This window comes from Myotis daubentonii, chromosome 9 (genome assembly GCF_963259705.1).
Source record: "Myotis daubentonii chromosome 9, mMyoDau2.1, whole genome shotgun sequence".
NCBI lineage: Eukaryota > Metazoa > Chordata > Mammalia > Chiroptera > Vespertilionidae > Myotis > Myotis daubentonii.
Genome location: NC_081848.1, coordinates 83,429,592 through 83,499,013, shown reverse-complemented (window position 1 = coordinate 83,499,013; position 69,422 = coordinate 83,429,592). Strand labels below are relative to the sequence as shown.

Below are 69,422 nucleotides of genomic sequence, written 5' to 3'. Positions count from 1 at the left end.
CGACCCAGATACCAGGTGATTGTCTTGTCTGAGCGGCTTGGAACTCAATTGTGAAGTTCCATTGGGCACCTGTAGAGACGGAGAGGACGATGCTCCAGCCAACGGAGCCACAGGGGCCAGGCCCAGCGCAGCTGCTCCATGAGGAAATGTGGGACTGAAAAGCGTGGCTGCACCTGCTGCAGAGGAAGCAGGTCTGTTCTAAGACACGGTCAAGAGCAAACGCCAAAGGGTGTAGAGTCCACGGATCTTCAAGGATCCGCCGGTGCGAGATGGCTAATCAGGTGTCAGGGCTGCTCTCCCTACACTTCTAACTCATCACACGTGTGACTGTAAACCGCTCAGTGGACACCGCCACTGTTACCTCTGCCTTCGAAGTGGCTTTTCTCGCCTCCCGCTGTTTGGTTTCTCAACACCCTGCGCCTCGTCTTCCTGGGACCGGGAGGGGCCCGAAGGGGAAGGTGCCGAGTGGCGCCCCGTCTCTGTCGCTGCCCTTTGCCTAGAATCTTGACCCTCAAGTCCATGCGGCCTTGGGGCGCACCAACCCCGTCAGGCAGCTCACTTCCCATTTCCTGTAGATGCTCTGCCTGTTCTTGGGGGACGTGTGAGTCTCACACAAGCTGTACGGTCATGGGCAGAAGTGGGAGGTTGAGGGGCTTCTTTATGGGTGCGGGATGGCTCATAACTTTGGCATTTGCTCATGGATTATTAATTCAACTCTTTATGATCCCATTAGTCTCACTTATGTCCTTTGTGGGTTCTAATTTCCCAGATGTCGGACCTCTCACATGGATCGCGGGGTGAGGAGTCACGTCCCCAGGGGGACAGGCACCCAGCAGGGAGCAGCCTGAGATTTCCTTAAACTGAGCGCAACTGTGAGTCCTCCCCACCAGGGGGCACCGTTTCATGCAGAACCTGGGCTCTCCCTGAACACGTGCAGTCTACCGCCCGCCACTAGGCGGCGCCTGTAGGCTTTCTCTTTGGATGCAATGGCCAAAGCCACTCCAAGTCGCAGTTTCACTTGGGTTTCCACAGTTAAAAACGATGGGCCAGCTCTTCTCTCCTTTATTTTTAATTCTCACCCGAGGATATTATTCCATTGATTTTTAGAGAGAGTGTTGGAGAGAGGGAAAGACAGAGAGAAACATCCATGTGAGAGAAACACATCCATTGGTTGCCTCCTGCACGCGCCCCAACCAGGGCCGGGGCCAGGGAGAAGCCTGCAACCAAGGTGCATGCCCTTGACCATAATTGAACCAGAACCCTTCGGTCCGCTAGCCGACTCTCTACCCACTGAGCCAATCTGGCCAAGGCAGCTCTTCTCTTCTTGATAAAAGAGGCCTTTCCACAGCCCTGCCCAGCGGACTTAATGGCTGTCTCTTCCGGTGTCACACCCACAGAGCAGCAGACAAAAGCTGAGGCCACCAGGGGCCCTGTGAGCTTGAGATGCAAATGCCGCTGAGCCCGGGGAAGTGTGAGCGTGGAGGGCACAGGGCCTGGAGGGGCAGCAGGTGGCCAGCCTGGTGGTGTGGAAGGACAGGAGGAGGCCGTGGAGGAGGGGCCGGGAGGGAGGGAGGTGACTCAGAAGTGCCTTCTTGGAGAGGAAGGTCAGGGTCTGCATGGACGGCTCCTGTCAGGGGGTCATCTGACCGAGACCCGGGGCAGCATCATGTACAGATGCGATCGTTTAATTCCTGTTATTTTCTTGTAAAGACAGAATCGCCTCCAGGTGCTGACACTCAGACAAGTTAACGGCCTCTCTCCAGCTGACTCAGTCCACATGAGCCCCAGGTGGAAGGGGGATCCGCACCCCAAATCCTGATGTTGCTGAGCATTCCCCTGCCCATCCCTGCGGCCCCGGGAAGGCATCAGGGCCCCTCAGTGGTGGCTGCAGAGACAGGTTCCACACTGGACGCGGGGAACCGGGCTCGCGGTCCCTCTTAAGCGACACGCAAACATCTCCCTGCTACCAAGGCCCCTCCTCTCTGTCACTACCATCCAGTGTCGGAGACCAAGGCTGTCAGGACAGAAACAATGTCCAAAGGAGAGTTAGCGGGAGTGATGTTTCCTTAGAAACACCCCATAAACACAGCTCCATTGGCCGCCACAGGTCAAAGCCTCCGACCCCATGGGAATCCACATCACCTAGGCTGAGTCCACAGCACACACTGAACCTGGGGTTCATGCCTGCTCAACTTCCTTTGAAATCCCCCCACAAAACCCACCAAATATTAAACACTAAACCATAAAGTGGTCTTCCAATCCACAACGTGATATTGAAGAACAAAGCAGTACAGTCCCCCGTGCGGTGGGAAAAGAGTGGCAACATCTGGTTAGAAGTGTGTCCACGTGGCTGGAGAGCAGGTGGGGCACCTGCTGAGACATCACCCTGGGTAGTGAGGGCTGAGCATGGGCTGGGGGTACTCCTGTACAGCGAGCAGAATTCTGTGCAAAGGAGGAATGCGGTGGGGATGGGGGGGCAGAGGGGAGTAGAGGGGGCAGGGGTTGAGACCGCAACTCAGGAACCCTCTCCTCCCAATTCATAGGTCCATGCTCAACAGCTGAGCCAGGCCGTCCGGGGGCCTTTGTTTCATTGCTGGCCTGTGGGAAGGACAGAGGACACTGAGCCCCACAGAGCGATTGAGTTCTGGCAAGAGACGGACGACCAGAGGAAGGAAACACGCTCTGAAGCTCAGGCCCCCCTCCCCTGGCCCATAGCCTGGGCCCCCCTCTGGAGCTCAGAGCACAGAGCATGAAGCCAGAGCATCGCTGGGTGCAGGAGGCTGTGGCAGGCGCTCTGTGGGAGGGGGAGGCGTGTGCAGCAGCTCACACATGTCCCCAGAGTCTCGGGGCCTGGATCTCCGGGTTCAGGGCACAAGGGCAGGGGCAGAGGCAGCAGCGTGGCGTGTGGAGCTGGTCAGGTGAGGCACGTGGCTGATCTGGGCGCCATCAGGGACCTTTCTGTTTTTGATGCTTCTTCTGAAAGCGAAATGCTGTTGATCAATGCGTCTCCTAATGCGCTGAAGGGGGCTGGTTTCCATGTTCTCTATCCATGGGGGGTATCATTTATTGGTCACACAGAGGCCATTGTAGTCATGGCTTCCATCCTCAGAGGCCTAAATGCAAACATGCCTGTGACATGATTGTGCGGATGTGAAAAGCATGAGCCATGTCACTCAATTCCATGCATGCTTAAGAGTATGGATCTACCAAGAGCCAGTGTACCCAGTAGTCAGAGTGGGACCATCCAATTATAACTCCGCAGATCCATATGGGACACACTCAGAGGGCAGACTCAGTGAGCATCAAAGCCCCACTGAAGCAAGTCTTGCCCCAGAAGGGTGTCTTCAGCACAGAAGTTCTCCCACCGTCGACACAGCTGATTCTCACAGCCAATTGGCCTGAGGTCAAATCCTCCCAGTGTTACCTACAACAATCAAGGCTTAACTACAACAAGACTGTGCACAAAGCCCACAAGGGAGTGCACCAAGAGTGTCTACCTCAGGTAATTGGGGAGGCTGAGCCACTGGGCACAAGAGGACATCTAGCACAGAAAACCACTCTATCAACACAAGGAAGCATAAAAAAGGCCGAGACAAAGAAACAGGACACAAATGACAGAAATGGAGGAAAGTAAACTACTGGATATAGAGTTCAAAACCACACTTTTAAGGTTTTTCCAGAACTTTCTAGAAACCGCCAATAAATGTAGTGAGATCCTCAAGAAATCTAGCGAGACCCTTGATGTTGTGATAAAGGACCAACTAGAAATTAAGCATACACTGACTGAAATAAAGAATATTATACAGACTCCCAACAGCAGACCAGAGGATCCCAAGAATCAAGTCAAAGATTTGAAATGCAAAGAAGCAAAAAACACCCAACCGGAAAAGCAAAATGAAAAAAGAATCCAAAAATACGAAGATAGTGTAAGGAGCCTCTGGGACAGCTTTAAGCGTACCAACAGCCGAATTATAGGGGTGCCAGAAGAAGAGAGAGAGCAAGATATTGAAAACCTATTTGAAGAAATAATGACAGAAAACTTCCCCCACCTGGTGAAAGAAATAGACTTACAAGTTCAGGAAGCGCAGAGCACCCCAAACAAAAGGAATCCAAAGAGGACCACACCAAGACACATCATCATTAAAATGCCAAGAGCAAAAGATAGAGAATCTTAAAAGCAGCAAGAGAAAGAAACTCAGTTACCTACAAGGGAATACCCATACGACTGTCAGCTGATTTCTCAACAGAAACTATGCAGGCCAGAAGGGAGTGGCAAGAAATATTCAAAGTGATGAATAGCAAGAACCTACAACCAAGATTACTCTACCCAGCAAAGCTATCATTCAGAATTGAAGGTCAGATAAAGAGCTTCACAGATAAGAAAAAGCTAAAGGAGTTCATCACTACCAAACCAGTATTATATGAAATGCTGAAAGGTATCCTTTAAGAAGAGGAAGAAGAAGAAAAAGGTAAAGATACAAATTATGAACAACAAATACACATCTATCAAGAAGTGAATCTAAAAATCAAGTGAATAAATAATCTGGTGAACAGAACGAACTGGTGATTATAATACACTCAGGGACCTAGAAAGGGAATGGACTGACTATTCTTGCGGGGGAAAGGAGTGTGGGGGATGTGGGAAGAGACTGGACAAAAATCGTGCACCTATGGATGAGGACAGTGGGTGGGGAGTGAGGGCGGAGGGTGGGGTGGGAACTGGGAGGAGGGGAGTAATGGGGGGGAAAAAAGAGGAACCAATGTAATAATCTAAACAATAAAGATTTAATTAAAAAAAAAAGAGTATGGATCTAAAATGCGTTGGGATCTATCACTCAACATTATTTTAGTCTGGCCAGCAGTTGAGCATCGACTTATGAACCCCGAGGTCACGGTTTGATTCCCGGTCAGGGCACAGGCCCAGGTTGCAGGCTCAATACCCAGTGGGGGATGTGCAGGAGGCAGCCGATCAATGATTCTGTCTTATCATGGATGTTTCTATTTCTCGCTCCCTCTCCCTTCCCCTCTGAGATCAATAAAAGTATATTAAAATTACTTTGAATGAGTTGTCAGCCAGGGCTAAGAGTCCTTCTTTAATTCCATTCAAAGCAAAGCCAGGGAGGCCACCGTCATAGAGTTCTACAGACGTCACTGACGCTGCTCGTGGCGCGACAGCTGTACCTGTGGAGTGCATGCCTGCAGGTCTGACATGATGTGTGTGCCTCCGTCATGTAACACGGAACAGGATGAGTGTGACAGGGATGGGCTGATGGGAACCGGTGTCTCCAGAGGCTATGTAGACGGCACAAGCCCTCAGGGACATCACGACCCTGAAGTGATGTCTGAGGCACCTCCATGACCAGGCACCTGGGGACCAGTTAGAACCTGAGCGCTGGAGGGGCCCTGGGATCCAAGGGACCCATGTGACCAGTGCCTCCTGCTGAGGATGGGAGTGCAGAGACCTGAGCGCCTCGCGGACATTATCCCTGTCCCCACCCACCCCCTCCTGTTCCCTGATTCCAGTACCCAAGGTGAAGGGTTATAAAGTCACAATAAGCCTCGTTTAGATGTGACCATTAACCGGTCAATTAAGTGACTGAAAAGTAACCAGCTGGTGGTGCCGGAGAGAAATCCCAATAAAACCAGAGCCAAATTCAGACGCCCATCAGCCCAGAGGGTAAACCAACACTCCCCCTGGCAGAGTCGGTGAGATCGCCTGATATTTGCCTTTGGGGATGAGGCAGTCTGTTCTGTTCGACTGTCACTCACAATTTTCCATTTTGGTGCATAATTGTAATAGCTGACACTGGCTGCCAGGGACGGTGCCGCCCATTTGTCCTGGATGAACCCACTTGTCCTAACGCACATCTGTGCTGTCCCCTTATTTCCAGACGAGGACACTGAGGCAGAGGGGTCAGCGCTTGCTGGGGACTCCACCAGTGGGAAGCTCCAGAGCTGAGCTTGAACCCAGGATTCTGGCACTGAAGATGGGCTCTTGCTCTCAACCCACTGAGGGCAACGTCCCACATTTGAAAGAGAGACCCAAATGGCCTCCAGGTTCTCAACAATGTGTGAAGCTGCCGCTTAGGGCTCTGATCTGGGGGGATGAACCTGCAGAATGATACCCGAAGAGTGGACTTTAAATGCTCTAATGGTCCCTCAGGGCAAGGTGTGTGCGCGGTGTTCTTAGATCCCTCGTCCCGTCGCTGAGGAAATGTTGGTGATTTCATCCTTAGGGTTTGCCTGCTGCACGTGTGTGGACGTCAGTGTGTTTTTGTTGCTGCTACAGTTCATGTCGCCAAGGGGCCTCTGTTTCTGTTAGGTCCACGGTGACAGGTTTGCAGGGAGGATTGCTGTGCCTGGGCTGATCCTGATTTCAGCTACAGCATCAACTTTCATCCGTTCTCACTGCGTTTCTCATTAGAGTATCTCAGATTTCTCTGATGTTTGATTAATTGTCTACATACTAGTGTTCTGGTGCATGAAATTCGTGCACATTAAAAGGGAATTAATTAAAGGGAATATTTTAATATTGCTATTTGCTCATTCTCTATAATAGAAGTTTCAGAGGTGAAAAAAATTAGTAAAATGTATATGAAAATGTCCCTCCTGTCAGAGTCTGGGGCAGGCTGTGGGACCCAGAGTCTAGTCTGAGCCCACCTGTGCCTGCCTGGAAATTTCATGAGACCCAGACCCGGCCGGCCCCACCCTCATCAAGTCCTGCAGGGTGGGTGGCTCAGCCTCAGGTCCCCCAGCCTGGCGCTGGTTGCGGGGTGCAGCCTCAGGTCTTCTGTCAAGCCCTGCCGGAGGAGGGGGCACAGCCTCAGGGCCGCCATCAAGCCCTGCTGGGCGGGGCATAGGTTCAGGTACCTCATCAAGCACTGCCGGGTGCAGGGAGCCACCTCAGGTCCCCCGTGAAGTCCCGCTAGGAGGGGGGAGTGTGGCCTCAATACCCCGGCCTGGCCTCAAGTCCCTCGGCCCCAGCACAAAGGCGCGAGGGTGTGAGCGCATGACAACCATTTGCATATTACCTCTTTATTATAAAGAATTATGACCAACTTATTGATGGCTTTTTATATGCTTTCCCCCTGGTTAGAAGATAATGTTTTCAACAAGTTGAGAGCCTCTGTGTTTGCTAGACTTTACTTCACAGCAGCTTTTAGTTCAGAGAAAACTTGACAGAAGGTATCAAGAGCCTGGCCAGGGCCTCTCAGTGGTTGAGCGTCACTCTGTGCGCCAATGAGTTGCCGGATCGATTCCTGGTCAGGTCCCATTCCAGCTGCCGCCTGAATGCCCGTGCAGCACGTACAGAAGGCGCCCGCTGGGTGCTTCTCATGGCCCTGGCGGGATTAAAACACAAAGAGAAAGCAGAGAGAGGGCCCACCTCTTCTTTCCTTCCGGACACACAGAGCCTCCCGCGGTCAGCACCAGGCCCTGTGCTGCCAGGACCCCGGGGTCTCAGGTGCTGGGCCGGGTGCGGTGAGAGGGCGTGTCGGTCACAGGGAACTGCCCAGCTGTCCTGCCGAGTGGCCGTGCTCCTCTGCATCCCCTCCCTCGGTGAGGACGCGTTACTACCGCCCCGCACCCATGCCAGCACGTGGAGTCAGGCAGTGAGCTTCTCTAAACAGAGAGAGAGGAGAAAGGACTGAGCAGGTGGAGGAATGAGGATGGCATCACTGAGAGGACGGGATTGACTCAGAAACCCGGATGCAAGCAGCTGAGCCAGAATGTCAGTGCCATGCACCTCCCTTCCATCTGACAGGTCCCCCTGCCCAACACCTGTCAGAATCCTGTCTGTGCTGCGTGGTCTCAGGCCTGCTGCCCATCACCTGCTTCCCACAGCCTGTCTCCGAGTCGGGCGGCCTCCCCGTGCCCATGGAGCAGCGGCCCACGGGCGGCCCAGGTGGGGACCAGCCCTGTGGGTGCTTCTCCTGTGGAGCCCGGTGACCGCAGGGGCCACCTCGGACCGACAAGTGAAAGCGTCACCAGGACACGTGGGCGTTGATGGATCTGAAGTGGTGGGCATGGCTTTTCCACAGGCGCTCGAGCAGGAAGGTGGCAGTGGGAGGGTGGGCCTCCTCTTGGCACTGTTTTCTCCGAGGAGGCGGACACCACGGACTGACTCCCTCCACTGCACTAAGCAGCCCTGGCACAGCGGGCACCATTTTACCCTGAGGGTGCGGCCCAGCCACTCTGAGAGCTCATTCACTCGGGGCCACGCATCTCCTGCAGGGACATGTGCTGACCCTCTTCTAGTGCCCAGCCCTGGGCTGAGAAAATGGGCAAAGCGGACGCTGCCCGCACTGAATCCCAGGGGCTCCCCCCACCGACGGGGCGCACACTTGTGACCCTCCCACCTCGGGCGGTGCGGAGGGAGCCGTGCCGGGTGCCAACAACTCCCGCTCTGACCAAGACCCAGGGCTGTGACGCTGATGGATGGCATCAGCCGACCGTGAGGAAGGGTGGCGGGAAGCCAGGCCTTGTGACCTGCCCGTCCCCTGTGGCAGGACCAGTGCGGCTCCCCGGGTACAAATAGCCCTGGGCTCCCAGGCTGCTCAGTCCAGCTCCTCAGTGCTCACGGTTTGCTCAGCTGATCGCTCAGCCAGGAACCATGAAGCTGGCCCTGTCCCTGCTGCTGGTCACTCTGGCCCTTTGCTGCTCTGACGGTGAGTGTCACGTCCACTCAGACACCATCAGCGGGAAGGGCCCTTCTCCGGTCCAGGTGACTTACATGGGGAGGGGGGACGGTCAGAATCTAACCTTTCCCGCGCCCTGTGGACCAGCCCCCAAAGCCCAGCACTCAGGGTGTCCGTCCCAGGGCTCTGGAACTCCCACAGAAACCCCCGCAGGCCAGTGTGGGCGGTCCCGTGGGAGGCCCCACTGCCGCCTGGTCTGTGTCCCAGAAGCAGCAGGACGGAGTCACCTTCTCGTGAGCCAGGGTCCTGCCCCTGCAGCGCTGTGGCTTGGAACACAGGCTGCATCTCCCCAGGCCTCTCCTCCCTGCATCCCAGGGCCCAGGAGAGAAGCTGGGGCGATGGCAGAGAGGAGGTGGTCCGAGGCCGCCCTGGTCTCACCGCCGTCTCTTCCAGGGTCTCTTAGGTGCCAGGTGAGCCCAAGGCTGTTGGACTCAGACTCAGAGAATGTTCCAGCAGGAGAGGGCTCCATTCAAGAGGAGCAGTGCCGCCTGAGGCTCAGAGTGGCCAGTGTCCACGTGGCTCTGAGACCCAGAGGCGCTCAGGCACGCGACAGGCCCGCCCCTCCTCCAGGGGCCCAGCCAGGACGTGCAGAGCCAGTGGGAGTGCTGGGGCCGCCACTGCCCTTTTCCCGGTGAAGGTGGCCAGTGGCCAGCAATGCTGGGCGGGTCCTCACACCCTCGGGGCTGAGCCAAGTCCTTTGGAGTCTCATCCATCTGACTTTCTGAACCCTGTCCTCTCTCCTCACATGACCTCTGACCTGACCCTCCACCTCCCTGCAGAGCAGCTGTCTCCCAGGTGGGAGGGGCCTGGTGGGCACAGTCCCAGCTGCAGGAGCTGGCAGAAGACTGAGGGTGGGGATGGAGAATCCAGACCCGGAAGTGGTTCCTGCAGGTCTCAGCACAACCCACTGGGTGGAAAGTCAGCCCAGTGCCTGCGCCCCCTCCAGGGGGTTCTGTCCTCAGGGCGGAACCAAAGAGCCAGTGGTGGTCTGGCCTCAGCGTCAGGTGTGACACTCACAGACTTCCGTGGTGAAGCCTGAGCCCTCTCCCTCCCATGACATGATCCCAGTGTTAGACTGAGCCTCCAAGGGCATCCTCCATCCCTGAGGAGCGTTCCTCCCTCCTCTCCGCATTTACTGTCCCCCTCGGCCCTCTGCCAGGGCCTGACCCTACCCTTCCCTGGGAAGACTGAGGGCTAACGGCTCCCTCCCCCAGTAGCCAGGCAAAGGCAGGTGAGGCTCTATTGAGGGCAAAGCTGAGTCCTTGAAATCCAGGGACAGTGACTGGGGCACAGCAGGGGACCCTTGGGAAGGCCTGGGTGTACTTGGTAAAGGGGAGACTGACCAGGGTGGTCACTGTGCTCCATCCGGGCTCCGCTGCGTGCTCTGTGACCCGGCGCCAGTGAGGACTTGGGGGAGATGCATTGTCCTGGGCACAAGTATGGGAGGAGACCATAAGTCCCTGGGGTTCCTGTCTAGATCTGAGGTCAGGGAGCCGTGGGGAAAAGTGACTTTCCTACATCCAATGTGTTTCTTTTTCTTCTCCTCCAGCAAATGCCAAAACCTGTCCAGCCCTTCACAACGAAGCGAGATCCTTCCTGTTGGACATTAAACCGCTCTTTTATTCCGTCCTCAAGACGTTTCCGGCACCTGAACCCGCCTACCATTCCACGATGGCTGTGAAGTATTGCGTAGACCGGATGTCCTTTAGCGACAGACACAAAATTTACGACGTTGTGGTAACTCCATTCTCCTTCTGCATAGAGGCTGCTGCTCAGCTGCATGGCCAGGCGGGAGGAGGGTGCAGCTCTGGGGGGCACAGGTGGGGGCACCGGTCCCTCTGCTCACCTCTGAGAGAGGGGTCCGTGGCCAAGGGTAGATGGTGACCCGACACCCGCTGGGCCAGCCTCAGGCTGCACAGCCTCTGCAGGCCCCTCCCTGGCTCCGGGTTCCCCACATGTCCTGAGGGGGCACAGCCAGGGCCCAGGCGGTGATGGTGAAGGGCCAGACACTGCTGCCTCCCTGCCTGGGAGCCTTCTGGAGGGTGAGGTCCCTCACTGGGGGCAGGAGGCCCTGTCCCTGGGGAACGCCATGGGGTGGGGGTGCAGGGGGAGGCAGGGGAGGGAGGGAGCTGGCCACGCCCCTTGAGGAGGGAGGCAGCGGGTCTCTGGCAGCTTTTGCACAGCCAGGTCCAGTCCCTGTCCCCTCGCCCGCCCCTCTCCCTCCTCAGCCATCAGGCCAGAGGGCAGGGCCCCTCCCAGTCTGTCCTCTGCAGCCACAGGTGGAGCTGACCGCCTCCCTGTCTCTCTGAGGAAATCAGAAATTGGGGGGGGAGGGGTTGTGTCTCAGCTCCTCCACCCCTGGACCAGGTAGGGCTTTCAGCACGTGTCCCCACGCGCAGGGCCTCAGTGTGGACATGTCAGTGCACCAGCAGGTTGCATGTCCCCGCCGGGGCTGCAGATCTCCGCAGGCAGCTCCTCCCATGGCCCCTCCCGCTTGGCCCCCCTACCCCCCCCCCCCCCCCCCGCTTCCACTCTGGAGTGAATCATTCCGTCCTGGGACCTGAGACTTAGAGAAAGCAAATCCCGGGCTCTCATCCCCCGTCCCCCTCCTGCTCCATCAGAAACCCAAGGCCCCTCCTGGGTCCCTCGGAGTTTGCATCCAGCCGTGGCCATGGCTCTTCCCTGATGTGTCAGCTGCTGGGCCTGCACCGGGACCATTGAATCCCCACCTGCACCCTGTCCGCCCGCCGCCCCGCTGGCCTGTGCTGGTTGCAATGCTTCGCGTCTTGGTTGTGAGCACACGCTGTGCCCGTGGCATCTCCAGAGGCAGCGGGACTGACGGCCCTTTCTCTCTCTCTGTGTCTGTTTCAGGAGGCTATCGTGAAAAAGTGCAACCAATAGATTCAACATACCCCACCTACGAGGGCCCCTGCTTTCACTGATGCCCTGACCTTCCCTGGAAAATGTAGAGGTTTCAACGTCTTGCTTCAATAAATCACTTGCCCTGCACGTCTTGTTTGTCTTGTTTTATCCCAGTCTCTGGCCGTGGGGGGGGGGGGGGCATCATGAGGGGCCTTGGGTGGTGACAACAGAGCGTCACGCTGACCCTATGGGCAGTGACCTGGCGCCTGAGGGCTCGGATCACAGAAGAACGTTGGCTCAGGGCCCGGCCCGCGTCTCTGCACAGGCCTCCCAGGCCCAGGCCCTGCATGAGCCACGCAGGCTCCCGCACCTCCATCCCCGAGGGGCCCGCTCAGCCATCCCCACAGCTGAGAGCTCAGACTCCTTTCCAGCGGCTGCTGCCAGGCCCGCCGCGCACTGGGTCAGGGCAGTCTGTCCCAGGGGCCAGGACAGGAGGCTGCGGTCCGTCACCCTCTGCCCAGACCCCAGGGTGCGGAGTCCCTGCTGGCTGTGCCAGTCCAGGGGGAAGCTCTTCCTGGCGGCTCCCCACGGGGAGGGGGACGCAGTCCCTGTCTGGCTGCATGGGCAGCGGGGCCCTGAGCTGCCACTGCGCCTCCTTCCTGTGGAACCTCTGCTCCTCCTCCCCCACATGTGGGCTGCAGAGAGCAGGCCCAGGGCACCCAGGGTGTCGCCCACACTCAGAATCCGGACCTTTATGGCAGCTGCCAAGTCCCCACAGAGAAGAAAGGGAAATCCAGGGCTTAGGGCATGGAACGTTTGGGGCTCATGGCCCCACTGCTGCCCATCTGACTCCTGACACCTGGGGGCCACCCCGTTTCCCTGCACGGCCCCCTCCCTCACACAGCCTGTCCTTTCCATCTGCACAGCCATCGTCATCGTCCCCCCTCGTCCCTTCCGGCTTGTGCCCAAGGCTCCTACCCGGTCCCCTGGGGTCGGAGCTGCCCTCCCTGCAATGCGCCTGTGCATCCACCCCACAGTGACCCCCACAGGAGGGGGACCAGCCCGTCTTCTGCACCTGAGAGCCTAGGCCATGGTCCCCCATGTTTCCAGGAAGAGGACGTCTCATTAGTCCTCAGCGTCTCCCATGACGAAGGGCACATGATGCCCACATGACTGAGAGCATAGCCGATGGTGCCATGTTATCAGCGATGCCCCTCGCTGCCACAGTGAGTGTGTATGTGTCTCATCGGGAAACACGCACACTCAGTTGCCTCTTTTCTGAAGCACAGGTGTACTCAGTCTACAGCCTGTGCTCGGTGGACGCAGGATTCTAGAGCTCTTGCCACAGCCTGAGAGACACAGGCTGGGGTCCCGCCAGGAGGGCCAAGGCACCCGCTGGTGCTGCTCACAAGTCCTCGAACCAAAGCACCCATCTTATATAGAAACTGCTGTTTGAAATTTTAACCCTGCTATTTTGGTTTCTGTAAATGCTTGCTTGCTTAAATAATAAGGAAAGTAAGACGACTCCCATCCAGACAGGCCATTAACTATGGCCCAGACAGAGTTTTCAGAGCTGACACCAGGCCAGGCCTTGAGATATGGTGTCATGGCCCCTTCCCAGCACGCAGGCCTTCTTTCTCAGAAGGCCCGCAAGTCTCATTCCAAATTTGGGAGACAAAGGACTAGAAAAAATATAAGTAAAGAGAGTTTCTCCATGTTGGGAGGCCTAGAATTTGAAAGACATTTTTTGTTTTTTCGGGCCTGCACAGAATTGAATAATAAAACGTAACTCCCTTTCTCTAAGCGTGGCTGGTTTTTCTCAGGTCTTCTGGAACATTAAGGGTTCCCTGACCGAGAAGAAGGCCAAACATGCTGGCCTTTTGGCCTCCAGTGAGTGGACCGGGTTTGGGGTCCAGGGGAGCCAGACAGACCTCCGGGAGGCGCCACTCTGCTGATTGAGCAGAATTGAACTGGGTACTCTGGGCACTCCCGGACCTCAGCCCAGGACCCGGCCGGCATCTGGAGAGCGTGGACGGACACTTCTGGACCTGTCAACAGAAACTGTAAGGTAGGGCCCTATCAGTCAAGCCCACTCCCAGTGAGTTGAAGGGGGGCTTGATCACCTCCCTGGAGGTCATGCGACTTCCTCAGGCAAATTAATCAGAAATCAGGTGGACTGTTTAAACTCTGAGTAAATATCTGATAGAAGTACAAACTCAGAGTATCTGGTGTATGAATGTAAGTGTGAGAGTCTGTGTGAAGAGAATGCTACTTTGTGCCGTCTGGCTGTACACATGAGAGTATTTGTTTTCTCTTTCTGTTGTTCAATTTGTTTAAAGATAGGGCAAACCCCACTATAGGAGGAAGGCGGTAGAGAACTTTTAATTCATTTTCCCTGATGTGTAATTTGGCTGTGTTAGGTTAAGATTTCAGAAGTCTAAGGTTAATTAAAGGTATAAAATTTGTGAAGGTTGCAACCCAGAGAAGTTTAAACAAAGGCTTATTGGGTTAAGATTAGTACATTTTCTCATGGCCTGTGTAGGGTGAGGGAGAGGGACTGCCGGATTTTTATCATGTGGTCCCAAGACCTGTGACCTGCCTGCCCTTCCTGATAGGTGCACAGTGGATCTCTGTTGGGGACAGCATCTGCTCTGATTGGGGAGGAAGAGAGCTGAAAACTGCTGGGAAGCCGGTGTGAGATGGGGTGATGGTGGGATTCGCTAGATAGGGTGATAGGCTCTCAGCCTGCTGATATGGAGGAGCCCGAGGCTGGGGGATAGGGGGATGGTCAGAGAGATCACAAGTGGTAAAGGAGGACAAGGATTTGAGCCTCTGGGGCTTAGAGTAAAGAAGGCAAAATCTAGGAGGGAGAGCAGCTCAGAGTAAATAGTTAATGCAGAAAAGTGGGGGTTGTCGGCAGGGAGAGCAGGGAGAGATAGGTTTTTGTTGATTTTTACTTGTCTGAACTATGCTGGACTCAAGGCTGCAAGCTGCTACTAAGCACAAGATTTTCTCTGCTACATTTTGTTCTCTTTAACCCTTCCAATACTAAATCAGACCAATGCAATATACCTGAACTTACATAGGAAAAATATAGCAGTTTTTACTAGACAAATTTTAATTTACCTGCTCTTAATAATCTAAGAAATACTGGCTGTTTACTTTTTAGTAATCATTAAAGGATTGATGTTTCTAAGAATATGGAATTACTGAGTAGAAGGTCTGAGGCATGGTTATGCATTTTTAAAGGACATAGAAACAAGGTTTAAAGGCTAATTTAGACGTGTAAAATTTATAAAGGTTGGGTATGTAAAGAAGGAGAAAAGAAATGTTAAGAGGAAATTAATCAAAATTACAGGCCAGTAAGCCAGGAAGAGTAAATAATTGACATTCTGCCTCCCTAAACAGAGGGTAACTAGTTATGCCAAAGTACTTAGGGGGGACTGATAAAAGAAATCCAACAGTTGCTGTTTTGTTATAACTCTAGAGAGTCCATAAAAAGAACTGGCAAAGAAAGTCAGAAGATCTTAAAGCAGGTCAGTATATTTTTCTCCTTATACCATTCCTCCGAAATTTGGCAATGCTTAATAAATCATGGCAATACATTTCTTTGCATAAATTCAATAAGGCCGGTTTCCAATAGTGGTTTTATTGACCGAAAACTTTGCCTGGAGTACCATGTATTAAAGAGCCCTGTCTGAACTCTGAAGACTTGAAGCCAATAAGAGTGCCATGGAGAAAGCCTGGTATCCTGCTTGGTAGCCCTGAAAATAGCTGGTGCTGGAGTATCAGGCCCATGCCCTACCATCACCGGCGGTTGGTCAGAGTAGAAGGGGAGCAATAAAGGTGCCTCTGCGTCCCTGCAGAACCCCCACACACTCTGGGCCATGACGAGTAGTAGGGCTGCTGAGAAGGGCCTTAACGCAAGGACAATGGGCCCGGGTAGAGCCATTGCAGGTGAGGAATTCACCTAACTCAGCAGATACTGCAGGCAGGCCTGATGGCAGCTGGATGGCTTGGCTTCCTGGCCCTACGGGGCACATTAAGATTCAATCATGAAATTCCGGCAAAGGTAGTCAGTTACCATTCTTGTTGTGTTTATGCAAACAATCAGGCCAAATTAAATACAGTAAATAAATTAGTCTTTTAATAATCAGAGGGATACTTTTAAGGAGGAAAAACTCTATTTCAATAAAGGTTATTAAAACTGAAATGTTTTCTTTCCCTTCCACCAGACCATTTGTTGCAGTTTGTCTCTGCCAGGTCACAAGCCCACCTCCTTCTGGGCCCAGGCCTCATAGTCCCTCTGACAGACAGCAAGGATCTCTTGGCTCTGAGAGCAACCTCTGACCCACCTCAGCAGGAAGTAATTACAGAAGAAAACCAACATCCATTATCCCTGGAAGAATTCAGAGCCAGGATCCTTGAGGTAATATAGGAGGCAGTTAGACAGACATGAGCAGAGCAAGGACGATGGGCTAACTGGCACTGCCAGATGTAACTAAGTCTTTCCACCTCTATGTGTGTGAGACAAGGGGACTCCCCAGAAGCAAGAGGGAACTAGGCTGTAGATTAAGCCGCTCAGGAGGCTGCTCTAAAACCAATGGGGCCTCTAGAGATTCTAGTGACTCTTCCAGAACCTGACCTACTCACCTCACCAGCTTACATGGAAACCCAATCTAGAAAAGCTGAAATCCATAACCAATCTTTACTCAATTTCTTACAGGCTTTACAGTCCACCCAGAAAGCAGTCCGGAAGCATGTTCGAGATGCTCTGCCTATACCAACTTCTGATCCGGTTCATCCCTCCCAACCTGCTGACTCTATTTGGGAAAAGACGTTTGCCACCCAAGGACTGACTCCTACCAGGAAAGGACCACAGCCACGACCGTCAAGGTCGACAGGATCCTGATGCGGCTTCATCACGCCCGGCTTAAGGCAGCTCAGGCAAAATAGAGAGCCCAGGACTCTTCGGACCCTCTGATGATTACTCCTGCCCTCATTACAGGCCCTTATCTTAGAAACAGGCCCACTGACTTTATTCGGCAAAGAATTAATTCTGTTAAGCTTGTAGTCCTCAGGGGTCAATACAACTCCCTCCCAACAATGACCCAAAAGAGTCAATGATTTGACTCATGTACATAAAACCAGTAGGGAATGACGCATCCCTCTAATATAAAAACTGCCGTTTGAAATTTTAACCCTGCTATTTTGGCTTCTGTAAATGCTTGCTTGCTTAAATAATAAGGAAAATAAGACTACTCCCATTCCTGAGAGGCCATAAACTATACCCCAGACAGAGTTGTCAGTGGTGACACCTGGCCAGGCCTTGAGATGTGGTGTCATGGCCCCTTCCCAGCATGCAGGCCTTCTTTCTCAGAAGGCCCGGAAGTCTCATTCCAAATTTGGGAGACAAAGGACTGGAAAAAGTATAAATAAAGAGAGTTTCCTCCATGTTTGCAGGCCCAGAATTTGAAAGACACATTTTTCTCTGGGCCTGCACAGAACTGAATAATAAAATAGAACTCCCTTTCTCTAAGCGTGGCTTGTTTTTTCTCCGGTCTTCTGCAACAGCACGACCCATCCCTTCACCCTCTGATCATCTCCCTGCTCAGCCTGGATCTGTGCTCAGATCTATATGCCACTCATGCAGGCAGTATGTTGGGTCACATCCCTGCACGTGGACATGTCGGGGTCCCTCTGCCTCCACACTGCTCACTGCACAGGACAGGTGACCATCTCCTTGGTCAAGCCCTTTCCACATCTCCTCTCTGGCAGCCCTCTCTCACTCTCACCCCTAAAATAAACCTTTGTACACAGACACACAATTACATTCAGCGACACTCACAGAGATACACATATTTACACACACACACAGACCTCCCCCTAAGACATGCGTAACAAGACTCATGTGTGTGTGCGCGCCCTTGTGTGCGCGCGTGCACACACATACACACACACTCACACAAACAGACATGCACACAGGCAGACATGCACACAGGCAGACATGCACACAGGCACAGGCACACACCCAGGCATAGTGAGCCGTCTGTGCTCACTGTGTCTTTCTGTGATGTGGTAGTCGCATCACAGTGTGGTTGCGAGAACAGTGACTACATTCACAGTAAGAAGGACAAGTGGTATCACCCATTGCTGTGAGTTGTAAACTGCCTCAGAGTTTGCCAGCAGCCAGCAGCCCCTGGGCGAATGGGGTCCAGGAAGGTCACAGTCCTGCCTCCCATTTCCCGGTGACGGGTCTCCAGGAAGGTGAGGGCCGTCACCGCCACCGGACATGGGGACGAAGCAAGTGCTCCCACGGCCCCTGCAGCCTGGCTCAGGTCCTTTCAGCACCAGCAGGGAAGACTCAATAGCAGGGATGCCCCTGCCCTTCCCAGGGCTAAGGTGTGGGATCTCTGCAGGGAGAGCCCAGGTGGTCTCCGGGGCACCAGCTCCCCCGCCTGCAGAGCAGCCGCCATAGCCTACAAGGCAGGGCCCGCTGAGGTAGGGTTCGCAAGGCTGTGCCTGAGGGTGAGCAGCTTCCAGCACAGCAGGAGTCCCTGGACCCTGCCCTCCCCCCACCTCCCCCCAGCCCTGCCCTTGGGCCCTCAGGCCTGTCCTCAGGCTCCCCAGCCCTGCCAGCCTGGCAGCTGACGGCCCATCCTCATTCCCAGGCTCTGCCACTGAGACCTAGGTCTGCACAGGCCTTTGCTCCTGAGCTGCTGACCGAGGGGGAGGGGGCCACAGGCTGCAGGGGCGGGGCTGGGTGGGGGAGGAGAGGTGACTGTTTAATGGGGAGCCCCAGTTTGGGCTGAACCTGGAGGGGACAGTGGTGACATAAAGACGGTGCATGCAGCAATGCCAGTGAATGCTGCAACTCATTTCAGGCAACTTGGCTTCTACACTGAACCAAACTTAGGAGAAACGTGATGTCTTTTATTGAAAGGATTTATTGATTTCCTTAAGGAATCCATTGGAACAGCGGTTCTCAACCTGTGGGTCGTGACCCTTTGGGGGTCGAACTACCCTTTCACAGTGGTCTCTTGAGCCTGTTGGAAAACACATATGTAATTACATATTGTTTTTGTGATTAATCATTATGCTTTAATTATGTTCAATTTGTAACAATGAAAATACATCCTGCATATCAGATATTTACATTATGATTCATAACAGTAGCAACATGACAGTTATGAAGAAGCAACAAAAATAATTTTATGGTTGGGGGTCACCACAACATGAGGAACTGTATGAAAGGGTCGCGGCATTAGGAAGGTTGAGAACCACTGCCTTAGCATGTTAAATGACAAGTTCTAAGATAGGCCAGAGAAGGGAGATATGAGGTGTATCACTAGCATGACATTGTAGCATAGAAATTAAAGGCCTATAGACATTCAAGGGAGACCAGGCCTTATGAGCTTGCATTCTCCAGGAAGAGAAGCTCTGTGAGGAGGTGAGGACTGAGTTGGACCTTGAAGGACAAAGTCCATGAGGATGACAGACAGGAGAACGTGAGGTCCTCCAGGAGTGAGGACAAGCCAGGCGAAGTCACCACCTTGAAGCTGAGCTCCGAGCTGGAGAACACACGGGCCCCAACCTGTCGGCCTAGGTCTGCACTGAGGCTCCACTCACTGTCCACTGAATGTGAGGTCACCTCACACTCCAGCAGCGAGAAGGGTTCCAGAGATTTCTCCATCGCTGGGTGTCTCAGCCAGGACTCTGGTGCCCCTGGATGTAGAAGAGTTCTCTTCTGGGTGGATGCCCTGAGCACTGCGAACCATTTAGCAACAACCCGGTCTCACCTATTAGATGTCAGTGACACACCACCCACCTGTGGGGACACAAAGACATCTCTGGGCCCGGACAAATGTCCTCAGGGGTGGGCGCAAGGAGGAGGAAGATCATCCCCAGGAAAGAGGCATTGGAAAGAAGTATCCTTAGACCTCTCAGAATCCCCTTGCCATGCCCCTAAGGGCCAGGGGTTCCCACACTGGAGGCCCATGGTTTACAGGAAATTCCACATGAGCTGCAGCGAGAATTAGTAACAGAATGAGAAGATAATGGTGTAGCAATCAAATGGGCCCTGTGGGCTGTCACAAGTGTGTGGGGATTAGATATTTAACCACACGATTTGTGGAAACATCACCTTATGTAAAGCTCAGGGTATTCGTGAAGGAGAACTGGCTGGAGGCAACACCTGATCCTGAATCAGCTTCCAGATCCGGGTCCCTGTCGCCAGGCATTAGATGGATCCGGGTTCCATGGGATCAAGCTAATGTTTACTGATTGGGAACAGGAGGACAGAGGTGGCCCAGGGCCTGGATGTCAGAGCTCCAACTTCTTGCTCTCCTGACCTGGTCTTACCTATGGTGATGCCACAGTTCTCTCCGGAAACACAAAGAACTCGGTGTTAGCACCAGGATGTCAGGCTGATGCCTGGGTTTAGTGTAGGGTTGGAGCCTTGCCTTTATTAGAGTTTCTAGTTAAAAAATGCACGTCTCCTTCTAAATGGACCCAATAAGTAAACATGTTATGTAGTCAGAGAATTCTTTCTAGAATTGTAAATCCTGTTCCTTAAGGAAGTTACACACCTCATTAGACACCTACTGTATCACTGTTGTCACTCAAAAACCAGAAAAGCGCAGGGCATGACCTCCAGGGGCTCAACGTGGAGGAAAGGGCCATGGCGTCAGGTCCTGGTCACCTGGAGAAAGGTGCACCCAGAAGCCACGGGGTCTTGGGAAGGGGATCCCTAGAGATTCAAGGCCACTGTCCAAAACAAGAAATGGGCTGTCTGTGCTGTGGCATCGGGAATAAATAAAGAGTTTCCAGCTGAAGGGACTCAGGCAAGGACGGTGGAGGAGACTTCACCTGGAGCCAAGGCCACGAGGAGAAAACTGTGGGGCCTGCTCATACATCTACCTGGAGCCCACACAGGGCACTTGGGCAATTCCAGGGCACAGGACTCCATCTGAGTCATAACGTGAGGGGCCATAAGAGTCACACGAAGGAGGCCTGTCTCTGATATCAGGACACCTGCATCCTTACCTGGCTCTGCCACCCTTCCCCCACTACCTGCGTGCCCTTGGTCAAGGGACTTGACCTCTGTTGTCCCACTGTGTGCAGCTGGGGGAAATGGTAGCCCTACCTCATGGGAGGGAGACCACTCACCTCAGTTGCTCAGGAGGACCCTGGTCTGTGCTGCTGCCCTGGCATCCCCCCATTCAGTGACCTCTTCTCCCGTCAGAAGTGCCCCCGTTTGGACACTGTTTTCATCATCACTCTACTCACTGGGCTGCTGTTGTGAAGACAAAGAGAAGTGGTCACCAGTGCTCCGCAGGGAGTAAGTGATGTACCATTACTGGCCACTCATGTTTTACTGAACCTGGAAGTAAGTAACACAGGCAGCAGCTGGCTATTGAGAAGGTTAATAGACCAACGTTATGTAGACTATGTTCAAAGAGAAGATCTGCATAAACTAGATCTCAATGAAACTCTTTCAAGGAGTCAGAAAAATATCAGGTAAGAATGGATCAAAATATAGTGCTTAATTTTCAACTTTGACCTTTTCCCTCGTATCTGAACATGATTATCTCTGGATGTCTTAGAGGATGGAGTGCAGCAGAAAGTTCCACGGTCTGTAGTGGTCCTTGTAGGCCACCAGGATTTAATAAAACAGCCTTCTCAGGTTTATAAATTAACTAGAGGCCTGATGCACGAAATTTGTGCATGGGGGGTGGGGGGTAGTCCCTCAGCCTGGCCTGCAACGATGCCAGCTTCCCAAGCCTTGGACTCTGGCCCAAGGTCCCTGCCCTCCCCTCCCTCTGTGCATCTGGGGCGCGAATCTGGCCCGAGGCCTTTCTCCTCCCCTCCCTCCGCCAGGCAGGGGCACGGACACTGGGCATCTGTGGAGGCGGACTCTGCGAGCCCTGTGTTTCTTGCTGCAGACTCCGGCCCCAGGTCCCTCCCCACCCCTCCCTCCATGCAGTTGAGTCGGATGATTGGCTCGAATTGCCAGGGCAATGCCACCAGCGTCCAACACCAGCCACTATGGGCACCGCCATCTTTGTCCTGGACTGATGGTTAATTTGCATATTACTCTTTTCTTAAATAGGATTGCTGGCTGCTGATGTGTAGATAGCACCTACTCTGTGGAGTTACAGGCTGTACCTAATTCAGGCCTCACAACAAGTCTAGATCTCTTCCCACTGTACAAAGAGACCCCGCTGTGACACCCCACAGCCGGCTTGGCTATAGGCACGGGTGGCGCCTGCTTGGCCTGGACAACAAGATCAACAAACATCTCACTGCCATCAAGATGTCTCTAAGAGCCATGACTGGTTTGGCTCAGTGGATAGAGCGTCGGCCTGCGGACTCAAGGGTCCCAGGTTTGATTCTGGTGAAGGGCATGGACGTAGGTTGTGGGCACATCCCCAGTAGGTGGTGTGCAGGAGGCAGCTGATCGATGTTTCTCTCTCATCGATGTTTCTCTCTTCTCTATTCCTCTACCTTCCTCTCTGTAAAAATTCAATAAGATATATTTTTTAAAAAAATAAAGATGCCTCAAAGAACAGAGCCTGTCCTAAAATTCATTCTGGGAAAGTACCTCCCAACCAACTCTAGATGTTGGCATGACCTTAAGGAAGAAGAGGTTCACCTCCAAGAACATCCTGGAGGCTAGTGTCTCAACAGCCCTGGAAGTGAGGGCAGAGCCAGATTTACAGAATCAGTGAGAAGTAAAGTAGAAAGTTTCTTGTGTCCAAATACTGTAGAGCTAATTTCTTCAACTACCTTACAATGAATGAAAAATTCAAGGATCATATACCCTAAAGATCCTTGTATCGATTTTATTTTCAGTGAATCACTGAGAATAACAATAGCTCTCACTGAATGTTATTACTTTTACTGAGTACGACAAGACCTCAAATAGAGAATATTAGTGTGAGTGTATCTTAGGTCTTGGTTGAGCCTGAGTACCGGTCAGATATCATTCTAACCGCACATTTATGTCTCACTTCTGACTGAGGAGCTCACCTCTACAGCAGGGTCTGTTATAGCAGATGCCCCGGAGATGTCACTCCAACACTGAAACCAAAGTTTACTTCAATGGTCCAGTTTTTGAACTTAATTTGGGGACCTGAGTCAAAGGACCTTTGGGAGCGGAAACCATCAGGCCAGCAGTACAAGCATTCAGACCTTTGGCTTGATCTATTTCTGCTTGTGAACACTTCTTTTTAATGAGTCTCTTGGGAGCCGAGTTATAGCTCTATGATGCACCTGAGAATGGTCATTGTGGGCTCTGGGGAAAACATGGAAGTAAAGAAACACAGCCTTTATTGTACATGACATGGGGTTGCTTTCGCTCTGAGGGCCCAATGTCCAGCCGACAACAGGGCCGGTCCCTAACCACGGGGACACCAGCAGAGTCCTCACTGAGTCCTGTTCAAGGAGAAAGTCTCTCATTCCATCATGAATGTCATTCAGGTGCCTTTGGAATGATGGCCAACAATGGTCAACTGGGAGAAGGTGCGCACATAAGAACACAATCTTCTTTATCCCTAGCTTCTTCCTAAACCAATATTGTGCTTGGAAACGTAGGATGCAGCTGAATGATGGAAAGAAATGTGTCCCAAATCATCCACACGGAGGACAGTGCATTCACGGGTCATTAACTATTGGCTCATCTCTCAGGCTCTCTCATCCATTTCTTTCTTTACTCTAAGCCACGTTGGCTGTGTTTTTTCTGCATACAGTCACTGCTTAAACTGACGCGTGTTTTCTATCTTATGAGGTGGCCTGCCCCTGTCTGACACCAAGAGGCACACTCTCCATGCTTCCCTTCCCTTGCCGAGTGCCATCTGCACTCAGGGCCTCTGTACATGCTGTTGCCTCTCCTAGAGCACTCCTAAGCTGAAGGTCCCTTGGATTCACTGTTCACTGATGCAGGAAAAGTCACACAACCTGAGGAGTCCTGGTGGGACCCCCGGCTGGACCTCCTCATAGGAGGCTGCCCTAGTGGATTTCTGTTGTTCATGACACAATCACTTTCCTTTATTTCATATTCAAATGCGGGCTTGTTTGTGGCCTTCCAGTTAGAGGTAAGCTGCACAGGTGCAAGGTTCTGCTTTAACTTGTTCCTGTGGCTGAATCTGTGACATGAAGCACAGGGCCCAGTCTTAGGAGAATCCTGGTTGTTAAGACCATGAATGGATACAGTAATGGATGAATGGATGAGTAGATGGATGGATGGATGGATGGATGGATGGATGGATGGATGAATGGATGCGTGGATGAGTGGATGGATGGATGGATGGATGGATGGATGGATGGGTGGATGGATGAGTGGATGGATGGATGAATGGATGGATGGATGGATGGATGGATGGATGGATGGATGAATGTATGTATGTATGTATGTATGTATGTATGTATGTATGGATGGATGAATGGATGAGTGGATGGATGGATGGATGGATGCATGAGTGGATGGATGGATGGATGGTTGGGAGGATGGATGGGTGGATGGATGGATGGATGGATGGATGGATGTTTGGATGGATGGTTGGGAGGATGGATGGGTGGATGAAAGGATGTATGTATTTATTTATGCATGTATGTATGAATGGATGGATGCATGGATGTGTAGATGAAACATAGGCATTAGGCATGATTACCCTTTCTAAGCCCTGTGCCAGGCTTCTACATGGAGTGCCTGGAATTCTTACAAAAGCAGCCTTGGTGTCATTTATGCTCGTTGTAGAAACGAAGGAAAGGAATCTCAGGACAACCAGCACTATCTTAGCCCAGGACACTTCATGGGTAGCGGTGGCATCCAAGATGCAAGTCCACATCTGCACGCGCCCAGATATCATTGCGGCATCCAGCACTGCCTCCCTTAAGCATCAGTAATTCTACTTCTCACATCACCTACTGAATCAGTGGAAGAAAAGCCCTCAAGCTAACAAAACTGAACAAAATGTAACTCTACATTTTTAACTAAATTTATAAAATTGTCTTAACTAATGAAATAGTCTTTATACAAACAACCTTCAACCAAGGTGAGAAGCTATTGCTATTGTCCAACAGAAGGCAGCTGCCTCAGTCTATGGGCAAGGAAAGCCTGCCCTCCACAGGCGCTGGGTGGTATGGCCCCCAGCCCAGGTGACTGGTGAAGGAGGAGGCACAGAAAGAGGATGTGAAGATCTCTGTACTTGGCAGAAGCAGAAGAGAAAAAGAGGAGTAAGGGGGGTGCAGGGAGAAGGGGAGGGGAGGAGGCACGTGGAAGGGTAGGATGAGCTGGAGGGGGAGGAAGAGGTAATGAGAACCACAATAATAAAAACACAGGAATGACAACACAGACTCACAGTGCTGTAATTTACCTTCTTATTTCACAAGCACTTCAGCATGAATTTCATCTAATGTCATTACCACAATTGCAGTTCTGAAAATTCTCAAATCTTTTTAAAGCTCTGTTTCCTTGGCTTCTACAAACAGACCACAGGCGGGCTGGGTTCTAGATGATTCTCCTGTCTTTTCTGGGCCCAATGCCAGGTTCATCCCGTGACTCATTCCATCATCTGTGGGAGGGATTAAGTGGCCGCCAGGAGAATAAAAGGAGGAGTCTGGGCTCTCACCTGCAAAGTGATCCTTCTTCCCTGCCACGTCCAGTGACCAGCCAACAGCAGCGCCTTAGCCATGAAGCTGGTGGTGGTCCTCATGCTGAGCGCCCTCGCCCTTTCCTGCTATGCCGGTGAGTGCTGCCAGGGCCAGGCCTTGGGGGAGGTTGGTGTCAGGGCCCCTGTGGCAGACCTCCTGCTCCCCAAGCCTCAGGCCAGAGCCCCTCCTTTCTCTGGTGTCTTCATTCCTCATGGCTCCATCATGTTTGGCTCTGTGGGCTGTGGAAGCCAGGGAGCTGGGGGGTGTTGTGTGCGGGAGGGGGGACACGGAGGCAGATGTCTTGCTGCTCAGAGAAAATCCAAGACCCTGAGTTTGCTCTCCCAGAATTGAGGACTCGGACCATTGCCCATAATCTCTCTGAATGTCTGTCTCCACTGGGAGGTAAGAAGATGACAATCGTCATGGTTACGCCCAGCAAGGAGCTGGTCCTCTGGAACTGAGCCTGGCTTTGTGTGCTTCCTTCCCAGGGTCTGGCTGCCAAAGGTTGGAGGAAGTGATCTATGATGCCACTGATCCTTCAGTGACGAAGGCTGAATTCACCAAAAGTCTTGAAGAGTTCATACCGGGTGATACCACAGAACATCTTCTCGGGGAATTAAAGCAGTGCTTTCTCGACCAGAGTAACAGAACCCTGAGCAATATGAAAGTGATGATGGTAATGTTGGTTTCTTCCTACCTGCCCTTGAAGCACTGGCCAGGGACACGCGGGCCCTCAGTTTGCTACTAACTTCTTAACAGCAAGTGTTGGTCATCCTTCACGTAACCTCAGTGAACGTGGGTGCTGACATCCAGAAAGCCATGCCAGGGGCCGGGGCTGGTATGCCTGCTCACGTGGTGGAGTCTTTAGTGAGTGACACAGGAGAAAGGCCCCGAGGGAGGAGAGTGTATGGGCAAAGGCTTGCCTACCCCTCAGCCCCAGAACATCTGATTCTCAAGGGGACCCTCATGTTGATGAGTGATCAACACAAATAGGAAAGCGTTTTACAGAATTTCCTAAAGAGAGCAGACAGCTACATGTCAGGCAGATCCCACCTCTCAGGAAAGTGATTCCCAGTGCCCTTTGGAGCACCCACGTTTGCTAGAATAAGTGGTTGAACGTCCTGGGCATGAAGGAAGGCCCCATGAGTGACAGGTGGACACATTGGCTATGAACCCGCCATGGGTGGTGGAAGTGTTGAAAACAAAGGTCAGTATAAGCAAGGAGACCTTCTTTCTATTTAGAACAGTATGGTTCAGACTTTCCTGGTATTCATTCCCTACCCAAACGGCCCATTGCAAACAGTCCAGGCAGCAATAGGGAAATATTGCCCCAGCAGAGACATAAACATCTGCATAACTAGGAGCTTTCTGACACAGGTGTCTGACAAGCTGGGGAATCTGCAGGAACCATGATAAAAATAAGCCGTCAGGAAAGGACACATGTTGTGACGTGTGCAGGGCCAGTCTCTGAGGAACAGGCAGAGTGTGGCTTCCAGCGGAGGGTCGGGGAGGGGGAGATGTTCAGGGCCCGGGGCTGCAGGTGAGCGACAGGAGGAGGCCCTGGAGGTTGGGACCTTAACACGACTAACCTGTCCATTGAAAAGGGTGACAGGGTCCTATTTACGGGACAGGCATTGACCACAATCACACCTGAAGCCATGCGCAGCCCCTTCATGGCAGGTGACGGCCTTTCTCTTTGCAAACGGAGGTTAGACAAACCCCTCGATGGGGCGTCTCCTCAGTTCTGTGGCCACAGGCACGTGGCAGGCTCAGGGGGAGTCCCGCGGCCCCACAGATGCACACGGGCTCTTGCTGGGCTGAGACACGGAGAAGGGGCAGCACAGCGGGTGCAGGGGAGGCCTCTTTCACAGCAGAGGAAACGCACAGGGAAAGGCTCCCAGGGCCCCGGCGGGACAGGGTCTGGAAGCCCCGTGTCCTTGACATCAGGACAGGCCTCCTGAGCGACAGACAAGGAGAGAATTCTGGCTGAACCCCGCCCGCTTCTCTCCGTGGGTGCGGACACAGCCGGGAAACAAGGAGAGGCCACGTCTGTGCTCCAGGACGGCCTCTGTGGGAGAGGGGGTGTGAGTGCTTCTCTGTCTGTTTCCAGGACGCCATATTCGACAGCAGGCAGTGTGCCTCCTACTGACCCACATGACCTTCCCTCCGACGACAGAACGGCCCGACAGCGACTCTCATGGCAGAACCCACAGCGTAGCTCCCCTCTGTGCCTTTTGATCCTGAAACTGCAAGACAATTGTTGAAACCTCCCCCACATGCTCATTCCAATAAAGCGCCTGCAACACCAAGGCTCTCTGGTTACTGACCAAATGGGGACCTCAGGAGACGCCCCTCACACTGTGCTGCTCACAGCGCGGACAAGGGCCTTCTGTACAGAACTCGTTGATGAGATGCAGGGTCTGCAGGGTGCTTTGCCGCTGACTATCCAAAGCCTAATAGGACCCTGTCTCTGGGAAAGTGTCCTCTCCCCCCCCCCTCGCCCCCCACCGGGGACCTCTGGGCCAAGCTGAGGCGCCCAGGCTCTAGGACACACCCATGTCCTCAAGGCCACAATGCACCCTGTCCCCAGGGTCAGGCTTCCCTCTGGTGCTCTCTCTCCCTGACCCGAGGTGCGGGGAGGGAGCAGAGCAGTGAGGGAGGGGACTCCGGCAAAGCAGGGCAGCATCTTGGCAGGAACGCCCTCCCGCTTCTCCAGAACAACCCCCAGGGCCTGACACCACTAGGCCCAGGCAAGGACCCTTCCCCACACCCACAGCTTATAGCTTACCCAACACACACACCCCCCACACACATGCACATATACACACACATGCACACACTCACTCACATACAGACACACACACTCACACACGCATGCACATATACACACAAATGCACACACTCACTCACATACAGACACACACACTCACACACGCATGCACATATACACACAAATGCACACACTCACTCACATACAGACACACACACTCACACACACATGCACATGCACATATACACACACGTGCACACACACTCACATGCACACAGTTCTTAAGTGAGAACTCCTGGGCCATGCAGTCCTGGGGCTCAGAGGCCTTCAGGAAGTGTCCATTGCTCCTGCTTGACCCTGGCCATTTGCAGAGGCGTCTGTCCCTTCGCAGTTGGCGTGGACATTGTGATGGAGCCCTGAAGGCCCTGCGTTTGAAAGTCGTTGAGTTGACGGCAAATGGAACCTCAGATGAAAACTCTATATTTTGACATGTCTAAGCGTGATCAACACAGAGTTCTGAGTGGATACAGACTTTACGTACTGTCCAGTGCGCTCAGGCTGCCTAAGGAGGTGCATAGACCAGGTGGCTGAAGCAAACATTTACTGAGACTGGGAACTCCAAGGTCAAGGTGCTAACAGAGTCAGTGTCTGTGGGGTCCCTCCACCCATCCTCCCACTGCTGGACTCGCCACGGGTCGGCCACCCACACCCCGATCAGGGGCAGGGCTGGCCCACAAACCTCCAGCGTTCCCTCCCCCCGTCAGGACCCACCTGTGCATGAATTGGTGACCGGGCCTCTAGGAAAAGTGTAAGCAGAAGAAGGGAGATAACAAAGGTAGGGCAGAAATCAATGACACTGGAAAGATGTCATAGAAAACATTTAAACCAAAAACTGGTTCTTTGAGAAGCTCAAGAACAATTCACACACCTATCTAGACTGAACAGGATAAAGAGAAAGAAGTGACCAATGCCAAGAATGATGGAGGTAAAAACACTACAGACTCTACAAATATTAGGAACAACTATGGCAATACATTTTAAATGTAGATGAAATGAACAAAAATTCCTTGGAAGGTACAAAATATCATAGTTCACTCAGGAAGAAAGAAAAAAACCTAAATAGCCCTATTTATGAAATTGAATTTGTAGTTTAAAGTCTCACAAAGAATACTAGGCTAAATCATTTTAGTGGTAAATGTTACCATTTATTCAAGAAAGAAATAATACCAACTCTACACCACCTCTCCCAGGAAATTGAAAAAGAAAGAATACTTTCCCACTCCATCCATGAGGCCAACCAATATTGTTGGGATACCTAAACCAGGCAAAGGTATTGTAATGAAAACCAGAGAATTATTTTTTATGAACATCAACATAACAATTTTAAACAAATTGCTAGCAAGTCAAATCTATTAAGAGAGATAATACATGTTAATCAAATAAGTTTATCTCCATAAGATAGATTGAACATGTGAAAGTCAACTAATACAATTTGCCATATCAATACATGAGGACAACCACTTGATTAATAGATGCTGAAGATGGGTTTGACAATTCACTAATTGATGATAAAAGCTCTAGGCAAATTATTATTTAAAGGGAATTTCCTTGGTTTGATAAAGCTCATTCAAAAAAAACCCTCTACCAAACATCACGATGAAAGGATGCATTCCTCCCAACAAGCTGAGTGCAAGGATGTCCAGTGCCATTGCTTCTGAACATTTTGTAGGAGGTTCCAGCCAGTGCAGTGGAGCAAAAAGGAAAAGGCACCATAAATGAAGAATCGCTTCTTGGCCTTTTGGCTAAGATCACGTGTAAAGCCGAAACCGGTTTGGCTCAGTGGATAGAGCGTCGGCCTGCGGACTGAAGGGTCCCAGGTTCGATTCCGGTCAAGGGCATGTACCTGGGTTGCGGGCATATCCCCAGAGGGAGATGTGCAGGAGGCACTGATCGATATTTCTCTCTCATCGATGTTTCTAACTCTCTATCTCTCCCCCTTCCTCACTGTAAAAAATCAATAAAATATATTTAAAAAAAAAAAAAGATCAAGTGTAAAACTATTTTCAGAGACGACTTGTAGAAAATCTGGGAGTGTCTACCAGAAGGTTAAGTGAGTATAGCATGGTTGCAGGATATAAGATAAATGTACAAAAATTAATGATCCTATATAATAAAAGGCCAGAGGCGTCACGACCGCAATGACCTGAGACCAGACCACCACAGCCCCTCACGGGTTGCCCCACCCCCAAGCAAGCAGTTAGGGGCAATCAGGCAGTCAGGCAGAGTGGTCAGGAGTGGTCAGGTAGGCAGACCAGAGATTAGGGGTGATTAGGGAGGCAGGCAAGTGGTTAGGGGCAATCAGGTAGGCAGGTTTGTGGTTAGGGGAGATCGGGTAGGCAGTTGGCCCTTGCTGGGATGGCCCTGTTCACCAGCAAAGAAAGAGGTAGGCCCAGGCAGACAAGCCATTGCACCCAGCCTGTTGCCTGTAGAGGGAGGCCACTGGTGGAAGGGGAGGGCGGGCAGTGCTGCACAGATGGCAATCAGTGGCAGTGGTGGAGGGTGGGGCCAGCTGCCTGCAGCTGGGGGAAGGAAAGCCCCAATAGGCCCTGATCTCAGGCCAGGCCTAGGGACCCTACCCGAGGGGTCCCAGATAGTGAGAGGATAGTGAGAGGGCACAGGCGTGCTGAAGGACTTCCCGAGTGAATGAATTTTCATGCACCAGGTCTCTAGTATTCTATATTCTTGAACAATCAGAAATTGAAATTAAGATGGTGCAATGTACAATGTCTAAAATGATCAACATCTTAGGAATAAGCTGTACAGTAAAACTTACAAAATATTGCTGAGAGAAATTCATGAAGACCTACATGGGTACACATAGTGTTCATGGATAGGAAACAATATTCTTAAAATGTCAGTTCCTCCAAATTGATTTATGGATTTAGGGCAATGCAATCTCAACCAAAGTCCAGATAGGCTTGTTCTATTTTGGTAAGTTTATGAAAAACCTGGTTTCAAAATTTATATTTAACTGCAGAGGACCTGTAATAAGCAAAACAATTTTGAAAAATGAGAACAAATTTGAGGGGCAGTACTCCATAATGGCAATATTTATCACAAAACTATAGTAGTCAGGAAAGTATGGTATTGATGTAAAGATGAACAAATAGATGGAAAGAACTGTAGAGTCCAGAAACAGAACTATGAATCTATGGTTACTTGGCTTTTCACCAAGGTGGGTAAGCTCCAGTGTGGGAAGGATACATTTCCACAGAAAGTTTTGGAAAAACTGGCTATATTAAAAAACCTCCAAACCCAAACAGTATATCAGATGTAACTCATGATGTATCATAGGACAAAATGTAAAATCCTATCTAATAAAGAGGGGATATGCTAATTGACCCTCACACCATTGCAAAGATGGCAGCACCCACAACCAATAAGGAAGGAATATGCAAATTGCTGCCCCGCCCTCAAAGATGGCAGTGCCCACAGCCACAAGATGGCGGCTACAGTCCTTTCAGCCCACCAGAGTGGCAGGCGCGCAGCAAGGCCGGGCCCAACCCCAGGCAGTCCTGGCCTCTCCACGCACCTGCCTCCAGAGTCCCCCAGGCCCCTAGTCCCCCAGCCACCCAGGGCTGGCCTGAGGTGCAGGCAAGCCTCAGATGGTGGCTACCCAACCACCCAGGACAGGCCCGAGGCACAGGTCAGCCTCGGAGGGTGGTTGCCCAGCCGCTCAGAGCTGCTCGAGGCTCAGGTAACCAGGGCAGTCCGAGGCTTGCACTGATGGAAGTGGCAGCAGCAGAGGTGTGATGGGTCGTTGCCTTCCCCTGATTGCCAGGTAGCCTCCCGCCCCTGAGGGCTCCCGGACTGTGAGAGAGGGCAGGCCAGGCTAGGGACACCCCTCCAGTACATTAATTTTTTATGCACCGGGCCTGTAGTATAAAAATATACAATTCCTAGAAGCAAACAGTACAAAACCATAGTGTCTTTATGTTTGAGACGGATTTCTTACCCATGGCAAAAAAAGTAGAAACAATAGAAGGAAAAGAATAATCAAAATGTAAAACATTTTTGTTCTTAAAAGTCACTGATATACAGCATTTCCACCACCCTCCCCCTCCCATTAGTGCTACGGTGCAAATAACCGACCAGGTTCCAGGAATCGAGTTGGTAATGATCACCACCTGGTCAGAGTGAAGGTGAAAGAAACAGGTTCAGCCAGGGGTGGGGAACGTCTGGCCTGCAGGCTATATAAGGCCCCAGAAATCATTTGGTCGCCCTGCCAAGGCATTAGGGGAGAGTTAATGAAATGTTTGGTCCAAGTTATTGGCTAATTTTAAAGTTGATCATTCTTTAAGGCCCGTGAGTGATGTTCTAAGCATCCAAATGGCCCTTGGCAGAGGAAAGGTTCCCCACCCCTAATCTAGGCTCTCTGTGTCCACGGACCCATCCATGCGTGCCAAGCCCACCCCTAACTGTAGCCCATCCCCTCGCCTACCTGCCACTGCCTGTCAGGCCCCAGCCTGTTACCTGCCTCAGGAGGCTTTCCCTGTCTCGCTCAGGTCGCCTGAGGCACAGCTGCTTCCTGCCTCCGTCTGGGTTGTGGGCAGCTTCGTCTGCGGAGCAGCAGTGGATGCCGGGTAAACTCTGCTTGGGCAGGAGCCATGGTATCTGCTCCCTCTGGGCTTCCATGATGCCATCCTCCCTCCAGAAGGTCTAGGAGAAAGAAGAGCAGGCATGAGAGGGGAACCCAGCCCTGACCTCTAAAAGGTTTGCCAACGACCCAGATACCAGGTGATTGTCTTGTCTGAGCGGCTTGGAACTCAATTGTGAAGTTCCATTGGGCACCTGTAGAGACGGAGAGGACGATGCTGCAGCCAACGGAGCCACAGGGGCCAGGCCCAGCGCAGCTGCTCCATGAGGAAATGTGGGACTGAAAAGCGTGGCTGCACCTGCTGCAGAGGAAGCAGGTCTGTTCTAAGACACGGTCAAGAGCAAACGCCAAAGGCTGTAGAATCCACGGATCTTCAAGGATCCGCCGGTGCGAGATGGCTAATCAGGTGTCAGGGCTGCTCTCCCTACACTTTTAACTCATCACACGTGTGACTGTAAACCCGCTCAGTGCACACCGCCACTGTTACCGCTGCCTTCGAAGTGGCTTTTCTCGCCTCCCGCTGTTTGGTTTCTCAACACCCTGCGCCTCGTCTTCCTGGGACCGGGAGGTGCCCGAAGGGGAAGGTGCCGAGTGGCGCCCCGTCTCTGTCGCTGCCCTTTGCCTAGAATCTTGACCCTCAAGTCCATGCGGCCTTGGGGCGCACCAACCCCGTCAGGCAGCTCACTTCCCATTTCCTGTAGATGCTCTGCCTGTTCTTGGGGGACATGTGAGTCTCACACAAGCTGTACGGTCATTGGCAGAAGTGGGAGGTTGTGGGGCTTCTTTACGGGTGCGGGATGGCTCATAACTTTGGCATTTGCTCATGGATTATTAATTCAACTCTTTATGAATCCATTAGTCTCACTTATGTCCTTTGTGGGTTCTAATTTCCCAGATGTCGGACCTCTCACATGGATCGCGGGGTGAGGAGTCACGTCCCCAGGGGGACAGGCACCCAGCAGGGAGCAGCCTGAGTTTCCTTAGACTGAGCGCAACTGTGAGTCCTCCCCACCAGGGGGCACCGTTTCATGCAGAACCTGGGCTCTCCCTGAACACGTGCAGTCTACCGCCCGCCACTAGGCGGCGCCTGTAGGCTTTCTCTTTGGATGCAATGGCCAAAGCCACTCCAAGTCGCAGTTTCACTTGGGTTTCCACAGTTAAAAACGATGGGCCAGCTCTTCTCTCCTTTATTTTTAATTCTCACCCGAGGATATTATTCCATTGATTTTTAGAGAGAGTGGAGGAGAGAGGGAAAGACAGAGAGAAACATCCATGTGAGAGAAACACACCCATTGGTTGCCTCCTGCACGCGCCCCCAACCAGGGCCGGGGCCAGGGAGAAGCCTGCAACCAAGGTGCATGCCCTTGACCAGAATTGAACCCAGAACCCTTCGGTCCGCTAGCCGACTCTCTACCCACTGAGCAAATCTGGCCAAGGCAGCTCTTCTCTTCTTGATAAAAGAGGCCTTTCCACAGCCCTGCCCAGCGGACTTAATGGCTGTCTCTTCCGGTGTCACACCCACAGAGCAGCAGACAAAAGCTGAGGCCACCAGGGGCCCTGGGAGCTTGAGATGCAAATGCCGCTGAGCCGGGGGAAGTGTGAGCATGGAGGGCACAGGGCCTGGAGGGGCAGCAGGTGGCGAGCCTGGTGCTGTGGAAGGACAGGAGGAGGCCATGGAGGAGGAGCCGGGAGGGAGGAAGGCGACTCAGAAGTGCCTTCTTGGAGAGGAAGGTCAGGGTCTGCATGGACGGCTCCTGTCAGGGGGTCATCTGACCGAGACCCGGTGCTGAGTCTTGTACAGATGCGATCGTTTACTTCCTGTTATTTTCTTGTAAAGACAGAATTGCCTCCAGGTGCTGACACTCAGACAAGTTAACGGCCTCTCTCCAGCTGACTCAGTCCACATGAGCCCCAGGTGGAAGGGGGATCCCTACCCCAAATCCTGATGTTGCTGAGCATTCCCCTGCCCATCCCTGCGGCCCCGGGAAGGCATCAGGGCCCCTCAGTGGTGGCTGCAGAGACAGGTTCCACACAGGACGCGGGGAACCGGGCTCGCGGTCCCTCTTAAGTGACACGCAAACATCTCCCTGCTACCAAGGCCCCTCCTCTCTGTCACTACCATCCAGTGTCGGAGACCAAGGCTGTCAGGACAGAAACAATGTCCAAAAGAGAGTTAGCGGGAGTGATGTTTCCTTAGAAACACCCCATAAACACAGCTCCATCGGCCGCCACAGGTCAAAGCCCCCGACCCCAGGGAATCCACATCACCTGGGCTGAGTCCACAGCACACACTGAACTTGGGGTTCATGCCTGCTCGACCTCCTTTGAAATCCCCCCACAAAACCCACCAAATATTAAACACTAAACCATAAAGTGGTCTTCCAATCCACAACGTGATATTGAAGAACAAAGCAGTACAGTCCCCAGTGCGGTGGGAAAAGAGTGGGAACATCTGGTTAGAAGTGTGTCCACGTGGCTGGAGAGCAGGTGGGGCACCTGCTGAGACATCACCCTGGGTAGTGAGGGCTGAGCATGGGCTTGGGGAACTCCTGTACAGTGAGCAGATTTCTGTGCAAAGGAGGAATGCGGTGGGGGTGGAAGGTCAGGAGGGGAGTAGAGGGGGCAGGGGTTGAGACCGCAACTCAGGAACCCTCTCCTCCCAGTTCATAGGTCCATGCTCAACAGCTGAGCCAGGCCGTACGGGGGCCTTTGTTTCATTGCTGGCCTGTGGGAAGGACAGAGGACACTGAGCCCCACAGTGCGATTGAGTTCTGGCAGGAGACGGGCGACCAGAGGAAGGAAACACACTCTGAAGCTCAGGCCCCCCTCCCCTGGCCCATAGCCTGGGCCCCCCTCTGGAGCTCAGAGCGCAGAGCAAGAAGCCAGAGCATCGCTGGGTGCAGGAGGCTGTGGCAGGCGCTCTGTGGGAGGGGGAGGCGTGTGCAGCAGCTCACACGTGTCCCCAGAGCCTCGGGGCCTGGATCTCAGGGCTCAGGGCACAAGGGCAGGGGCAGAGGCAGCAGCGTGGTGCCTGGAGCTGGTCAGGTGAGGCACGTGGCTGATCTGGGCACCATCAGGGACCTTTCTGTTTTTGATGCTTCTTCTGAAAGCGAAATGCTGTTGATCAATGCGTCTCCTAATGCGCTGAAGGGGGCTGGTTTCCATGTTCTCTATCCATGGGGGGTATCATTTATTGGTCACACAGAGGCCATTGTAGTCATGGCTTCCATCCTCAGAGGCCTAAATGCAAACATGCCTGTGACATGATTGTGCGGATGTGAAAAGCATGAGCCATGTCACTCAATTCCATGCATGCTTAAGAGTATGGATCTACCAAGAGCCAGTGTACCCAGTAGTCAGAGTGGGACCATCCAATTATAACTCCGCAGATCCATATGGGACACACTCAGAGGGCAGACTCAGTGAGCATCAAAGCCCCACTGAAGCAAGTCTTGCCCCAGAAGGGTGTCTTCAGCACAGAAGTTCTCCCACCGTCGACACAGCTGATTCTCACAGCCAATTGGCCTGAGGTCAAATCCTCCCAGTGTTACCTACAACATTCAAGGCTTAACTACAACAAGACTGTGCACAAAGCCCACAAGGGAGTGCACCAAGAGTGTCTACCTCAGGTAATTGGGGAGGCTGAGCCACTGGGCACAAGAGGACATCTAGCACAGAAAACCACTCTATCAACACAGGGAAGCATAAAAAATGCCGAGACAAAGAAACAGGACACAAATGACAGAAATGGAGGAAAGTAAACTACTGGATATAGAGTTCAAAACCACACTTTTATGGTTTTTCCAGAACTTTCTAGAAACCGCTGATAAATGTAGTGAGATCCTCAAGAAATCTAGCGAGACCCTTGATGTTGTGATAAAGGACCAACTAGAAATTAAGCATACACTGACTGAAATAAAGAATATTATACAGACTCCCAACAGCAGACCAGAGCACCGCAAGAATCAAGTCAAAGATTTGAAATGCGAAGAAGCAAAAAACACCCAACCGGAAAAGCAAAATGAAAAAAGAATCCAAAAATACGAAGATAGTGTAAGGAGCCTCTGGGACAGCTTTAAGCGTACCAACATCCAAATTATAGGGGTGCCAGAAGAAGAGAGAGAGCAAGATATTGAAAACCTATTTGAAGAAATAATGACAGAAAACTTCCCCCACCTGGTGAAAGAAATAGACTTACAAGTTCAGGAAGCGCAGAGCACCCCAAACAAAAGGAATCCAAAGAGGACCACACCAAGACACATCATCATTAAAATGCCAAGAGCAAAAGATAGAGAATCTTAAAAGCAGCAAGAGAAAGAAACTCAGTTACCTACAAGGGAATACCCATACGACTGTCAGCTGATTTCTCAACAGAAACTATGCAGGCCAGAAGGGAGTGGCAAGAAATATTCAAAGTGATGAATAGCAAGAACCTACAACCAAGATTACTCTACCCAGCAAAGCTATCATTCAGAACTGAAGGTCAGATAAAGAGCTTCACAGATAAGAAAAAGCTAAAGGAGTTCATCACTACCAAACCAGTATTATATGAAATGCTGAAAGGTATCCTTTAAGAAGAGGAAGAAGAAGAAAAAGGTAAAGATACAAATTATGAACAACAAATACACATCTATCAAGAAGTGAATCTAAAAATCAAGTGAATAAATAATCTGGTGAACAGAACGAACTGGTGATTATAATACAATCAGGGACCTAGAAAGGGAATGGACTGACTATTCTTGCGGGGGAAAGGAGTGTGGGGGATGCGGGAAGAGACTGGACAAAAATCGTGCACCTATGGATGAGGACAGTGGGTGGGGAGTGAGGGCGGAGGGTGGGGTGGGAACTGGGAGGAGGGGAGTTATGGGGGGAAAAAAAGAGGAACCAATGTAATAATCTGAACAATAAAGATTTAATTAAAAAAATAAAGAGTATGGATCTAAAATGCCTTGGGATCTATCACTCAACATTATTTTAGTCTGGCCAGCGGTTGAGCATTGACTTATGAACCCTGAGGTCACGGTTTCATTCCCGGTCAGGGCACAGGCCCAGGTTTCAGGCTCAATACCCAGTGGGGGATGTGCAGGAGGCAGCCGATCAATGATTCTGTCTTATCATGGATGTTTCTATTTCTCGCTCCCTCTCCCGTCCCCTCTGAGATCAATAAAAGTATATTAAAATTACTTTGAATGAGTTGTCAGCCAGGGCTAAGAGTCCTTCTTTAATTCCATTCAAAGCAAGGCCAGGGAGGCCACCGTCATAGAGTTCTACAGACATCACTGACGCTGCTCGTGGCGCGACAGCTGTACCTGTGGAGTGCATGCCTGCAGGTCTGACATGATGTGTGTGCCTCCGTCATGTAACACGGAACAGGATGAGTGTGACAGGGATGGGCTGATGGGAACCGGTGTCTCCAGAGGCTATGTAGACGGCACAAGCCCTCAGGGACATCACGACCCTGAAGTGATGTCTGAGGCACCTCCATGACCAGGCACCTGGGGACCAGTTAGAACCTGAGCGCTGGAGGGGCCCTGGGATCCAAGGGACCCACGTGACCAGTGCCTCCTGCTGAGGATGGGAGTGCAGAGACCTGAGCGCCTCGTGGACATTATCCCTGTCCCCACCCGCCCCCTCCTGTTCCCTGACTCCAATATCCAAGGTGAAGGATTATGAAGTCACAATAAGCCTGGTTTAGATGTGACCATTAACCGGTCAATTAAGTGACTGAAAAGTAACCAGCTGGTGGTGCCGGAGAGAAATCCCAATAAAACCAGAGCCAAATTCAGACGCCCATCAGCCCAGAGGGTAAACCAACACTCCCCCTGGCAGAGTCGGTGAGATCGCCTGATATTTGCCTTTGGGGATGAGGCAGTCTGTTCTGTTGGACTGTCACTCACATTTTTCCATTTTGTTGCATAATTGTAATAGCTGACACTGGCTGCCAGGGACGGTGCCCCCCATTTGTCCTGGATGAACCCACTTGTCCTAACGCACATCTGTGCTGTCCCCTTATTTCCAGACGAGGACACTGAGGCAGAGGGGTCAGCGCTTGCTGGGGACTCCACCAGTGGGAAGCTCCAGAGCTGAGCTTGAACCCAGGATTCTGGCACTGAAGATGGGCTCTTGCTCTCAACCCACTGAGGGCAACGTCCCACATTTGAAAGAGAGACCCAAATGGCCTCCAGGTTCTCAACAATGTGTGAAGCTGCCGCTTAGGGCTCTGATCTGGGGGGATGAACCTGCAGAATGATACCCGAAGAGTGGACTTCAAATGCTCCAATGTTCCCTCAGGGCAAGGTGTGTGGGTGGTGTTCTTAGATCCCTCGTCCCGTCGCTGAGGAAATGTTGGTGATTTCATCATTAGGGTTTGCCTGCTGCACGTGTGTGGACGTCAGTGTGTTTTTGTTGCTGCTACAGTTCCTGTCGCCAAGGGGCCACTGTTTCTGTTAGGTCCACGGTGACAGGTTTGCAGGAAGGATTGCTGTGCCTGGGCTGATCCTGAATTCGGCTACAGCATCAACTTTCATCCATTCTCACTGCGTTTCTCACTAGAGTCTCTTAGATTTCCCCGATATTTGATTAATTGTCTACATACTAGTGTTCTGGTGCATGAAATTCATGCACATTAAAAGGGAATTAATTAAAGGGAATATTTTAATATTGCTATTTGCTCGTTCTCTATAATAGAAGTTTCAGAGGTGAAAAAATTAGTAAAATGTATATGAAAATGTCCCTCCTGTCAGAGTCTGGGGCAGGCTGTGGGACCCAGAGTCTAGTCTGAGCCCACCTGCGCCTGCCTGGAAATTTCGTGAGACCCAGACCCGGCCGGCCCCACCCTCCACAAGTCCTGCAGGGTGGGTGGCTCAGCCTCAGGTCCCCCAGCCTGGCGCTGGTTGCGGGGTGCAGCCTCAGGTCTTCTGTCAAGCCCTGCCGGAGGAGGGGGCACAGCCTCAGGGCCGCCATCAAGCCCTGCTGGGCGGGGCATAGGTTCAGGTACCTCATGGAGCACTGCCGGGTGCAGGGAGCCACCTCAGGTCCCCCGTGAAGTCCCGCTAGGAGGGGGGAGTGTGGCCTCAATACCCCGGCCTGGCCTCAAGTCCCTCGGCCCCAGCACAAAGGCGCGAGGGTGTGAGCGCATGACAACCATTTGCATATTACCTCTTTATTATAAAGAATTATGACCAACTTATTGATGGCTTTTTATACGCTTTCCCCCTGGTTGGAAGAGAATGTTTTCAACAAGTTGAGAGCCTCTGTGTTTGCTAGACTTTACTTCACAGCAGCTTTTAGTTCACAGAAAACTTGTCAGAAGGTATCAAGAGCCTGGCCAGGGCCTCTCAGTGGTTGAGCGTCACTCTGTGCGCCAATGGTGCCGGATCAATTCCTGGTCAGGTCCCATTCCAGTTGCCGCCTGAATGCCCGTGCAGCACGTACAGAAGGCGCCCGCTGGGTGCTTCTCATGGCCCTGGTGGGATTAAAACACAAAGAGAAAGCAGAGAGAGGGCCCACCTCTTCTTTCCTTCCGGACACACAGAGCCTCCCGCGGTCAGCACCAGGCCCTGTGCTGCCAGGACCCCGGGGTCTCAGGTGCTGGGCCGGGTGCGGTGAGAGGGCGTGTCGGTCACAGGGAACTGCCCAGCTGTCCTGCCGAGTGGCCGTGCTCCTCTGCATCCCCTCCCTCGGTGAGGACGCGTTACTACCGCCCCGCACCCATGCCAGCACGTGGAGTCAGGCAGTGAGCTTCTCTAAACAGAGAGAGAGGAGAAAGGACTGAGCAGGTGGAGGAATGAGGATGGCATCACTGAGAGGACGGGATTGACTCAGAAACCCGGATGCAAGCAGCTGAGCCAGAATGTCAGTGCCATGCACCTCCCTTCCATCTGACAGGTCCCCCTGCCCAACACCTGTCAGAATCCTGTCTGTGCTGCGTGGTCTCAGGCCTGCTGCCCATCACCTGCTTCCCACAGCCTGTCTCCGAGTCGGGCGGCCTCCCCGTGCCCATGGAGCAGCGGCCCACGGGCGGCCCAGGTGGGGACCAGCCCTGTGGGCGCTTCTCCTGTGGAGCCCGGTGACCGCAGGGGCCACCTCGGACCGACAAGTGAAAGCGTCACCAGGACACGTGGGCGTTGATGGATCTGAAGTGGTGGGCATGGCTTTTCCACAGGCGCTCGAGCAGGAAGGTGGCAGTGGGAGGGTGGGCCTCCTCTTGGCACTGTATTCTCCGAGGAGGCGGACACCACGGACTGACTCCCTCCACTGCACTAAGCAGCCCTGGCACAGCGGGCACCATTTTACCCTGAGGGTGCGGCCCAGCCACTCTGAGAGCTCATTCACTCGGGGCCACGCATCTCCTGCAGGGACATGTGCTGACCCTCTTCTAGTGCCCAGCCCTGGGCTGAGAAAATGGGCAAAGCGGACGCTGCCCGCACTGAATCCCAGGGGCTCCCCCCACCGACGGGGCGCACACTTGTGACCCTCCCACCTCGGGCGGTGCGGAGGGAGCCGTGCCGGGTGCCAACAACTCCCGCTCTGACCAAGACCCAGGGCTGTGACGCTGATGGATGGCATCAGCCGACCGTGAGGAAGGGTGGCGGGAAGCCAGGTCTTGTGACCTGCCCGTCCCCTGTGGCAGGACCAGTGCGGCTCCCCGGGTACAAATAGCCCTGGGCTCCCAGGCTGCTCAGTCCAGCTCCTCAGCGCTCACGGTTTGCTCAGCTGATCGCTCAGCCAGGAACCATGAAGCTGGCGCTGTCTCTGCTGCTGGTCACTCTGGCCCTTTGCTGCTCTGACGGTGAGTGTCACGTCCACTCAGACACCATCAGCGGGAAGGGCCCTTCTCCGGTCCAGGTGACTTACATGGGGAGGGGGGACGGTCAGAATCTAACCTTTCCAGCGCCCTGTGGACCAGCCCCCAAAGCCCAGCACTTGGGGTGTCTGATCCCGGGGCTCTGGAACTCCCACAGAAACCCCCGCAGGCCAGTGTGGGCGGTCCCGTGGGAGGCCCCACTGCCGCCTGGTCTGTGACACAGAAGCAGCAGGACCGAGTCACCTTCTCGTGAGCCAGGGTCCTGCCCCTGCAGCGCTGTGGCCTGGAACACAGGCTGCATCTTCCCAGGCCTCTCCTCCCTGCATCCCAGGGCCCAGGAGAGAAGCTGGGGCGATGGCAGAGAGGAGGTGGTCCGAGGCCGCCCCGGTCTCAACGCCGTCTCCTCCAGGGTCTCTTAGGTGCCAGGTGAGCCCAAGATTCTTGGACTCCTAGGTTCAGACTCAGAGAATGTTCCAGCAGGAGAGGGCTCCATTCAAGAGGAGCAGTGCCGCCTGAGGCTCAGAGTGGCCAGTGTCCACGTGGCTCTGAGACCCAGAGGCGCTCAGGCACGCGACAGGCCCGCCCCTCCTCCAGGGGCCCAGCCAGGACATGCAGAGCCAGTGGGAGTGCTGGGGTTGCCACTGCCCTTTTCCCAGTGAAGGTGGCCAGTGGCCAGCAATGCTGGGCGGGTCCTCACACCCTCGGGGCTGAGCCAAGTCCTTTGGAGTCTCATCCATCTGACTTTCTGAACCCCGTCCTCTCTCCTCACATGACCTCTGACCTGACCCTCCACCTCCCTGCAGAGCAGCTGTCTCCCAGGTGGGAGGGGCCTGGTGGGCACAGTCCCAGCTGCAGGAGCTGGCAGAAGACTGAGGGTGGGGATGGAGAATCCAGACCCGGAAGTGGTTCCTGCAGGTCTCAGCACAACCCACTGGGTGGAAAGTCAGCCCAGTGCCTGCGCCCCCTCCAGGGGGTTCTGTCCTCAGGGCGGAACCAAAGAGCCAGTGGTGGTCTGGCCTCAGCGTCAGGTGTGACACTCACAGACTTCCGTGGTGAAGCCTGAGCCCTCTCCCTCCCATGACATGATCCCAGTGTTAGACTGAGCCTCCAAGGGCATCCTCCATCCCTGAGGAGCGTTCCTCCCTCCTCTCCGCATTTACTGTCCCCCTCGGCCCTCTGCCAGGGCCTGACCCTACCCTTCCCTGGGAAGACTGAGGGCTAACGGCTCCCTCCCCCAGAAGCCAGGCAAAGGCAGGTGAGGCTCTATTGAGGGCAAAGCTGAGTCCTTGAAATCCAGGGACAGTGACTGGGGCAAAGCAGGGGACCCTTGGGAAGGCCTGGGTGTACTTGGTAAAGGGAAGACTGACCAGGGTGGTCACTGTGCTCCATCCGGGCTCCGCTGCGTGCTCTGTGACCCGGCGCCAGTGAGGACTTGGGGGAGATGCATTGTCCTGGGCACAAGTATGGGAGGAGACCATAAGTCCCTGGGGTTCCTGTCTAGATCTGAGGTCAGGGAGCCGTGGGGAAAAGTGACTTTCCTACATCCAATGTGTTTCTTTTTCTTCTCCTCCAGCAAATGCCAAAACCTGTCCAGCCCTTCACAACGAAGCGAGATCCTTCCTGTTGGACATTAAACCGCTCTTTTATTCCGTCCTCAAGACGTTTCCGGCACCTGAACCCGCCTACCATTCCACGATGGCTGTGAAGTATTGCGTAGACCGGATGTCCTTTAGCGACAGACACAAAATTTACGACGTTGTGGTAACTCCATTCTCCTTCTGCATAGAGGCTGCTGCTCAGCTGCATGGCCAGGCGGGAGGAGGGTGCAGCTCTGGGGGGCACAGGTGGGGGCACCGGTCCCTCTGCTCACCTCTGAGAGAGGGGTCCGTGGCCAAGGGTAGATGGTGACCCGACACCCGCTGGGCCAGCCTCAGACTGCACAGCCTCTGCAGGCCCCTCCCTGGCTCCGGGTTCCCCACATGTCCTGAGGGGGCACAGCCAGGGCCCAGGCGGTGATGGTGAAGGGCCAGACACTGCTGCCTCCCTGCCTGGGAGCCTTCTGGAGGGCGAGGTCCCTCACTGGGGGCAGGAGGCCCTGTCCCTGGGGAATGCCATGGGGTGGGGGTGCAGGAGGAGGCAGGGGAGGGAGGGAGCTGGCCCCACCCCTTGAGGAGGGAGGCAGGCGGGTCTCTGGCAGCTTTTGCACAGCCAGGTCCAGTCCCTGTCCCCTCGCCCACCCCTCTCCCTCCTCAGCCATCAGGACAGAGGGCAGGGCCCCTCCCAGTCTGTCCTCTGCAGCCACAGGTGGAGCTGACAGCCTCCCTGTCTCTCTGAGGAAATCAGAAATTGAGGGGGAGGGGTTGTGTCTCAGCTCCTCCACCCCTGGACCAGGTAGGGCTTTCAGCACGTGTCCCCACGCGCAGGGCCTCAGTGTGGACATGTCAGTGCACCAGCAGGTTGCATGTCCCCGCCGGGGCTGCAGATCTCCGCAGGCAGCTCCTCCCATGGCCCCTCCCGCCTGGCCCCCCTCCCCTCCCCAATCCCCCCGCCCCCCCAGCTTCCACTCTGGAGTGAACAGTCCCGTCCTGGGACCTGGGACTTAGAGAAAGCAAATCCCGGGCTCTCATCCCCCGTCCCCCTCCTGCTCCATCAGAAACCCGAGGCCCTTCCTGGGTCCCTCGGAGTTTGCATCCAGCCGTGGCCATGGCTCTTCCCTGATGTGTCAGCTGCTGGGCCTGCACCGGGACCATTGAATCCCCACCTGCACCCTGTCCGCCCGCCGCCCCGCTGGCCTGTGCTGGTTGCAATGCTTCGAGTCTTGGTTGTGAGCACACGCTGTGCCCGTGGCATCTCCAGAGGCAGCGGGACTGACGGCCCTTTCTCTCTCTCTGTGTCTGTTTCAGGAGGCTATCGTGAAAAAGTGCAACCAATAGATTCCACATACCCCACCTACGAGGGCCCCTGCTTTCACTGATGCCCTGACCTTCCCTGGAAAATGTAGAGGTTTCAACGTCTTGCTTCAATAAATCACTTGCCCTGCACGTCTTGTTTGTCTTGTTTTATCCCAGTCTCTGGCCGTGGGGGGGGGGGGGGGGGGCATCATGAGGGGCCTTGGGTGGTGACAACAGAGCGTCACGCTGACCCTATGGGCAGTGACCTGGCGCCTGAGGGCTCGGATCACAGAGGAACGTTGGCTCAGGGCCCGGCCCGCGTCTCTGCACAGGCCTCCCAGGCCCAGGCCCTGCATGAGCCACGCAGGCTGCCGCACCTCCATCCCAGAGGGGCCCGCTCAGCCGTCCGCACAACTGAGAGCTCAGACTCCTTTCCAGCGGCTGCTGCCAGGCCCGCTGTGCACTGGGTCAGGGCAGTCTGTCCCAGGGGCCAGGACAGGAGGCTGCGGTCCGTCACCCTCTGCACAGACCCCAGGGTGCGGAGGCCCTGCTGGCTGTGCCAGTCCAGGGGGAAGCTCTTCCTGGCGGCTCCCCGCGGGGAGGTGGACGCAGTCCCTGTCTGGCTGCATGGGCAGCAGGGCCCTGAGCTGCCACTGCGCCTCCTTCCTGGGGAACCTCTGCTCCTCCTCCCCCACATGTGGGCGGCAGAGAGCAGGCCCAGGGCACCCAGGGTGTCGCCCACACTCAGAATCCGGACCTTTATGGCAGCTGCCAAGTCCCCACAGAGAAGAAAGGGAAATCCAGGGCTTAGGGCATGGAACGTTTGGGGCTCATGGCCCCACTGCCGCCCATCTGACTCCTGACACCTGGGGGCCACCCCGTTTCCCTGCACGGCCCCCTCCCTCACACAGCCTGTCCTTTCCATCTGCACAGCCATCGTCATCGTCCCCCCTTGTCCCTTCCGGCTTGTGCCCAAGGCTCCTACCCGGTCCCCTGGGGTCGGAGCTGCCCTCCCTGCAATGCGCCTGTGCATCCACCCCACAGTGACCCCCACAGGAGGGGGACCGGCCCGTCTTCTGCACCTGAGAGCCTAGGCCATGGTCCCCCATGTTTCCAGGAAGAGGACGTCTCATTAGTCCTCAGCGTCTCCCATGACGAAGGGCACATGATGCCCACATGACTGAGAGCATAGCCGATGGTGCCATGTTATCAGCAATGCCCCTCCCTGCCACAGTGAGTGTGTATGTGTCTCATCGGGAAACACGCACACTCAGTTGCCTCTTTTCTGAAGCACAGGTGTGCTCAGTCTACAGCCTGTGCTCGGTGGACGCAGGATTCTAGAGCTCTTGCCACAGCCTGAGAGACACAGGCTGGGGTCCCGCCAGGAGGGCCAAGGTCCCCGCTGGTGCTGCTCACAAGTCCTCGAACCAAAGCACCCATCTTATATAGAAACTGCTGTTTGAAATTTTAACCCTGGTATTTTGGTTTCTGTAAATGCTTGCTTGCTTAAATAATAAGGAAAGTAAGACGACTCCCATCCAGACAGGCCATTAACTATGGCCCAGACAGAGTTTTCAGAGCTGACACCAGGCCAGGCCTTGAGATATGGTGTCATGGCCCCTTGCCAGCACGCAGGCCTTCTTTCTCAGAAGGCCCGCAAGTCTCATTCCAAATTTGGGAGAAAAAGGACTAGAAAAAATATAAGTAAAGAGAGTTTCTCCATGTTGGGAGGCCTAGAATTTGAAAGACATTTTTTGTTTTTTCGGGCCTGCACAGAATTGAATAATAAAACATAACTCCCTTTCTCTAAGCGTGGCTGTTTTTTCTCAGGTCTTCTGGAACATTAAGGGTTCCCTGACCGAGAAGAAGGCCAAACATGCTGGCCTTTTGGCCTCCAGTGAGTGGACCGGGTTTGGGGTCCAGGGGAGCCAGAAAGACCTCCGGGAGGCGCCACTCTGCTGATTGAGCAGAATTGAACTGGGTACTCTGGGCACTCCCGGACCTCAGCCCAGGACCCGGCCGGCATCTGGAGAGCGTGGACGGACACTTCTGGACCTGTCAACAGAAACTGTAAGGTAGGGCCCTATCAGTCAAGCCCACTCCCAGTGAGTGGAAGGGGGGCTTGATCACCTCCCTGGAGGTCATGCGACTTCCTCAGGCAAATTAATCAGAAATCAGGTGGACTGTTTAAACTCCGAGAAACATCTGATAGAAGTACAAACTCAGAGTATCTGGTGTATGAATGTAAGTGTGAGAGTCTGTGTGAAGAGAACGCTACTTTGTGCCGTCTGGCTGTACACATGAGAGTATTTGTTTTCTCTTTCTGTTGTTCAATTTGTTTAAAGATAGGGCAAACCCCACTTTAGGGGGAAGACGGTAGAGAACTTTAATTGATTTTCCCTGATGTGTAATTTGGCTGTGTTAGGTTAAGATTTCAGAAGTCTAAGGTTAATTAAAGGTATAAAATTTGTGAAGGTTGCAACCCAGAGAAGTTTAAACAAAGGCTTATTGGGTTAAGATTAGTACATTTTCTCATGGCCTGTGTAGGGTGAGGGAGAGGCACTGCCGGATTTTTATCATGTGGTCCCAAGACCTGTGACCTGCCTGCCCTTCCTGATAGGTGCACAGTGGATCTCTGTTGGGGACAGCATCTGCTCTGATTGGGGAGGAAGAGAGCTGAAAACTGCTGGGGAGCCGGTGTGAGATGGGGTGGTGGTGGGATTCGCTAGATAGGGTGATAGGCTCTCAGCCTGCTGAGATGGAGGAGCCCGAGGCTGGGGGATAGGGGGATGGTCAGAGAGATCACAAGTGGTAAAGGAGGACAAGGATTTGAGCCTCTGGGGCTTAGAGTAAAGAAGGCAAAATCTAGGAGGGAGAGCAGCTCAGAGTAAATAATTAATGCAGAAAAGGGGGGGTTGTCGGCAGGGAGAGCAGGGAGAGATAGGTTTTTGTTGATTTTTACTTGTCTGAACTATGCTGGACTCAAGGCTGCAAGCTGCTACTAAGCACAAGTTTTTCTCTGCTACATTTTGTTCTCTTTAACCCTTCCAATGCTAAATCAGACCAATGCAATATACCTGAACTTACATAGGAAAAATATAGCAGTTTTTACTAGACAAATTTTAATTTACCTGCTCTTAATAATCTAAGAAATACTGGCTGTTTACTTTTTAGTAATCATTAAAGGATTGATGTTTCTAAGAATATGGAATTACTGAGTAGAAGGTCTGAGGCATGGTTATGCATTTTTAAAGGACATAGAAACAAGGTTTAAAGGCTAATTTAGACGTGTAAAATTTATAAAGGTTGGGTATGTAAAGAAGGAGAAAAGAAATGTTAAGAGGAAATTAATCAAAATTACAGGCCAGTAAGCCAGGAAGAGTCAATAATTGACATTCTGCCTCCCTAAACAGAGGGTAAATAGTTATGCCAAAGTCCTTCAGGGGGACTGATAAAAGAAATCCAACAGTTGCTGTTTTGTTATAACTCTAGAGAGTCCATAAAAAGAACTGGCAAAGAAAGTCAGAAGATCTTAAAGCAGGTCAGTATATTTTTCTCCTTATACCATTCCTCCGAAATTTGGCAATGCTTAATAAATCATGGCAATACATTTCTTTGCATAAATTCAATAAGGCCGGTTTCCAATAGTGGTTTTATTGACCGAAAACTTTGCCTGGAGTACCATGTATTAAAGAGCCCTGTCTGAACTCTGAAGACTTGAAGCCAATAAGAGTGCCATGGAGAAAGCCTGGTATCCTGCTTGGTAGCCCTGAAAATAGCTGGTGCTGGAGTATCAGGCCCATGCCCTACCATCACCGGCGGTTGGTCAGAGTAGAAGGGGAGCAATAAAGGTGCCTCTGCGTCCCTGCAGAACCCCCACACACTCTGGGCCATGACGAGTAGTAGGGCTGCTGAGAAGGGCCTTAACGCAAGGACAATGGGCCCGGGTAGAGCCATTGCAGGTGAGGAATTCACCTAACTCAGCAGATACTGCAGGCAGGCCTGATGGAAGCTGGATGGCTTGGCTTCCTGGCCCTACGGGGCACATTAAGATTCAATCATGAAATTCCGGCAAAGGTAGTCAGTTACCATTCTTGTTGTGTTTATGCAAACAATCAGGCCAAATTAAATACAGTAAATAAATTAGTCTTTTAATAATCAGAGGGATACTTTTAAGGAGGAAAAACTCTATTTCAATAAAGGTTATTAAAACTGAAATGTTTTCTTTCCCTTCCACCAGACCATTTGTTGCAGTTTGTCTCTGCCAGGTCACAAGCCCACCTCCTTCTGGGCCCAGGCCTCATAGTCCCTCTGACAGACAGCAAGGATCTCTTGGCTCTGAGAGCAACCTCTGACCCACCTCAGCAGGAAGTAATTACAGAAGAAAACCAACATCCATTATCCCTGGAAGAATTCAGAGCCAGGATCCTTGAGGTAATATAGGAGGCAGTTAGACAGACATGAGCAGAGCAAGGACGATGGGCTAACTGGCACTGCCAGATGTAACTAAGTCTTTCCACCTCTATGTGTGTGAGACAAGGGGACTCCCCAGAAGCAAGAGGGAACTAGGCTGTAGATTAAGCCGCTCAGGAGGCTGCTCTAAAACCAATGGGGCCTCTAGAGATTCTAGTGACTCTTCCAGAACCTGACCTACTCACCTCACCAGCTTACATGGAAACCCAATCTAGAAAAGCTGAAATCCATAACCAATCTTTACTCAATTTCTTACAGGCTTTACAGTCCACCCAGAAAGCAGTCCGGAAGCATGTTCGAGATGCTCTGCCTATACCAACTTCTGATCCAGTTCATCCCTTCCAACCTGCTGACTCTATTTGGGAAAAGACGTTTGCCACCCAAGGACTGACTCCTACCTGGAAAAGACCACCCCCACGACCATCAAGGTCGACAGGATCCTGATGTGGCTTCATCACGCCCGGCTTAAGGCAGCTCAGGCAAAATAGAGAGCCCAGGACTCTTCGGACCCTCTGATGATTACTCCTGCCCTCATTACAGGCCCTTATCTTAGAAACAGGCCCACTGACTTTATTCGGCAAAGAATTAATTCTGTTAAGCTTGTAGTCCTCAGGGGTCAATACAACTCCCTCCCAACAATGACCCAAAAGAGTCAATGATTTGACTCATGTACATAAAACCAGTAGGGAATGACCCATCCCTCTTATATAAAAACTGCCCTTTGAAATTTTAACCCTGCTATTTTGGCTTCTGTAAATGCTTCCTTGCTTAAATAATAAGGAAAATAAGACTACTCCCATTCCTGAGAGGCCATAAACTATACCCCAGACAGAGTTGTCAGTGGTGACACCTGGCCAGGCCTTGAGATGTGGTGTCATGGCCCCTTCCCAGCATGCAGGCCTTCTTTCTCAGAAGGCCCGGAAGTCTCATTCCAAATTTGGGAGACAAAGGACTGGAAAAAGTATAAATAAAGAGAGTTTCCTCCATGTTTGCAGGCCCAGAATTTGAAAGACACATTTTTCTCTGGGCCTGCACAGAACTGAATAATAAAATAGAACTCCCTTTCTCTAAGCGTGGCTTGTTTTTTCTCCGGTCTTCTGCAACAGCACGACCCATCCCTTCACCCTCTGATCATCTCCCTGCTCAGCCTGGATCTGTGCTCAGATCTATATGCCACTCATGCAGGCAGTATGTTGGGTCACATCCCTGCACGTGGACATGTCGGGGTCCCTCTGCCTCCACACTGCTCGCTGCACAGGACAGGTGACCATCTCCTTGGTCAAGCCCTTTCCACATCTCCTCTCTGGCAGCCCTCTCTCACTCTCACCCCTAAAATAAACCTTTGTACACAGACACACAATTACATTCAGCGACACTCACAGAGATACACATATTTACACACACACACAGACCTCCCCCTAAGACATGCGTAACAAGACTCATGTGTGTGTGCGCGCCCTTGTGTGCGCGCGTGCACACACATACACACACACTCACACAAACAGACATGCACACAGGCAGACATGCACACAGGCAGACATGCACACAGGCACAGGCACACACCCAGGCATAGTGAGCCGTCTGTGCTCACTGTGTCTTTCTGTGATGTGGTAGTCGCATCACAGTGTGGTTGCGAGAACAGTGACTACATTCACAGTAAGAAGGACAAGTGGTATCACCCATTGCTGTGAGTTGTAAACTGCCTCAGAGTTTGCCAGCAGCCAGCAGCCCCTGGGCGAATGGGGTCCAGGAAGGTCACAGTCCTGCCTCCCATTTCCCGGTGACGGGTCTCCAGGAAGGTGAGGGCCGTCACCGCCACCGGACATGGGGACGAAGCAAGTGCTCCTACGGCCCCTGCAGCCTGGCTCAGGTCCTTTCAGCACCAGCAGGGAAGACTCAATAGCAGGGATGCCCCTGCCCTTCCCAGGGCTAAGGTGTGGGATCTCTGCAGGGAGAGCCCAGGTGGTCTCCGGGGCACCAGCTCCCCCGCCTGCAGAGCAGCCCCCATAGCCTACAAGGCAGGGCCCGCTGAGGTAGGGTTCGCAAGGCTGTGCCTGAGGGTGAGCAGCTTCCAGCACAGCAGGAGTCCCTGGACCCTGCCCCCCCCCTCCCCCCAGCCCTGCCCTTGGGCCCTCAGGCCTGTCCTCAGGCTCCCCAGCCCTGCCAGCCTGGCAGCTGACGGCGCATCCTCATTCCCAGGCTCTGCCACTGAGACCTAGGTCTGCACAGGCCTTTGCTCCTGAGCTGCTGACCGAGGGGGAGGGGGCCACAGGCTGCAGGGGCGGGGCTGGGTGGGGGAGGAGAGGTGACTGTTTAATGGGGAGCCCCAGTTTGGGCTGAACCTGGAGGGGACAGTGGTGACATAAAGACGGTGCATGCAGCAATGCCAGTGAATGCTGCAACTCATTTCAGGCAACTTGGCTTCTACACTGAACCAAACTTAGGAGAAACGTGATGTCTTTTATTGAAAGGATTTATTGATTTCCTTAAGGAATCCATTGGAACAGCGGTTCTCAACCTGTGGGTCGTGACCCTTTGGGGGTCGAACTACCCTTTCACAGTGGTCTCCTGAGCCTGTTGGAAAACACATATGTAATTACATATTGTTTTTGTGATTAATCATTATGCTTTAATTATGTTCAATTTGTAACAATGAAAATACATCCTGCATATCAGATACTTACATTATGATTCATAACAGTAGCAACATGACAGTTATGAAGAAGCAACAAAAATAATTTTATGGTTGGGGGTCACCACAACATGAGGAACTGTATGAAAGGGTCGCGGCATTAGGAAGGTTGAGAACCACTGCCTTAGCATGTTAAATGACAAGTCCTAAGATAGGGCAGAGAAGGGAGATATGAGGTGTATCACTAGCATGACATTGTAGCATAGAAATTAAAGGCCTATAGACATTCAAGGGAGACCAGGCCTTATGAGCTTGCATTCTCCAGGAAGAGAAGCTCTGTGAGGAGGTGAGGACTGAGTTGGACCTTGAAGGACAAAGTCCATGAGGATGACAGACAGGAGAACGTGAGGTCCTCCAGGAGTGAGGACAAGCCAGGCGAAGTCACCACCTTGAAGCTGAGCTCCGAGCTGGAGAACACACGGGCCCCAACCTGTCGGCCTAGGTCTGCACTGAGGCTCCACTCACTGTCCACTGAATGTGAGGTCACCTCACACTCCAGCAGCGAGAAGGGTTCCAGAGATTTCTCCATCGCTGGGTGTCTCAGCCAGGACTCTGGTGCCACTGGATGTAGAAGAGTTCTCTTCTGGGTGGATGCCCTGAGCACTGCGAACCGTTTAGCAACAACCCGGTCTCACCTATTAGATGTCAGTGACACACCACCCACCTGTGGGGACACAAAGACATCTCTGGACCGGGACAAATGTCCTCAGGGGTGGGCGCAAGGAGGAGGAAGATCATCCCCAGGAAAGAGGCATTGGAAAGAAGTATCCTTAGACCTCTCAGAATCCCCTTGCCATGCCCCTAAGGGCCAGGGGTTCCCACACTGGAGGCCCATGGTTTACAGGAAATTCCACATGAGCTGCAGCGAGAATTAGTAACAGAATGAGAAGATAATGGTGTAGCAATCAAATGGGCCCTGTGGGCTGTCACAAGTGTGTGGGGATTAGATATTTAACCACACGATTTGTGGAAACATCACCTTATGTAAAGCTCAGGGTATTCATGAAGGAGAACTGGCTGGAGGCAACACCTGATCCTGAATCAGCTTCCAGATCCGGGTCCCTGTCGCCAGGCATTAGATGGATCCGGGTTCCATGGGATCAAGCTAATGTTTACTGATTGGGAACAGGAGGACAGAGGTGGCCCAGGGCCTGGATGTCAGAGCTCCAACTTCTTGCTCTCCTGACCTGGTCTTACCTATGGTGATGCCACAGTTCTCTCCGGAAACACAAAGAACTCGGTGTTAGCACCAGGATGTCAGGCTGATGCCTGGGTTTAGTGTAGGGTTGGAGCCTTGCCTTTATTAGAGTTTCTAGTTAAAAAATGCACGTCTCCTTCTAAATGGACCCAATAAGTAAACATGTTATGTAGTCAGAGAATTCTTTCTAGAATTGTAAATCCTGTTCCTTAAGGAAGTTACACACCTAATTAGACACCTACTGTATCACTGTTGTCACTCAAAAACCAGAAAAGCGCAGGGCATGACCTCCAGGGGCTCAACGTGGAGGAAAGGGCCATGGCGTCAGGTCCTGGTCACCTGGAGAAAGGTGCACCCAGAAGCCACGGGGTCTTGGGAAGGGGATCCCTAGAGATTCAAGGCCACTGTCCAAAACAAGAAATGGGCTGTCTGTGCTGTGGCATTGGGAATAAATAAAGAGTTTCCAGCTGAAGGGACTCAGGCAAGGACGGTGGAGGAGACTTCACCTGGAGCCTAGGCCACGAGGAGAAAACTGTGGGGCCTGCTCAGACATCTACCTGGAGCCCACACAGGGCAGTTGGGCAATTCCAGGGCACAGGACTCCATCTGAGTCATAACGTGAGGGGCCATAAGAGTCACACGAAGGAGACCTGTCTCTGATATCAGCACACCTGCATCCTTACCTGGCTCTGCCACCCTTCCCCCACTACCTGCGTGCCCTTGGTCAAGGGACTTGACCTCTGTTGTCCCACTGTGTGCAGCTGGGGGAAATGGTAGCCCTACCTCATGGGAGGGAGACCACTCACCTCAGTTGCTCAGGAGGACCCTGGTCTGTGCTGCTGCCCTGGCATCCCCCCATTCAGTGACCTCTTCTCCCGTCAGAAGTGCCCCCGTTTGGACACTGTTTTCATCATCACTCTACTCACTGGGCTGCTGTTGTGAAGACAAAGAGAAGTGGTCACCAGTGCTCCGCAGGGAGTAAGTGATGTACCATTACTGGCCACTCATGTTTTACTGAACCTGGAAGTAAGTAACACAGGCAGCAGCTGGCTATTGAGAAGGTTAATAGACCAACGTTATGTAGACTATGTTCAAAGAGAAGATCTGCATAAACTAGATCTCAATGAAACTCTTTCAAGGAGTCAGAAAAATATCAGGTAAGAATGGATCAAAATATAGTGCTTAATTTTCAACTTTGACCTTTTCCCTCGTATCTGAACATGATTATCTCTGGATGTCTTAGAGGATGGAGTGCAGCAGAAAGTTCCACGGTCTGTAGTGGTCCTTGTAGGCCACCAGGATTTAATAAAACAGCCTTCTCAGGTTTATAAATTAACTAGAGGCCTGATGCACGAAATTTGTGCATGGGGGGTGGGGGGTAGTCCCTCAGCCTGGCCTGCAACGATGCCAGCTTCCCAAGCCTTGGACTCTGGCCCAAGGTCCCTGCCCTCCCCTCCCTCTGTGCATCTGGGGCGCGAATCTGGCCCGAGGCCTTTCTCCTCCCCTCCCTCCGCCAGGCAGGGGCACGGACACTGGGCATCTGTGGAGGCGGACTCTGCGAGCCCTGTGTTTCTTGCTGCAGACTCCGGCCCCAGGTCCCTCCCCACCCCTCCCTCCATGCAGCTGAGTCGGATGATTGGCTCGAATTGCCAGGGCAATGCCACCAGCGTCCAACACCAGCCACTATGGGCACCGCCATCTTTGTCCTGGACTGATGGTTAATTTGCATATTACTCTTTTCTTAAATAGGATTGCTGGCTGCTGATGTGTAGATAGCACCTACTCTGTGGAGTTACAGGCTGTACCTAATTCAGGCCTCACAACAAGTCTAGATCTCTTCCCACTGTACAAAGAGACCCCGCTGTGACACCCCACAGCCGGCTTGGCTATAGGCACGGGTGGCGCCTGCTTGGCCTGGACAACAAGATCAACAAACATCTCACTGCCATCAAGATGTCTCTAAGAGCCATGACTGGTTTGGCTCAGTGGATAGAGCGTCGGCCTGCGGACTCAAGGGTCCCAGGTTTGATTCTGGTGAAGGGCATGGACGTAGGTTGTGGGCACATCCCCAGTAGGTGGTGTGCAGGAGGCAGCTGATCGATGTTTCTCTCTCATCGATGTTTCTCTCTTCTCTATTCCTCTACCTTCCTCTCTGTAAAAATTCAATAAGATATATTTTTTAAAAAAATAAAGATGCCTCAAAGAACAGAGCCTGTCCTAAAATTCATTCTGGGAAAGTACCTCCCAACCAACTCTAGATGTTGGCATGACCTTAAGGAAGAAGAGGTTCACCTCCAAGAACATCCTGGAGGCTAGTGTCTCAACAGCCCTGGAAGTGAGGGCAGAGCCAGATTTACAGAATCAGTGAGAAGTAAAGTAGAAAGTTTCTTGTGTCCAAATACTGTAGAGCTAATTTCTTCAACTACCTTACAATGAATGAAAAATTCAAGGATCATATACCCTAAAGATCCTTGTATCGATTTTATTTTCAGTGAATCACTGAGAATAACAATAGCTCTCACTGAATGTTATTACTTTTACTGAGTACGACAAGACCTCAAATAGAGAATATTAGTGTGAGTGTATCTTAGGTCTTGGTTGAGCCTGAGTACCGGTCAGATATCATTCTAACCGCACATTTATGTCTCACTTCTGACTGAGGAGCTCACCTCTACAGCAGGGTCTGTTATAGCAGATGCCCCGGAGATGTCACTCCAACACTGAAACCAAAGTTTACTTCAATGGTCCAGTTTTTGAACTTAATTTGGGGACCTGAGTCAAAGGACCTTTGGGAGCGGAAACCATCAGGCCAGCAGTACAAGCATTCAGACCTTTGGCTTGATCTATTTCTGCTTGTGAACACTTCTTTTAAATGAGTCTCTTGGGAGCCGAGTTATAGCTCTATGATGCACCTGAGAATGGTCATTGTGGGCTCTGGGGAAAACATGGAAGTAAAGAAACACAGCCTTTATTGTACATGACATGGGGTTGCTTTCGCTCTGAGGGCCCAATGTCCAGCCGACAACAGGGCCGGTCCCTAACCACGGGGACACCAGCAGAGTCCTCACTGAGTCCTGTTCAAGGAGAAAGTCTCTCATTCCATCATGAATGTCATTCAGGTGCCTTTGGAATGATGGCCAACAATGGTCAACTGGGAGAAGGTGCGCACATAAGAACACAACCTTCTTTATCCCTAGCTTCTTCCTAAACCAATATTGTGCTTGGAAACGTAGGATGCAGCTGAATGATGGAAAGAAATGTGTCCCAAATCATCCACACGGAGGACAGTGCGTTCACGGGTCATTAACTATTGGCTCATCTCTCAGGCTCTCTCATCCATTTCTTTCTTTACTCTAAGCCACGTTGGCTGTGTTTTTTCTGCATACAGTCACTGCTTAAACTGACGCATGTTTTCTATCTTATGAGGTGGCCTGCCCCTGTCTGACACCAAGAGGCACACTCTCCATGCTTCCCTTCCCTTGCCGAGTGCCATCTGCACTCAGGGCCTCTGTACATGCTGTTGCCTCTCCTAGAGCACTCCTAAGCTGAAGGTCCCTTGGATTCACTGTTCACTGATGCAGGAAAAGTCACACAACCTGAGGAGTCCTGGTGGGACCCCCGGCTGGACCTCCTCACAGGAGGCTGCCCTAGTGGATTTCTGTTGTTCATGACACAATCACTTTCCTTTATTTCATATTCAAATGCGGGCTTGTTTGTGGCCTTCCAGTTAGAGGTAAGCTGCACAGGTGCAAGGTTCTGCTTTAACTTGTTCCTGTGGCTGAATCTGTGACATGAAGCACAGGGCCCAGTCTTAGGAGAATCCTGGTTGTTAAGACCATGAATGGATACAGTAATGGATGAATGGATGAGTAGATGGATGGATGGATGGATGGATGGATGGATGGATGGATGGATGGATGGATGAATGGATGTGTGGATGAGTGGATGGATGGATGGATGGATGGATGGATGGGTGGATGGATGAGTGGATGGATGGATGAATGGATGGATGGATGGATGGATGGATGGATGGATGGATGGATGAATGGATGTATGTATGTATGTATGGATGGATGGATGGATGGATGGATGAATGGATGAGTGGATGGATGGATGGATGGATGCATGAGTGGATGGATGGATGGATGGTTGGGAGGATGGATGGGTGGATGGATGGATGGATGGATGGATGGATGTTTGGATGGATGGTTGGGAGGATGGATGGGTGGATGAAAGGATGTATGTATTTATTTATGCATGTATGTATGAATGGATGGATGCATGGATGTGTAGATGAAACATAGGCATTAGGCATGATTACCCTTTCTAAGCCCTGTGCCAGGCTTCTACATGGAGTGCCTGGAATTCTTACAAAAGCAGCCTTGGTGTCATTTATGCTCGTTGTAGAAACGAAGGAAAGGAATCTCAGGACAACCAGCACTATCTTAGCCCAGGACACTTCATGGGTAGCGGTGGCATCCAAGATGCAAGTCCACATCTGCACGCGCCCAGATATCATTGCGGCATCCAGCACTGCCTCCCTTAAGCATCAGTAATTCTACTTCTCACATCACCTACTGAATCAGTGGAAGAAAAGCCCTCAAGCTAACAAAACTGAACAAAATGTAACTCTACATTTATAACTAAATTTATAAAATTGTCTTAACTAATGAAATAGTCTTTATACAAACAACCTTCAACCAAGGTGAGAAGCTATTGCTATTGTCCAACAGAAGGCAGCTGCCTCAGTCTATGGGCAAGGAAAGCCTGCCCTCCACAGGCGCTGGGTGGTATGGCCCCCAGCCCAGGTGACTGGTGAAGGAGGAGGCACAGAAAGAGGATGTGAAGATCTCTGTACTTGGCAGAAGCAGAAGAGAAAAAGAGGAGTAAGGGGGGTGCAGGGAGAAGGGGAGGGGAGGAGGCACGTGGAAGGGTAGGATGAGCTGGAGGGGGAGGAAGAGGTAATGAGAACCACAATAATAAAAACACAGGAATGACAACACAGACTCACAGTGCTGTAATTTACCTTCTTATTTCACAAGCACTTCAGCATGAATTTCATCTAATGTCATTACCACAATTGCTGTTCTGAAAATTCTCAAATCTTTTTAAAGCTCTGTTTCCTTGGCTTCTACAAACAGACCACAGGCGGGCTGGGTTCTAGATGATTCTCCTGTCTTTTCTGGGCCCAATGCCAGGTTCATCCCGTGACTCATTCCATCATCTGTGGGAGGGATTAAGTGGCCGCCAGGAGAATAAAAGGAGGAGTCTGGGCTCTCACCTGCAAAGTGATCCTTCTTCCCTGCCACGTCCAGTGACCAGCCAACAGCAGCGCCTTAGCCATGAAGCTGGTGGTGGTCCTCATGCTGAGCGCCCTCGCCCTTTCCTGCTATGCCGGTGAGTGCTGCCAGGGCCAGGCCTTGGGGGAGGTTGGTGTCAGGGCCCCTGTGGCAGACCTCCTGCTCCCCAAGCCTCAGGCCAGAGCCCCTCCTTTCTCTGGTGTCTTCATTCCTCATGGCTCCATCATGTTTGGCTCTGTGGGCTGTGGAAGCCAGGGAGCTGGGGGGTGTTGTGTGCGGGAGGGGGGACACGGAGGCAGATGTCTTGCTGCTCAGAGAAAATCCAAGACCCTGAGTTTGCTCTCCCAGAATTGAGGACTCGGACCATTGCCCATAATCTCTCTGAATGTCTGTCTCCACTGGGAGGTAAGAAGATGACAATCGTCATGGTTACGCCCAGCAAGGAGCTGGTCCTCTGGAACTGAGCCTGGCTTTGTGTGCTTCCTTCCCAGGGTCTGGCTGCCAAAGGTTGGAGGAAGTGATCTATGATGCCACTGATCCTTCAGTGACGAAGGCTGAATTCACCAAAAGTCTTGAAGAGTTCATACCGGGTGATACCACAGAAAATCTTCTCGGGGAATTAAAGCAGTGCTTTCTCGACCAGAGTAACAGAACCCTGAGCAATATGAAAGTGATGATGGTAATGTTGGTTTCTTCCTACCTGCCCTTGAAGCACTGGCCAGGGACACGCGGGCTCTCAGTTTGCTACTAACTTCTTAACAGCAAGTGTTGGTCATCCTTCACGTAACCTCAGTGAACGTGGGTGCTGACATCCAGAAAGCCATGCCAGGGGCCGGGGCTGGTATGCCTGCTCACGTGGTGGAGTCTTTAGTGAGTGACACAGGAGAAAGGCCCCGAGGGAGGAGAGTGTATGGGCAAAGGCTTGCCTACCCCTCAGCCCCAGAACATCTGATTCTCAAGGGGACCCTCATGTTGATGAGTGATCAACACAAATAGGAAAGCGTTTTACAGAATTTCCTAAAGAGAGCAGACAGCTACATGTCAGGCAGATCCCACCTCTCAGGAAAGTGATTCCCAGTGCCCTTTGGAGCACCCACGTTTGCTAGAATAAGTGGTTGAACGTCCTGGGCATGAAGGAAGGCCCCATGAGTGACAGGTGGACACCTTGGCTATGAACCCGCCATGGGTGGTGGAAGTGTTGAAAACAAAGGTCAGTATAAGCAAGGAGACCTTCTTTCTATTTAGAACAGTATGGTTCAGACTTTCCTGGTATTCATTCCCTACCCAAACGGCCCATTGCAAACAGTCCAGGCAGCAATAGAGAAATATTGCCCCAGCAGAGACATAAACATCTGCATAACTAGGAGCTTTCTGACACAGGTGTCTGACAAGCTGGGGAATCTGCAGGAACCATGATAAAAATAAGCTGTCAGGAAAGGACACATGCTGTGTGACGTGTGCAGGGCCAGTCTCTGAGGAACAGGCAGAGTGTGGCTTCCAGCGGAGGGTCGGGGAGGGGGAGATGTTCAGGGCCCGGGGCTGCAGGTGAGCAACAGGAGGAGGCCCTGGAGGTTGGGACCTTAACACGACTAACCTGTCCATTGAAAAGGGTGACAGGGTCCTATTTACGGGACAGGCATTGACCACAATCACACCTGAAGCCATGCGCAGCCCCTTCATGGCAGGTGACGGCCTTTCTCTTTGCAAACGGAGGTTAGACAAACCCCTCGATGGGGCGTCTCCTCAGTTCTGTGGCCACAGGCACGTGGCAGGCTCAGGGGGAGTCCCGCGGCCCCACAGATGCACTCGGGCTCCTGCTGGGCTGAGACACGGAGAAGGGGCAGCACAGCGGGTGCAGGGGAGGCCTCTTTCACAGCAGAGGAAACGCACAGGGAAAGGCTCCCAGGGCCCCGGCGGGACAGGGTCTGGAAGCCCCGTGTCCTTGGCATCAGGACAGGCCTCCTGAGCGACAGACAAGGAGAGAATTCTGGCTAAACCCCGCCCGCTTCTCTCCGTGGGTGCGGACACAGCCGGGAAACAAGGAGAGGCCACGTCTGGGCTCCAGGACGGCCTCTGTGGGAGAGGGGGTGTGAGTGCTTCTCTGTCTGTTTCCAGGACGCCATATTCGACAGCAGGCAGTGTGCCTCCTACTGACCCACATGACCTTCCCTCCGACGACAGAACGGCCCGACAGCAACTCTCATGGCAGAACCCACAGCGTAGCTCCCCTCTGTGCCTTTTGATCCTGAAACTGCAAGACAATTGTTGAAACCTCCCCCACATGCTCATTCCAATAAAGCGCCTGCAACACCAAGGCTCTCTGGTTACTGACCAAATGGGGACCTCAGGAGACGCCCCTCACACTGTGCTGCTCACAGCGCGGACAGGGGCCTTCTGTACAGAACTCGTTGATGAGATGCAGGGTCTGCAGGGTGCTTTGCCGCTGACTATCCAAAGCCTAATAGGGCCCTGTCTCTGGGAAAGTGTCCTCTCCCCCCCCCCTCGCCCCCCACCGGGGACCTCTGGGCCAAGCTGAGGTGCCCAGGCTCTAGGACACACCCATGTCCTCAAGGCCACAATGCACCCTGTCCCCAGGGTCAGGCTCCCCTCTGGTGCTCTCTCTCCCTGACCCGAGGTGCGGGGAGGGAGCAGAGCAGTGAGGGAGGGGACTCCAGCAAAGCAGGGCAGCATCTTGGCAGGAACGCCCTCCCGCTTCTCCAGAACAACCCCCAGGGCCTGACACCACTAGGCCCAGGCAAGGACCCTTCCCCACACCCACAGCTTATAGCTTACCCAACACACACACCCCCCACACACATGCACATATACACACACATGCACACACTCACTCACATACAGACACACACACTCACACACGCATGCACATATACACACAAATGCACACACTCACTCACATACAGACACACACACACTCACACACGCATGCACATATACACACAAATGCACACACTCACTCACATACAGACACACACACACTCACACACACATGCACATGCACATATACACACACGTGCACACACACTCACATGCACACAGTTCTTAAGTGAGAACTCCTGGGCCATGCAGTCCTGGGGCTCAGAGGCCTTCAGGAAGTGTCCATTGCTCCTGCTTGACCCTGGCCATTTGCAGAGGCGTCTGTCCCTTCGCAGTTGGCGTGGACATTGTGATGGAGCCCTGAAGGCCCTGCGTTTGAAAGTCGTTGAGTTGACGGCAAATGGAACCTCAGATGAAAACTCTATATTTTGACATGTCTAAGCGTGATCAACACAGAGTTCTGAGTGGATACAGACTTTACGTACTGTCCAGTGCGCTCAGGCTGCCTAAGGAGGTGCATAGACCAGGTGGCTGAAGCAAACATTTACTGAGACTGGGATTTCCAAGGTCAAGGTGCTAACAGAGTCAGTGTCTGTGGGGTCCCTCCACCCATCCTCCCACTGCTGGACTCGCCACGGGTCGGCCACCCACACCCCGATCAGGGGCAGGGCTGGCCCGCAAACCTCCACCGTTCCCTCCCCCCCGTCAGGACCCACCTGTGCATGAATTGGTGACCGGGCCTCTAGGAAAAGTGTAAGCAGAAGAAGGGAGATAACAAAGGTAGGGCAGAAATCAATGACACTGGAAAGATGTCATAGAAAACATTTAAACCAAAAACTGGTTCTTTGAGAAGCTCAAGAACAATTCACACACCTATCTAGACTGAACAGGATAAAGAGAAAGAAGTGACCAATGCCAAGAATGATGGAGGTAAAAACACTACAGACTCTACAAATATTAGGAACAACTATGGCAATACATTTTAAATGTAGATGAAATGAACAAAAATTCCTTGGAAGGTACAAAATATCATAGTTCACTCAGGAAGAAAGAAAAAAACCTAAATAGCCCTATTTATGAAATTGAATTTGTAGTTTAAAGTCTCACAAAGAATACTAGGCTAAATCATTTTAGTGGTAAATGTTACCATTTATTCAAGAAAGAAATAATACCAACTCTACACCACCTCTCCCAGGAAATTGAAAAAGAAAGAATACTTTCCCACTCCATCCATGAGGCCAACCAATATTGTTGGGATACCTAAACCAGGCAAAGGTATTGTAATGAAAACCAGAGAATTATTTTTTATGAACATCAACATAACAATTTTAAACAAATTGCTAGCAAGTCAAATCTATTAAGAGAGATAATACATGTTAATCAAATAAGTTTATCTCCATAAGATAGATTGAACATGTGAAAGTCAACTAATACAATTTGCCATATCAATACATGAGGACAACCACTTGATTAATAGATGCTGAAGATGGGTTTGACAATTCACTAATTGATGATAAAAGCTCTAGGCAAATTATTATTTAAAGGGAATTTCCTTGGTTTGATAAAGCTCATTCAAAAAAAACCCTCTACCAAACATCACGATGAAAGGATGCATTCCTCCCAACAAGCTGAGTGCAAGGATGTCCAGTGCCATTGCTTCTGAACATTTTGTAGGAGGTTCCAGCCAGTGCAGTGGAGCAAAAAGGAAAAGGCACCATAAATGAAGAATCGCTTCTTGGCCTTTTGGCTAAGATCACGTGTAAAGCCGAAACCAGTTTGGCTCAGTGGATAGAGCGTCGGCCTGCGGACTGAAGGGTCCCAGGTTCGATTCCGGTCAAGGGCATGTACCTGGGTTGCGGGCATATCCCCAGAGGGAGATGTGCAGGAGGCACTGATCGATATTTCTCTCTCATCGATGTTTCTAACTCTCTATCTCTCCCCCTTCCTCACTGTAAAAAATCAATAAAATATATTTAAAAAAAAAAAAAGATCAAGTGTAAAACTATTTTCAGAGACGACTTGTAGAAAATCTGGGAGTGTCTACCAGAAGGTTAAGCGAGTATAGCATGGTTGCAGGATATAAGATAAATGTACAAAAATTAATGATCCTATATAATAAAAGGCCAGAGGCGTCACGACCGCAATGACCTGAGACCAGACCACCACAGCCCCTCACGGGTTGCCCCACCCCCAAGCAAGCAGTTAGGGGCAATCAGGCAGTCAGGCAGAGTGGTCAGGAGTGGTCAGGTAGGCAGACCAGAGATTAGGGGTGATTAGGGAGGCAGGCAAGTGGTTAGGGGCAATCAGGTAGGCAGGTTTGTGGTTAGGGGAGATCGGGTAGGCAGTTGGCCCTTGCTGGGATGGCCCTGTTCACCAGCAAAGAAAGAGGTAGGCCCAGGCAGACAAGCCATTGCACCCAGCCTGTTGCCTGTAGAGGGAGGCCACTGGTGGAAGGGGAGGGCGGGCAGTGCTGCACAGATGGCAATCAGTGGCAGTGGTGGAGGGTGGGGCCAGCTGCCTGCAGCTGGGGGAAGGAAAGCCCCAATAGGCCCTGATCTCAGGCCAGGCCTAGGGACCCTACCCGAGGGGTCCCAGATAGTGAGAGGATAGTGAGAGGGCACAGGCGTGCTGAAGGACTTCCCGAGTGAATGAATTTTCATGCACCAGGTCTCTAGTATTCTATATTCTTGAACAATCAGAAATTGAAATTAAGATGGTGCAATGTACAATGTCTAAAATGATCAACATCTTAGGAATAAGCTGTACAGTAAAACTTACAAAATATTGCTGAGAGAAATTCATGAAGACCTACATGGGTACACATAGTGTTCATGGATAGGAAACAATATTCTTAAAATGTCAGTTCCTCCAAATTGATTTATGGATTTAGGGCAATGCAATCTCAACCAAAGTCCAGATAGGCTTGTTTTATTTTGGTAAGTTTATGAAAAACCTGGTTTCAAAATTTATATTTAACTGCAGAGGACCTGTAATAAGCAAAACAATTTTGAAAAATGAGAACAAATTTGAGGGGCAGTACTCCATAATGGCAATATTTATCACAAAACTATAGTAGTCAGGAAAGTATGGTATTGATGTAAAGATGAACAAATAGATGTAAAGAACTGTAGAGTCCAGAAACAGAACTATGAATCTATGGTTACTTGGCTTTTCACCAAGGTGGGTAAGCTCCAGTGTGGGAAGGATACATTTCCACAGAAAGTTTTGGAAAAACTGGCTATATTAAAAAACCTCCAAACCCAAACAGTATATCAGATGTAACTCATGATGTATCATAGGACTACATGTAAAATCCTATCTAATAAAGAGGGGATATGCTAATTGACCCTCACACCATTGCAAAGATGGCAGCACCCACAACCAATAAGGAAGGAATATGCAAATTGCTGCCCCGCCCTCAAATATGGCAGTGCCCACAGCCACAAGATGGCGGCTACAGTCCTTTCAGCCCACCAGAGTGGCAGGCGCACAGCAAGGCCGGGCCCAACCCCAGGCAGTCCTGGCCTCTCCACGCACCTGCCTCCAGAGTCCCCCAGGCCCCTAGTCCCCCAGCCACCCAGGGCTGGCCTGAGGTGCAGGCAAGCCTCAGATGGTGGCTACCCAACCACCCAGGACAGGCCCGAGGCACAGGTCAGCCTCGGAGGGTGGCTGCCCAGCCGCTCAGAGCTGCTCGAGGCTCAGGTAACCAGGGCAGTTCGAGGCTTGCACTGATGGAAGTGGCAGCAGCAGAGGTGTGATGGGTCGTTGCCTTCCCCTGATTGCCAGGTAGCCTCCCGCCCCTGAGGGCTCCCGGACTGTGAGAGAGGGCAGGCCAGGCTAGGGACACCCCTCCAGTACATGAATTTTTTATGCACCGGGCCTCTAGTCTAAAAATATACATTTCCTAGAAGCAAACAGTACAAAACCATAGTGTCTTTATGTTTGAGACGGATTTCTTACCCATGGCAAAAAAAAGTAGAAACAATAGAAGGAAAAGAATAATCAAAATGTAAAACATTTTTGTTCTTAAAAGTCACTGATATACAGCATTTCCACCACCCTCCCCCTCCCATTAGTGCTACGGTGCAAATAACCGACCAGGTTCCAGGAATCGAGTTGGTAATGATCACCACCTGGTCAGAGTGAAGATGAAAGAAACAGGTTCAGCCAGGGGTGGGGAACGTCTGGCCTGCAGGCTATATAAGGCCCCAGAAATCATTTGGTCGCCCTGCCAAGGCATTAGGGGAGAGTTAATGAAATGTTTGGTCCAAGTTATTGGCTAATTTTAAAGTTGATCATTCTTTAAGGCCCGTGAGTGATGTTCTAAGCATCCAAATGGCCCTTGGCAGAAGGAAAGGTTCCCCACCCCTAATCTAGGCTCTCTGTGTCCACGGACCCATCCATGCGTGCCAAGCCCACCCCTAACTGTAGCCCATCCCCTCGCCTACCTGCCACTGCCTGTCAGGCCCCAGCCTGTTACCTGCCTCAGGAGGCTTTCCCTGTCTCGCTCAGGTCGCCTGAGGCACAGCTGCTTCCTGCCTCCGTCTGGGTTGTGGGCAGCTTCGTCTGCGGAGCAGCAGTGGATGCCGGGTAAACTCTGCTTGGGCAGGAGCTATGGTATCTGCTCCCTCTGGGCTTCCATGATGCCATCCTCCCTCCAGAAGGTCTAGGAGAAAGAAGAGCAGGCATGAGAGGGGAACCCAGCCCTGACCTCTAAAAGGTTTGCCAACGACCCAGATACCAGGTGGTTGTCTTGTCTGAGCGGCTTGGAACTCAATTGTGAAGTTCCCTTGGGCACCTGTAGAGACGGAGAGGACGATGCTGCAGCCAACGGAGCCACAGGGGCCAGGCCCAGCGCAGCTGCTCCATGAGGAAATGTGGGACTGAAAAGCGTGGCTGCACCTGCTGCAGAGGAAGCAGGTCTGTTCTAAGACACGGTCAAGAGCAAACGCCAAAGGCTGTAGAATCCACGGATCTTCAAGGATCCGCCGGTGCGAGATGGCTAATCAGGTGTCAGGGCTGCTCTCCCTACACTTCTAACTCATCACACGTGTGACTGTAAACCCGCTCAGTGGACACCGCCACTGTTACCTCTGCCTTCGAAGTGGCTTTTCTCACCTCCCGCTGTTTGGTTTCTCAACACCCTGCGCCTCGTCTTCCTGGGACCGGGAGGTGCCCGAAGGGGAAGGTGCCGAGTGGCGCCCCGTCTCTGTCGCTGCCCTTTGCCTAGAATCTTGACCCTCAAGTCCATGCGGCCTTGGGGCGCACCAACCCCGTCAGGCAGCTCACTTCCCATTTCCTGTAGATGCTCTGCCTGTTCTTGGGGGACGTGTGAGTCTCACACAAGCTGTACGGTCATGGGCAGAAGTGGGAGGTTGTGGGGCTTCTTTACGGGTGCGGGATGGCTCATAACTTTGGCATTTGCTCATGGATTATTAATTCAACTCTTTATGAATCCATTAGTCTCACTTATGTCCTTTGTGGGTTCTAATTTCCCAGATGTCGGACCTCTCACATGGATCGCGGGGTGAGGAGTCACGTCCCCAGGGGGACAGGCACCCAGCAGGGAGCAGCCTGAGATTTCCTTAAACTGAGCGCAACTGTGAGTCCTCCCCACCAGGGGGCACTGTTTCATGCAGAACCTGGGCTCTCCCTGAACACGTGCAGTCTACCGCCCGCCACTAGGCGGCGCCTGTAGGCTTTCTCTTTGGATGCAATGGCCAAAGCCACTCCAAGTCGCAGTTTCACTTGGGTTTCCACAGTTAAAAACGATGGGCCAGCTCTTCTCTCCTTTATTTTTAATTCTCACCTGAGGATATTATTCCATTGATTTTTAGAGAGAGTGGAGGAGAGAGGGAAAGACAGAGAGAAACATCCATGTGAGAGAAACACATCCATTTGTTGCCTCCTGCACGCGCCCCAACCAGGGCCGGGGCCAGGGAGAAGCCTGCAACCAAGGTGCATGCCCTTGACCATAATTGAACCAGAACCCTTCGGTCCACTAGCCGACTCTCTACCCACTGAGCCAATCTGGCCAAGGCAGCTCTTCTCTTCTTGATAAAAGAGGCCTTTCCACAGCCCTGCCCAGCGGACTTAATGGCTGTCTCTTCCGGTGTCACACCCACAGAGCAGCAGACAAAAGCTGAGGCCACCAGGGGCCCTGTGAGCTTGAGATGCAAATGCCGCTGAGCCCGGGGAAGTGTGAGCGTGGAGGGCACAGGGCCTGGAGGGGCAGCAGGTGGCCAGCCTGGTGGTGTGGAAGGACAGGAGGAGGCCGTGGAGGAGGGGCCGGGAGGGAGGGAGGTGACTCAGAAGTGCCTTCTTGGAGAGGAAGGTCAGGGTCTGCATGGACGGCTCCTGTCAGGGGGTCATCTGACCGAGACCCGGTGCTGAGTCTTGTACAGATGCGATCGTTTAATTCCTGTTATTTTCTTGTAAAGACAGAATCGCCTCCAGGTGCTGACACTCAGACAAGTTAACGGCCTCTCTCCAGCTGACTCAGTCCACATGAGCCCCAGGTGGAAGGGGGATCCGCACCCCAAATCCTGATGTTGCTGAGCATTCCCCTGCCCATCCCTGCGGCCCCGGGAAGGCATCAGGGCCCCTCAGTGGCGGCTGCAGAGACAGGTTCCACACTGGACGCGGGGAACCGGGCTCGCGGTCCCTCTTAAGCGACACGCAAACATCTCCCTGCTACCAAGGCCCCTCCTCTCTGTCACTACCATCCAGTGTCGGAGACCAAGGCTGTCAGGACAGAAACAATGTCCAAAGGAGAGTTAGCGGGAGTGATGTTTCCTTAGAAACACCCCATAAACACAGCTCCATTGGCCGCCACAGGTCAAAGCCTCCGACCCCATGGGAATCCACATCACCTAGGCTGAGTCCACAGCACACACTGAACCTGGGGTTCATGCCTGCTCAACTTCCTTTGAAATCCCCCCACAAAACCCACCAAATATTAAACACTAAACCATAAAGTGGTCTTCAAATCCACAACGTGATATTGAAGAACAAAGCAGTACAGTCCCCAGTGCGGTGGGAAAAGAGAGTGGCAACATCTGGTTAGAAGTGTGTCCACGCAGATGGAGAGCAGGTGGGGCACCTGCTGAGACATCACCCTGGGGAGAGAGGGCCAAGCATGGGCTGGGGGAACTCCTGTACAGCGAGCAGAATTCTGTGCAAAGGAGGAATGTGGTGGGGATGGGGGGGCAGAGGGGAGTAGAGGGGGCAGGGGTTGAGACCGCAACTCAGGAACCCTCTCCTCCCAATTCATAGGTCCATGCTCAACAGCTGAGCCAGGCCGTCCGGGGGCCTTTGTTTCATTGCTGGCCTGTGGGAAGGACAGAGGACACTGAGCCCCACAGAGCGATTGAGTTCTGGCAAGAGACGGACGACCAGAGGAAGGAAACACGCTCTGAAGCTCAGGCCCCCCTCCCCTGGCCCATAGCCTGGGCCCCCCTCTGGAGCTCAGAGCGCAGAGCATGAAGCCAGAGCATCGCTGGGTGCAGGAGGCTGTGGCAGGCGCTCTGTGGGAGGGGGAGGCGTGTGCAGCAGCTCACACATGTCCCCAGAGTCTCGGGGCCTGGATCTCCGGGCTCAGGGCACAAGGGCAGGGGCAGAGGCAGCAGCGTGGTGCCTGGAGCTGGTCAGGTGAGGCACGTGGCTGCTCTGGGCGCCATCAGGGACCTTTCTGTTTTTGATGCTTCTTCTGAAAGCGAAATGCTGTTGATCAATGCGTCTCCTAATGCACTGAAGGGGGCTGGTTTCCATGTTCTCTATCCATGGGGGGTATCATTTATTGGTCACACAGAGGCCATTGTAGTCATGGCTTCCATCCTCAGAGGCCTAAATGCAAACATGCCTGTGACATGATTGTGCGGATGTGAAAAGCATGAGCCATGTCACTCAATTCCATGCATGCTTAAGAGTATGGATCTACCAAGAGCCAGTGTACCCAGTAGTCAGAGTGGGACCATCCAATTATAACTCCGCAGATCCATATGGGACACACTCAGAGGGCAGACTCAGTGAGCATCAAAGCCCCACTGAAGCAAGTCTTGCCCCAGAAGGGTGTCTTCAGCACAGAAGTTCTCCCACCGTCGACACAGCTGATTCTCACAGCCAATTGGCCTGAGGTCAAATCCTCCCAGTGTTACCTACAACAATCAAGGCTTAACTACAACAAGACTGTGCACAAAGCCCACAAGGGAGTGCACCAAGAGTGTCTACCTCAGGTAATTGGGGAGGCTGAGCCACTGGGCACAAGAGGACATCTAGCACAGAAAACCACTCTATCAACACAAGGAAGCATAAAAAAGGCCGAGACAAAGAAACAGGACACAAATGACAGAAATGGAGGAAAGTAAACTACTGGATATAGAGTTCAAAACCACACTTTTAAGGTTTTTCCAGAACTTTCTAGAAACCGCCGATAAATGTAGTGAGATCCTCAAGAAATCTAGCGAGACCCTTGATGTTGTGATAAAGGACCAACTAGAAATTAAGCATACACTGACTGAAATAAAGAATATTATACAGACTCCCAACAGCAGACCAGAGGATCCCAAGAATGAAGTCAAAGATTTGAAA

At 52.3% G+C, this 69,422-nt stretch overlaps 4 protein-coding genes across 4 annotated transcripts; all 4 read left to right on the top strand.

Moving 5' to 3' along the window:
* Positions 1-8,547: 8,547 nt before the first annotated feature.
* On the top strand, positions 8,548-11,705 carry LOC132242346 (secretoglobin family 1D member 2-like). Its single transcript, XM_059711249.1, has 3 exons — positions 8,548-8,666; positions 10,246-10,433; positions 11,568-11,705. The coding sequence occupies exons 1-3, from the start codon at positions 8,612-8,614 to the stop codon at positions 11,595-11,597; spliced, it is 273 nt and encodes a 90-aa protein (XP_059567232.1). The 5' UTR covers positions 8,548-8,611; the 3' UTR covers positions 11,598-11,705.
* Positions 11,706-25,210: 13,505 nt separating this feature from the next.
* On the top strand, positions 25,211-27,520 carry LOC132242345 (mammaglobin-A-like). Its single transcript, XM_059711248.1, has 3 exons — positions 25,211-25,305; positions 25,700-25,887; positions 27,322-27,520. The coding sequence occupies exons 1-3, from the start codon at positions 25,251-25,253 to the stop codon at positions 27,358-27,360; spliced, it is 282 nt and encodes a 93-aa protein (XP_059567231.1). The 5' UTR covers positions 25,211-25,250; the 3' UTR covers positions 27,361-27,520.
* Positions 27,521-41,284: 13,764 nt separating this feature from the next.
* Positions 41,285-44,485, top strand: LOC132242344 (secretoglobin family 1D member 2-like). The gene is made up of 3 exons (XM_059711247.1): positions 41,285-41,429; positions 43,018-43,205; positions 44,348-44,485. The coding sequence occupies exons 1-3, from the start codon at positions 41,375-41,377 to the stop codon at positions 44,375-44,377; spliced, it is 273 nt and encodes a 90-aa protein (XP_059567230.1). The 5' UTR covers positions 41,285-41,374; the 3' UTR covers positions 44,378-44,485.
* A 13,506-nt stretch (positions 44,486-57,991) lies between these two features.
* On the top strand, positions 57,992-60,312 carry LOC132242343 (mammaglobin-A-like). The gene is made up of 3 exons (XM_059711246.1): positions 57,992-58,095; positions 58,490-58,677; positions 60,114-60,312. The coding sequence occupies exons 1-3, from the start codon at positions 58,041-58,043 to the stop codon at positions 60,150-60,152; spliced, it is 282 nt and encodes a 93-aa protein (XP_059567229.1). The 5' UTR covers positions 57,992-58,040; the 3' UTR covers positions 60,153-60,312.
* The last annotated feature ends 9,110 nt before the right edge of the window (positions 60,313-69,422 follow it).

What these genes read in the sequence shown, in the direction of transcription:
- LOC132242346 (XM_059711249.1), top strand. Translation starts at nt 8,612, where the DNA reads ATGAAGCTGGCCCTGTCCCTGCTGCTGGTCACTCTGGCCCTTTGCTGC. An exon ending in GGCCCTTTGCTGCTCTGACG is followed by an intron (nt 8,667 to 10,245) that starts GTGAGTGTCACG and finishes CTTCTCCTCCAG; the next exon opens with CAAATGCCAAAACCTGTCCA. An exon ending in ACAAAATTTACGACGTTGTG is followed by an intron (nt 10,434 to 11,567) that starts GTAACTCCATTC and finishes TGTCTGTTTCAG; the next exon opens with GAGGCTATCGTGAAAAAGTG.
- LOC132242343 (XM_059711246.1), top strand. Translation starts at nt 58,041, where the DNA reads ATGAAGCTGGTGGTGGTCCTCATGCTGAGCGCCCTCGCCCTTTCCTGC. An exon ending in CGCCCTTTCCTGCTATGCCG is followed by an intron (nt 58,096 to 58,489) that starts GTGAGTGCTGCC and finishes CTTCCTTCCCAG; the next exon opens with GGTCTGGCTGCCAAAGGTTG. An exon ending in GCAATATGAAAGTGATGATG is followed by an intron (nt 58,678 to 60,113) that starts GTAATGTTGGTT and finishes GTCTGTTTCCAG; the next exon opens with GACGCCATATTCGACAGCAG.
- LOC132242345 (XM_059711248.1), top strand. Translation starts at nt 25,251, where the DNA reads ATGAAGCTGGTGGTGGTCCTCATGCTGAGCGCCCTCGCCCTTTCCTGC. An exon ending in CGCCCTTTCCTGCTATGCCG is followed by an intron (nt 25,306 to 25,699) that starts GTGAGTGCTGCC and finishes CTTCCTTCCCAG; the next exon opens with GGTCTGGCTGCCAAAGGTTG. An exon ending in GCAATATGAAAGTGATGATG is followed by an intron (nt 25,888 to 27,321) that starts GTAATGTTGGTT and finishes GTCTGTTTCCAG; the next exon opens with GACGCCATATTCGACAGCAG.
- LOC132242344 (XM_059711247.1), top strand. Translation starts at nt 41,375, where the DNA reads ATGAAGCTGGCGCTGTCTCTGCTGCTGGTCACTCTGGCCCTTTGCTGC. An exon ending in GGCCCTTTGCTGCTCTGACG is followed by an intron (nt 41,430 to 43,017) that starts GTGAGTGTCACG and finishes CTTCTCCTCCAG; the next exon opens with CAAATGCCAAAACCTGTCCA. An exon ending in ACAAAATTTACGACGTTGTG is followed by an intron (nt 43,206 to 44,347) that starts GTAACTCCATTC and finishes TGTCTGTTTCAG; the next exon opens with GAGGCTATCGTGAAAAAGTG.